The sequence below is a fragment of the Camponotus floridanus genome, unplaced genomic scaffold (genome assembly GCF_003227725.1).
Source record: "Camponotus floridanus strain SB8 unplaced genomic scaffold, Cflo_v7.5 scaffold158, whole genome shotgun sequence".
Lineage (NCBI taxonomy): Eukaryota > Metazoa > Arthropoda > Insecta > Hymenoptera > Formicidae > Camponotus > Camponotus floridanus.
In genome coordinates this window covers 297,196-369,284 of record NW_020229279.1, presented here as the reverse complement: position 1 = coordinate 369,284, position 72,089 = coordinate 297,196, and the positions used below count along the sequence as shown (strand labels likewise).

The window sequence follows — 72,089 nt, the reverse complement described above, 5'->3', positions numbered from 1 at the left end:
TTTTGTTGGAAACACTTTTCTGTAAAACGTATATTTTCCGAGATATTTAGGGGTTTCCACACTTTTGGTAGACCCTGTACAATATATATATATATATACAGGGTGAGTCATTTTAATCAATACACTCGAATATCTCGAAAACAGCACTCTTCAGAAAGAAATGTTTCAAACAAAAATTGTAGGGTGTGAAGGGGGACATAAGATGGTAGCATTGGTTTGACCTTGGAAAGTCATTTGAAGGTCACATAAAAGTCACCTTCAATTTCTTAAATTGAACCCACTATTTTTCATTACATATTCTTGTAGCTTATCTCGAGAGCTTTCCAAAACACTACAGACAAATGTTTTTTCATTAAGTACTTTTTGAGTTATAAGGCTTCAAAGTTTGCAGTACTTCGATATAAAATGCAAAATATCTCGTAAAATATTTAGTTTTCGGTAGTCTTACGCTAATACTTTTATGCACAGGATAATGAGACAAAACTATTGGTGCAAAGAAAACGTATGATTGTTTATAATAAAAAATGTGTAATTTGCAATGCACTTTTTGTTATAAACAATCATGCGTTTTCTTTGCACCAATAGTTTTGTCATTATCCTGTGCATAAAAGTATTAGGGTAAGACTACCGAAAACTAAATATTTTACGAAATATTTTGCATTTTATATCGAAGTACTGCAAACTTTGAAGCCTTATAACTCAAAAAGTACTTAATGAAAAAACATTTGTCTGTAGTGTTTTGGAAAGCTCTCGAGATAAGCTACAAGAATATGTAATGAAAAGTAGTGGATTCAATTTAAGAAATTGAAGGTGACTTTTATGTGACCTTCAAATGACTTTCCAAGGTCAAACCAATGCTACCATCTTATGTCCCCCTTCACACCCTACAATTTTTGTTTGAAACATTTCTTTCTGAAGAGTGCTGTTTTCGAGATATTCGAGTGTATTGATTAAAATGACTCACCCTGTATATATGGAGTTATATAATCAATTATATCAATATATAGTTATATCAATTATACGTTGAAGTAAATTACAAAATAAGAAAAAGAAAGAAAGAAGAGAAAAGATTATGAATGGAGAGATGAGCAAAGTCGATGATGAAAAAGCATTGCCTTTTAGTGAATATTTTATGTTCGATCAATTCCTTCATTTCAAAATAATCGATAATAATTAGAGTAATAGTGCTAATCTATAAGTCGCGAAAATAAACAAAAATATAGGACACATTAATATATACACATAACACATACATAATATATACATATAATATGTTAATACATGATTATAGGGACACCATTCTTGTTAAACGACATTTGTGCTATTGTATGTATGCATTTACAGATCGCTCATCTACCGTTTATACAACATTTTACCAATATACTTATTTTTCATTTTATTTTAATTTATTTTCAGTAATGGACTCCCTCGCTTCCACTCTCCTGAATCCGTTTATAAATTGAGAGTACTATAAAATAGTTAAAAAAGTTTTGTTTCACAATATTTCACAAATGTATAAATATGTACATGTATGCGTTAATATTCTTATTAATGAGATGCCACCGTTTTGCAATACCTCTAATGACAAGTTCCAATGAGACGTTCATAAAATACGAAATGAAAAGAAATGAGCTTGTTCATTTATAAATTGATTTCATAATTTATTTACGAGGCCAATTATATAAAAATCGCATTATAAAATTAAAATATGCCATTCACACATACACATACATACACACACACACTCTCGCGCTTATCTGAATGCAATCGATCAATTAGGTAAATAATATAAAAGTACGTTTGTGCAATACGCTTAATATTCCTTTATTGTTCATTGGAACAGCAATGTTAGTAGACTTTCTTTCCGTAAAAAAGATTTTATTCTAAAAAGTTTAACATTGTGTATTATTATGTAATAAATTTCTGAAAAGAATGTCAAATGTGTCTCCCTGTGTTCTTTTTTTGTTATTAATTGTAGGCATCTTTCCTTCCGCTATTAATAAAGAAGTTAAATCGTCAGACGAACAGCCTTATTATACAGATTTAATCGCATCGGTAAGTTAATTTCATGAGAATATATTTCAGATAAAAAATTAAATTTATTATGATTATATATTGAATTTATTAAAATTGAATTTATTTATATTTATTATAATAACGACTATATTCGCATCATACACGTTGTAACGGTACGGCCTATCCCGATCGCCACGGACTGGCTCGCCGGTTCCAAGATTCGGGAGTATTAGGAGAGTCAAGCTTACGAGTCCTCTTTTAGAAACGAGCCTTTATTCGTAAATAGTTATCCTAGATCTTAACCTACGCGGAGCGCAACAAACTTAGCCTACGGAAACGACTTATCCTACGAGAGATTACAACTAACTTATATTACGCGAGCTTAGCCTACGACGGTGCGCAAGTACTTATCTTTCTAGCTTAGTCTACGGACGATTACATGTAACTTAGCCTAGCCGGTCGGTCGCGGTTTCGGTCGACGAGCGCGTCGCGATTGCGGAGTTCACCGTACGGCGGTGCGCGGAGGCCGAGTGCCGGGCAAACCCAGGCTGCGGAGAGGTCAGACCCGTCTCCGTCGGCGTGCGCGGTCAGGAAGCCGAGTGCCGGGCAAACCCAGGCGGCGGAGAGGTCAGACCCGTCTCCGTCGGCGTGCACGGTCAGGATTCGAGATGCCTTGGTTATTCCCAGAGGTTCAGAACAGGTCGGAAACTGGAGAGGAATAGGTACCGGTCTGTTGCGCGAGCCGGCTTTTATACGGCTCGAAGGGCCCCCACGCTCGCGTGCGTCGAGAAGGGAGTGAGACTAGGTGGGGAAGCCCATAGGCGGGATCGCAGGTGGGTGCCAGAGTAAGGAATTTCCTCGCGGAAAACGGTTATAGTTCACGTCTTTATTTTATAAATTTAGGAACAATATAAACAAATGAACACATGAACGATATAAATGGTATAAACGAATAAACAATGAACGATAATACAACTAGAGAACCATTTCACACTACTATATACAAGATTATAGTGACTATGCGAGAGCGTCGTCACACCATCCCGCGCTTAGGGTGGTCCGTTGAGACGCCGGGCTGCTCGGGGGCGGCTGTCCGGGTGAAACCTGATCACCCATCGGCCTGACGCGGTGCGGACCTTATATCTGCGCCCTACGATGGCCGATCCGGCGGGGACTTCGACCACAGTGCCGTCGCCTAGGCGGACGGGAATGGACCCGGCGATGGGTGGCCCCCTTCTTGGGGCCCCGGTGATTAGTGACCTGGTGGGCGATGCCCGGATCTCTGGTGATTCGGTGGGTGGCCGGGCGGTCGCAGGCCGGGTGGCAGGTGGTCCGACGTTCGCAGGCCGGGCGGTAGGCGGCCCGGCGGTTGTAGGTCGAGCAGTAGGTGGCCCGACGGTCGCAGACTGGGCAGTAGACGGTCCGACGTTTGCAGGCCGGGCGGTAGGTGGTCCGATGTTCACAGGCCGGGCGGTAGACGACCCGGCGGCCGCAGGTCGGGCAGTAGGCGGCCGGATGGTCGCAGGCCGGCTTGTATGCGGCCCGGCGGTCGCAAGCCGGGTAGTTCGTGGTCCGGCGGTCGTCGGACGGTTAGTAGGCGGTCCGGTGGTCGGCGGCCGGGAAGTCGATGCCTTGGTACTGGGCTTGGCGGTCGGTGGACGGCTGGCGGTAGGTCGAGGCTTGATCAGGGCGGCGACCCTTCCGCGATGGCGTGGCTTTATTTCCGGTGGTGCGGCCAGGAGTACGGCCTTCCGGTGGTTGGTCCGGTCGGACCGTTGGACCGATGTTCCCGGGCGCGGCGGACGTCGCGGCAGTCCCGGACTCGGGGTTGCAAGCGGTGGCGATGTGGCGGGCGAGAGCGTCGGCGGCGTTGTGAGGGTCGGCGTGGGTCTGCTAGCGTTAGACTCGGAGCTGGAGCTAATGTCTCCAAAGAGGTCGGATACTTCGCGTTGGTCCATCGTGACTGTTACTCCGTACGGGGTTGCACGGCCTTATATACCCGTTGTACTGCTCGTGGAGGGGATTTGTTCGCGGAACTTCTGGTGGCTCGGGGTGTCCCGTGGTTCCAAGGGAAGTAGCGGAGTCCGGTCGCAGGTCGGGCAGTCGCTGGACCGGCGATCGTAGGCCGGGCAGTATGCGATCCGGCGTTCGTAGGCCAGGCAGTAGCTGGACCGGTGGTCGCAGGCCGGGCAGTATGCGGTCCGGCATCCTCAGGTCGGGCAGTAGGTGGCCCGTGGTCCTAAGGGAAGATCCCTAGTAACGGAGTCCGTCCGAATGCTCCAAGGTGACGGTACTTTGGCGTGGTCGGTAACTTTCTGCCGGATTATGCGTCATCCTCGTCCACCCGAGGGCTTCCTTGTATGTTTGGTTGGGGTTTCAGGTCCTGTACGTGGATATGCCGATGCCATTTCCCGTGTTCGTCGCGCAGATCTACGATGACTGGGGATATTATCCGACGTACTTCCATGGGCCCCGAAAATCGAGGGGCGAGTTTGGCGTTAAACGCGTCGTCGCGGCTTGACAGGGGGCGTTCTCGTTTCCAAACCTTGTCGCCATCCGGGGACACCAGTCGCGTCGTCTCAGGTTATAGTGGCGCTCCTGTTTTTGGAAGGCTTGGGCTAGGTGAACCCTGGCGACTTCATAGGCCTCTTCCAGGCGTTGTCGATGCGATTTCGGGGAAATCGGGTTTGGCGTTGTTTGTCGCTCGGCAGGATATGGAGGTGCCAGTTCGCGGCTGTGGAGCAGAAAGGCCGGGGTATATCCGGTTGTCTCGTGTCGGGCGGTGTTCATCGCGAACTGCAACGCGTCAATGTGCTCGTCCCAATCCCGGTGCCGATCGCCCACGTATTGACTAATCATGTTCTTGATGGTCCGATTCGCCCTCTCCACCGGGTTGCAATGCGGCGCGTAGACAGGTGACGTGCGGTGCTGGATCCCGAATGACACCAGCAAGGTGCGGAACTGGCGAGAGGTGAACTGGGTCCCGTTGTCCGAGATGAGTTGGTCCGGGCATCCATGCCGGTAGATGACGCAGCGGGTTACTTCTTTCGCCAGTGCCGTGGCAGTGGCGCGTCGCAGGGGAACCATTTCGATCCATTTGCTAAACCGGTCCTGGGCGGTCAGGAGCCAGACATGTCCACGAACCGAGCGTGGCAGAGGACCGACTAGATCCACTGAGACTTGCTGCCACGGGACGGTCACTGGGGTAGCGTGTAGATTCCCTGCTGGTCGTTGCTGTGGTACCTTGTGGGCTAGTCAGTTCGGGCAGCTCCGAACGTACCGGGCTGTCTCCCGGAACATTCCCGGCCAGTAGTACGACCGGGCGAGTCGGGCGATGGTCTTAGCCACTCCTAGATGTCCTAGATGCGGTTGGGTCGTCGTGTAGCCGGCGTAGGATGTCGAGCCGCTGTTCCCGAGGGACGCACTGTTTCCATTGTTCGGTGGAGGGTACCTCGCTAAAATCCAGGTCGTGTAGCATATGTCGAAATAGTTGGCCGTCACGTATCTCGTAATCGGGGTACTCGTCTGGTCGGTTCTTTACCTCTCTGAGGAGGCGTTGGTACCATGGACACGCTATCCGGTGTTGCATTGCGTTGAGCTGTGGCTCCCGGGAGAGGGCATCGGCTACTTGATTTTGTCCTCCTCTCCTATAGTGTATGGTGAAGTCGAACTGTTGCAGTTCGAAGAGCCACCGCCCCAGGCGTCCGGACGGGCTCTCCAGATGTTGCAACCACTTGAGGGACTGGTGGTCAGTTACAACAGTGAATCGATACCCCTCCAAGTAGTCTCGCATTCACCGGATTCCCCATACCATAGCGAAACATTCCAACTCGGTCGCGCTGTAGTTCCGCTCGGCACCATTGAGCGTTCGGCTGGCGTATGCGATTACTCGCTCTCCCTCCGTCTGGTGCTGTGTTAGCACGGCTCCTAGCCCAATGTGAACTGGCATCGGTTTGCAGCAGGAACGGTTTCTGGAAGTCCGGGCAGGCCAGAACCGGTGTGGAGGTCAATGCTTCCTTCAGTTGTTGAAAGGCTGCGTCTTCGGGGGTCCCCCATGTCCAGCCAGCTCGTTTTTTGGTCAGCGCTGTAAGCGGCACAGCTAGTGTCGAAAAATTCGGGATGAACCTCCGGTACCACGAGGCCATTCCTAAAAATTGCCGGACCTTGCGCACGGTGGTGGGAGCTGGCCAACTGGTGATGGCGCTGACTTTGTCTGGGTCCGTGTGTATCCCTCGTCGGTCAATTACATGTCCTAGATAACGGACTGTTCGCAGAAGTGGCACTTATCCGGGTTTAAGCGTAGCTTTGCCTCGCGTAGTCGCCGGAAGACCTCTCTTAAGTGTTGCAGGTGTTCGCTGAACGTCTTGCTGGCGATTATTATATCGTCCAAGTATACGAGGACGTTAGGTTCGAGGTCGGGGCCGATCACTGTGTCTAGCAACCGCTGGAAGGTCGCCGGGGCCGAGTGCAACCCGAAAGGCATGACCGTGAATTGGTACAAACCCTTTCCTGGTACGGTGAAGGCGGTTGTAGGTCGACTCTCTTGGTTCAGTGGTATCTGCCAGTAACCACTCTTTAAATCTAACGTTGTCAGGTATTTCGCCCCGCGCAATTTGTCCAGCGTAGCCGTGATGTGCGGCAAGGGATAGGCGTCTTTATCTGACACCGCATTCAACCTGCGGAAATCGATGCAGAATCTATACTGCCCATCTCTCTTTCAAACTATGACTACCGATGAGCTCCAAGCGCTGTTCGAGGGCTCGATGACGCCTTCGGCGAGCATTCGGTCGACCTCCTCATTGATGACGGCTTGCATGGGTTTCGAGGCCGGTACCGCTGTTTGATGGGCGGTCCGGGCTTTAGCCGGATGCGATGTTCGGCTCGGTCGGTTCGTCCCGTGATTCCTTCGAACAACGGTAACTCAGCAGCTAAAAAGTCCCGGAGTTGCGCTTCTTCGTTTGCCTCGTTACTGGAGCCGACGGTGATCGTGTTGGTTCGGGAAATCGCCCCGGTCTGGTTCAACGGAGGTGGCGGCAACGTGAATCCCATCTTAGCCCACAGGTACCAATCAGCACAGCGCTAGCTAGACCAGGGAGTATGCAGAAATCGTGCCAATAGGTTCTCCCATGCCATCGGAGAGGCAGGCGCAATACCCCAGTGACACCTACCCGTGTGCTATCGGCTAGGAGGACGTAGTCTCCTCGGTTCTGGGCTAGTCGTGGTATTCCGGGGAATAATCGTGCAGTCTCTTCCTGTATGCACGAGACTTCAGATCCGGGGTCTATGAGGGCCGCGAATGGTTGTCGCCGGATGTGTACTTGGAGGTGCGGGCGCGGACGGTATTCTATTCGAGGCTGGGCTGGGAGACGTCCCCGGCCCGTTGGGCGTTTCCCGTCGGCGGGTGGCAGTCGCGAGTCAGGACATCTTTGCCGCATCGCGAGCAGAATTTTCTTGGTGGTCTCTTACAATCCACCCGAGTGTGGCCTCGCTGCTTACATCTCCAGCAGCATTCCTCCAGGTTGTAGGTGACGGCGGCGACTGATGGTTTGGCGGCCGCTGGAGTTCGATCCTGTCGACGGTGGTGGATTTCCTCAATCTTAGATATCCGGGTCAGGAGTTCGCTCATGGTGAGCTGGTCGGCGAGCGGAACATAGAGCTGGTTTTCGTAGATTTGCTCCAGCTGTTCTCGTTCGGAGTATCCCCCAGCTCGGCGCATCATGGTGAGAAGCGTATTGGAGTATTCGCGAAACGACTCCCCTGGTTTTTGGGAGCGTCCGCTGATTTCTCGTTTTAGTCGCCTCAGGTATCCCGGCGGCAGGTAGTAATTACGAAACTGTTCCAAGAACCTATTCGCAGAAACTGGCCCAAGTTCCCCAGGTATCGTGGTGGTTTCGATACCACAAGGGTACAGAGGGCATTCCCTTTTAGTAATTTCGGTAGACCCAAGAGTAAGTGGTCTTCTTAGAGGCCATAACTGATTCGTAGCTCTTCAACTTTCTCTAGGAATGAGAGTGGATCCACTCCTTCGAAACGGTGGCCCCATTTCCGGATCTGGTTGATGATCTCGATGCGTTCCGTTGGACTCAAGGTGGGCATGGTCGCGGTTTCTCCTGGTACGTCACCGTTGTTGTTCCTCGGGTTGTCGGACGGGTGGGCAGCAAAGTACAGGCGCAATCGGCGTCTCAGCCACCAGGTCCACCTAGCCTGTGGTATCCACTTCGTACCGATGGAGATATTCTACAAGCTGTTCTTTGGAAAGGTTATTAATCCACGCAGTCATGACGCTTTTCGCTAGCTGGACTCTCCTTAAACGGTCCCTGTTCGGGCGCCATGTAACGGTATGGCCTATCCCGATCGCCACGGACTGGCTCGCCGGTTCCAAGATTCGGGAGTATTAGGAGAGTCAAGCTTATGAGTCCTCTTTTAGAAACGAGCCTTTATTCGTAAATAGTTATCCTAGATCTTAACCTACGCGGAGCGCAACAAACTTAGCCTACGGAAACGACTTATTCTACGAGAGATTACAACTAACTTATATTACGCGAGCTTAGCCTACGACGGTGCGCAAGTACTTATCTTTCTAGCTTAGTCTACGGACGATTACATGTAACTTAGCCTAGCCGGTCGGTCGCGGTTTCGGTCGACGAGCGCGTCGCGATTGCGGAGATCACCGTACGGCGGTGCGCGGAGGCCGAGTGCCGGGCAAACCCAGGCTGCGGAGAGGTCAGACCCGTCTCCGTCGGAGTGCACGGTCAGGATGCCGAATGCCGGGCAAACCCAGGCGGCGGAGAGGTCACACCCGTCTCCGTCGGCGGGAACGGTCAGGATTCGAGATGCCTCGGTTATTCCCAGAGGTTCAGAACTGGTCGGAAACTGGAGAGGAATAGGTACCGGTCTGTTGCGCGAACCGGCTTTTATACGGCTCGAGGGCCCCCCACGCTCGCGTGCGTCGAGGAGGGAGTGAGACTAGGTGGGGAAGCCCATAGGCGGGATCGCAGATGGGTGCCAGAGGCGTCGAGTAAGGAAGTTACTCGCGGAAAACGGTTATAGTTAACGTCTTTATTTTATAAATTTAGGAATAATATAAACAAATGAACACATGAACGATATAAATGGTATAAACGAATAAACAATGAACGATAATACAACTAGAGAACCATTTCACACTACTATATACAAGATTATAGTGACTATGCGAGAGCGTCGTCACAACGTTTATTATCGTATATTATTAATCGTATATTAATATACCATATTATGATATAATTATCATTATAAACTTGTCGAAAAAAATTATTCCTTTTTTATTTGTAAGTACATAATAAAATTATTTTAAAACATTCTCTCTGTATAATGTACTTTTATATTATTAATGTACTTTTATATATTATTTTATATTAATGTACTTTTATATTAATTTTATAGGTATGTAAAGAAATAATTTCTTTAATTTAAATATTGCCGCGTTTGAAACGCCGGTGTAATAGACTGTACGTGATGTAACTCGACGCATGGAAAAGTAGGGGGGGATTCGTAACCTGACGGGAACACACGTACGTTTCTGGAAAGTCATAAAAGAATTGTGCCAAGATTTGGTGAAATACAAAATAATAAAAAGTATTGTAATAATAAAATAGTAATCGACACCTGTAATTAATGACATTGAATGTCGTTTCTTTTTGTTACAGGTGAGAATAAGTGTAAACTTGTAAATAGAATGTAAATAATAAGATGAGTTCTTTTTGTTACAGAGAAACACAATTTGTTATTTTTTATTGAGTGTCGATCCGATCAAAATTAACCAATAGCCTTATAAAACGACATTCTTTGGCATTAGAGACGAATTGTTAATAAGCCAAGAAAATGGATAAACTAAAATTCGTCTTTAGAGCGAAGCCGACAAAGGATGGAAAATCTAACTACATAGCCCTAACCTCAATCATCACACAGGATAATAAAACCTTTTTGATACCCGAAGAATTGGAGAATACAGCGAATCATGAAGCTTTGACAGCAACAAAAACATTCGGATGTATAAGAAAAACCATACAAAAAAGGCATCAAATGAGGGGTGTTTGGATAACTCTGACTAAGGAACTAAAACAAACATACCTGGATGAGGATGAAAATCTAATATTTGATGAGAAATTTTTGGAAGAAGTTGCACAATCAGAAGCAACCAACCCAGGAAAAGAAATGATAGAAGTAGAATCACCGCTTGTAAAAATCCTACAAAAATTGGTAGAAGATAGCCAAAGAAAACAAAAACAAAGTACAAAAAAACTGGCTGAAAGATTTGTGCTGAGTAAGTTTGAAGGAAAAAACAATGCTTTGAGTTGGTGCGACAATTTTGAGAAAGAATGCAAGAGGTACGATATTACAGAAGATAAAGATATAATTGAAATTTTGAGATTGTTTTTAGATAAATCTTGCATAGACTGGTATGAATCCATGATAATAAAATTGACTTTGGATTCAGATTGGAAAAGCTGGAAGAAAAGCTTCTGCGAGACTTATGCAAACAGGGGTTGGACCGCTAGTAAGTACGCTTTGAATTTTAAATACAAAGCAGGATCTCTGTTGGATTATGCAATAAAAAAGGAAAGACTTATGCTGGAACTAAGAAGTAAAATTGATCAGGGCACACTGATTGATATCATTGCAGCCGGTTTACCAGATTTTATAACCGATAAAATCAACAGAGAGGAAGTATTAGAGACCCAAGATCTTTTCAACGAAATTGGAAGATTAGAACACTTGGGTATAAAGAAAAAGAATATAGAAAAAAAGACAGATACAACAAAACAAAAATGTGGTATTTGTGAACAATTGAAAAAAGGTACGCGTTTCCACCCAGAAGAAAAATGTTGGTTCAAATCAAAAAATGTGTCCGATAAGACCCCAAAGATAACAAACAACGCCAAGCTGGAATGTGATCTCTCAGATGAGGATCCAAAAAACTAATAACTCCACCGTTGATCGAAGTTAAACTAAAACTAGACGATAAATTGGATGTCGTCGGTATTTACGACCCGGCCTCGAATATCTCCTTGATAAACTCAAGATTGGTAGAATTCAAGAACAATGGGAAACAACATTTCAAGCCTGGGGTAAAAACGATCAACGGTATTGGAAAAACAATTGGAATGATAAGAATAAAAGTAAAAATCTTTGATTTAGAAAAACTAATGAATGTTTTCGTTATAGATAATACATATTTTGACGATGACTTCCTAATTGGATTAGATTGTATAAAAAATTTTTACTTAACACAAGATGAAAATCTTAATATTTCACAAAAAATTCCTAAAATAAAAAGTGAACAAATTTTTTCTAAGGAAGAAAACATTCGAAATGGAAAAATACAAAACTACAAAAAAAAAATCATCAAAATGATGCAGGAAAAAATATATTAGATTCTAAGAATAAGTTCATGGTAAATTTTAATGAGTATGTGGAAGAGGAAAACTTCAAAATGGATATAAACCATTTGAATGAGAAGCAAAAATCATTAATAAATGACTTAATACTTTCACACAAATCAATATTTGCAAAAGACAAATACGACATTGGAACTGTGACGGAATATGAAGCGCATATTGATCTATCATTAGATAAATTTTGCTGCAAAAGGCCATACAGATGTTCAATGGACGATAGAAAGGAGATTGAACTACAAATATCTAAATTACTAGAAAATAAATTAATAGAAGAATCCTACAGCCCATTTGCTGCACCAGTAACGCTCGCCTTTAAAAGAGATGAAAATAAAAAATCCAGATTATGCATCGATTTCAGAGACCTTAATAAAATCATAATCCCACAATCACAGCCATTTCCAAGAATAGAAGATCTAATGGCAAAAACAAGAAATTGCAAATATTTTTCCACTCTCGATATAAACTCTGCATTTTGGTCTATACCGCTACGGATTTCGGACAGGAAAAAAACGGCATTCGTCACTCAGGAAGGACACTTTCAATGGACGTGCCTGCCGTTCGGTCTTAAAACGGCACCAGCAATATTCCAACGAATATTAAGCAGTATAATCAGGAAAAACAACTTAATAAGTTTCACAGTAAACTACATAGATGATATATTAATATTTTCAAAATCGTTTGAAGAACATATAAGACATTTAACTTTGCTTTTTCAGGCTATAGAAAGAGAAGGTTTCAGATTAAAATTTGCAAAATGCATATTCGCATCAAATTCTGTAAAATACTTGGGACACATAATTCAAAATAACTCCGTACAACCTTTAAAGGATAATCTGATATCCATTCGAAATTTCCCAACGCCAAAGACACAAAAAAATGTGAGACAACTATTAGGTAAAATTAATTTCTACCATGACTATATACCAAACGCTGCGATTATTCTGGATCCGTTACATAATTTGTTAAGAAAAGGACAAGAATTTGTTTGGAAAGAACAGTGCCAAGAATCATTTGAGTTGATAAAGAATCTGTTATGTACTAAGCCTATAAGAACAATATTTGATCCGAATCTCCCAATACACATATACACAGATGCAAGTATAAAAGGAGTAGGAGCAATTCTTAAACAACCCCAGGAATCAGGTGAAGAAAAACCAGTCGCCTACTTCTCAAAAAAACTGAACGAGGCGCAAAAGAAAAAAAAGCTATATACCTAGAGTGTCTCGCAATACAAGAAGCTATTAAATACTGGCAATTCTGGTTAATAGGTAAAAAGTTCATCGTTTATACGGATCATAAGCCGCTAGAAAACCTTAATTTAAAAGCTCGTACAGATGAAGAATTGGGAGCCATAGCTTATTACTTGTCTCAATATAATTTCTCAATTAAATACTCTCCTGGGAAAGAAAATGGCGAAGCGGACTGCTTAAGCAGAAACCCTGTGTTAAACCCAGATGACAACACTGAGGAGAAATTAAAAATAGTAAATTTCATAAATATGAAAGAGATTATGGAAGACCAGAAAACAAATGAAGAAATTCAGGAAAAGAGAGAAAAACTTTTTGAAGAAAATGGACTATATTACAAGAAAACTAAAAACAACAAAAAGATTTTGTTGACGGAAAGTTTCAGCATCAATTTCATAAAAGATGTCCATGGAAAATTCTGCCACATGGGGGTTAGGCACATGCAAAATAAAATAAGCAAGGTTTACACAGCAAAAAACTTGACAAAAAATATAAATGAAATTTGCAAAAACTGTGAAACATGCATAAAAAATAAATCAAGGAGAAGAGGAAACTTTGGCCGGATGTCACACTTGGGCCCAGCCGCCAGTCCTTTTGAAATAATCTCCATTGACACGATAGGAGGTTTTGGAGGGTCAAGATCGACCAAAAAGTATCTCCATTTATTAGTCGACCACTTCACCAGGTACGCATATATTTCAACTTCAAAAACACAAACCGCAGCTGATTTTGTTAAATTGTTAAAGAAAATTCCAGATGTAACGGAGATTGGTATGATATTGTCAGACCAATATCCTGGAATAAATTCCAAAGAGCTTAAAAATTTCCTTCAGGAAAAGAAAATACCACTCATTTTTCCAGCTGTAAATTCAGCTTTTTCCAATGGACTCAATGAGAGATTAAATCAAACACTCGTCAACAAAATCAGATGCAAAATCAACGAAAATAAAGGAAAGAAATCAACGTGGACAACCATCGCTCAAGATTGTGTGAGAGTGTATAATGAAACCGAACATTCAGCGACTGGATTTGCCCCAAAGTACCTACTGGAAGGAACGGATGTTAGAATAATACCGAAGGAACTAAAGGACGGATCAAATTTCAATTTAGGAGAAGATCGAAAAACAGCTTTCAGAAAGTCCATAGAATCGCACGATTATAATAAAAGGATATTCGATAAAAATCGTAAAAACCATAACTTCAACGTAGGAGATTGGGTGTACGTCGAAAATGGAAACAAATTGAACAGAAAAAAACTAGACGAACTCCAAATTGGCCCATATAAAATAATGAAAAAAATATCAACATCAATATATGAAGTGGACACAGATCATAAGAAATTTGAATCAAATCTATTCCATGTAACTAAACTCATACCTGTTTAAACCATGCACACCGATTATTCGCCCTCCCTAGGGGGGTGATGTAAAGAAATAATTTCTTTAATTTAAATATTGCCGCGTTTGAAACGCCGGTGTAATAGACTGTACGTGATGTAACTCGACGCATGGAAAAGTAGGGGGGGATTCGTAACCTGACGAGAACACACGTACGTTTCTGGAAAGTCATAAAAGAATTGTGCCAAGATTTGGTGAAATACAAAATAATAAAAAGTATTGTAATAATAAAATAGTAATCGACACCTGTAATTAATGACATTGAATGTCGTTTCTTTTTGTTACAGGTGAGAATAAGTGTAAACTTGTAAATAGAATGTAAATAATAAGATGAGTTCTTTTTGTTACAGAGAAACACAATTTGTTATTTTTTATTGAGTGTCGATCCGATCAAAATTAACCAATAGCCTTATAGGTATTTATTTTATTAAGATGTCTACCAACTGAATCTCACTTGACTTTACTGCTGGGCGGAGATTATAATGAATTTCTTGCACAATCATATATCAATATGATACCCATAGCATTAATAAATGAAACAAATCCTCGATTTGATACATTCTGGAAATTTATCCTGTCAAGATACTCCTACCTGATGTTTAAGAATTACAATTTCATGTATTTTTATCGAGCGCATCGTTTCGTGCTAGTGACAGCTTCTCAACCTCTCTTGCGAGCTCTGTTACAGGTAAATAATAATAAAACAACTTAAGAAATATATAATTTTATGAAAAAAACATGTATAATATTATAAATGCCTCAAAATTGATAATATAAAGAAAGGTGATTCTATATAAAAAAAATAAGTCGAAAATATATAATAAATATAGTAGAATTTTATTATATGCAAATTTCTTTTTTAGATAAACAGATTTGATATTAAAATAGACGTGCACTTAATTTTCTTTGGTCTCAATGGCCTAAATTATACATTACTTTTACTTATATTTATATTTCTTTTGTATCAGCTCTGATAGCTTATTTTTGTCGATAATAAAAATTTATTTTGTTTCTCCTTCTCTTCGAATCTTTATATTTCAAACTAGGCGATTAAATATTAATATATTCTGGATAATAATACGAAATTTACACAAAAAGAATGGCATCACTGTGTTCATATTTAGCTAATATAACAAGACATTTTTTATAAATCCAACTAGAAAATACTAACCAAATCCTTGTAATAAATTCTATTAAACATTCTAGTTATAAAAAAACGAGTCTTATCGTGATAATTAGAAATGCTTGGTTTAACCAAAATGCATTCTATCAGATACGTCTTAATACAATCAAACGATTTTTGTCTGCGTTTACTATAATCAACTAAATTATAAGAATATGAAAAATAACAATATTATACTTAATTAATTAAATAATATCACTCAATTTTTTTAGTAAATGAAAATGATAATAATATATTATATACACTTTTTTTCACATAGAGAGCAAAAGACTCGCCATGGGCGAATCCAGAAGGATTTTATATTCTAGTCGATAAGCAGACCGAGATTCGGGGTTGTATAAATGCTCGCTCATATCTTTGGACAGCTTGGGAATATGACTTGCTCTCGGTCATATTCATATGCATCGATCCAAACGATGGAATTATTCTTTACACATTTAATCCATATTCGAACATTACGCCAGACAGCTGGTGCAAAATAGAACATATCAAGGGGCGAGCGGGTCATTCTTGGATAATATTGAAGAGGAAATTTATACACGGTATCTTTATTTTTCTCACTTTTTTCTTTTCTTCTTTTTTTCTCATCTAAGGAAACATATTAGCGTGCAAATTAAAAATTATGGTAACGCATTAAATTATAAAAATATATGTCCTCAATGCATATGCGTTAAATTGTATCTAGCAAAGATCTGATAAGCACATTGTTTCTAATAATTCTTTAAATTATTGTAATTGTAATATAATAAAGTGATAAGTCTTAATAAATCAGATTCCGCGCTTTTTTACAAATTGATAACTGTATGCTGTTGTATATCTCTGTTGGCTTGAAATATACTTGAGTTATACTTACCAGATCTCTGCGAGATACAATATAACGTTACCTATGCGTCGCGGACATATATTTTTATAATTTAATGCGTCATCGAACAACACTTTGTAACGCATATTGTTAACTTGTCTGAAGAAGGATCAAAAGAAGATCTGTTTGTTTTTTGTTAATGTTATTTTTAATTTAAAATATACGAATAATCACGAAGAAAACAGTTGTTTCTTTCTTGCACTCCAATTATCGCGCTATGGCTCTTTCGCGCAAATTAATTTTCAATGATGTAAAGTATCTTAATATAAGGTGAAATTTAATTTATATATTATTTGTTATACTATTTTAGAAAAATATTTTTCAAATGAGTTAACAACATATATACTCTTTTGTTCTAATTATAATCTAATGCAGAGCTCGGCAAGAACTGCACATTTCGGCCGATTTTCAGCTGGCTCTGCCTAGCGCGTCCCCCCTTACCTCGCCGTCCCGCGCAAAGCCTACGAGCCGTTCGGCGCTCAGGAGCGGGCGTATGGCAATAGCTTTCCATGTCACCCATGAAGTACTATTGTTGATGCGTTTTTTTAAGTGGTATCCTCTGTAGGCCTAATCCACTGATGACTAAAACGACCCTTTAACTAATTGCACGGAATTATAAATAATAATTGATATGATGAATATTTATGACTTTCGGGATTTTTTACAAGCGAGATCAGGAACATCTATTTGCATATAGCAAGTCGCATAAGACGTGATAAACTTTATCGTCTTATGTAACTAGTTAAAGGGTCATTTTAGTCATCAGTGGATTAGGCCTACTGGGGATACCACTTAAAAAAAAAACGCGTCGATAATAGTACCTCATGAGTGACGTGGAAAGCTATTGCCATACGCCCGCTCCTGAGCGCCGAGCGGCTCGTAGGCTTTGCGCGGGACGGCGAGATAAGGGAGGACGCGCTAGGCGGAGCCAGCTGAAAATCGGCCGAAATGTGCAGTTCTTGCCGAGCTCTGATCTAATGCATTATTATTAAAACATATTATTAAGTTTGCGTAATACTTAGAAAAATGTATCAAAAAATGTAAAATTTAAACAGCTATATCTTTTATATTTTTAGACAGGGATATATGCAAAGATCTGGATTTTGATAAAACGACCACTTTGAACAAATATCAAATTCGATTAAATGCCATTGAGTGGGAACCGTTTGTCAAAATCAACTTGAGCTTACCGAAACAAGAAAGATTTCGCGGTGTAAGCTGTGACATTATTAAAATGCTTTTAAGCAAGCTAAATGCAAATCGCGAAATCACCATATTTAATAAAGATGCTTATTCGTTGGGCCATATAGAGCCGAATGGTACTTATAAAGGTTTGATGAGCCTTTGTGAGCGACAGCAAAATAGACATTACCATGAATACAAAATATGTATATACGAAGGGTGGAAAATTAAGTATGTCTCTCAGCAGTTTTTCCAAATAATTATAAAAATAATTTATAATTTTTTAAGAAGAATTCTCAAGTATCTTTCTTCAAGAATTCTTTAAAAATCTAACTAAATTATAAACTTCATATATTAAATAGATTGATATCCCTGGAACAATCAAATATATATGTTATATAATAATAATAAGAAAAATATTTGTTGATAACTTATTTATTATTACATTGTTTATTAAATTTGTTTACACAGAATTATAAAAATTAAATATAAATAATAAATTGCTATTAATGAAGAGAAAAAGACAAAGAGAAAAAAGAAGCAAAAAAAAAGAAACATTTTCATCTCTTGCATAGCAAGAGAAAATTTCATAGACGAAATTAAAAAATATGATATTACTTTTATTTTTAGATTCCTATATCCCCATATAAGATCAAGCATTTGCGCGATAGCGCAACCAATGAAACCGATTTCTGAATTTATCAAGGTAGTAACCTTTCTATCATCGAAAGTAATAGTAGGAATAATCGGGATATGTTTGCTAACTTACATAGTTTTTGTGAAAAGCGTGGGATATATAAAGGCTGGGCTAGAGATGATAAGACTCGTGGTCTCTGGGATTTTTACATTTGCCTAAAATGGATTCTGCAAGGATCTTCATATGTATGGTGTTAATTTTATTCCTTAATATAAATGCTCTCTTCCAAAGCCGCTTGTCATCTTTGCTCACTGTACCGGTATATTATCGCGACATCGACAGCATACAAAGTCTCAAGGTAATGAAAAATTTCATTTTCTTATGTTTTACCTCTTTAGATTTATATCTCAATTTGCGCAAAATTAATAATACATTTTTTATATATAGTCTCTCTTTAATCTTATTTAAATAAATATGCCAAACTATTTTATAAGCAATTAAAGATATGAAAATTTGTTATTTGTAAATTGCAATTATATATCTATGTAGTATAATTAATTTTGTGTAAGTGAAAAATGTAGAAAAGATTTTAAAGACAATTTCTTTAAATATTCCATCTTTTTCTATTCTTTAAATGATTTTCCATCTTTGATGTAATATTAATTGTTGAAGTGAATTCATCTATTTATTAAAAATTATTTAAAATTATGAAAGATTGTAAATTAATGAAATCCTTTTAAAAGCAATACATAAATACTACTAAATTACAGATTTTATATCAAATGAAATACATTGATAAAATATATATAAAATATGTAAAAGATATTTATTGTAATTTAATGAGGAAAACTTTTAATTTACAAGCTTCCATGATTTTAAATAACTTTTTATTAATTGTTTTAATAAGCGATATCACATTAAGAGCAAAAAATGTAATGCTCAAAAAAATTAAATTAATTTTTAAATCTCCTTTATTATTATTAATAAAATCTTGAAAAAAATATTCAATAATTATTATTATTTATAAAATATTCAATAATACCCAGCGGGGAGCCTGTAACCCCAACTGGGCGCGTCTCCCTGGTGGCGAATGGGAAATGCTCGTCAAGCGTGCTTGAAGGGTAAGGGTGAAATAAAATAGCTCTCAGGGACCAACAGGTACTCGCCAACACGTCTGACAAGCGCGGCGTTTTAAATTGTCAAATCCTTCCAAACTCATGAAATGTCGAATTCCAAAACAGGATTACCCCAGGCGAGCAGAGCTGGAAGCTCAAAATCTCGCACTGATTTGTCAGTCTGCCTCGAGGATTCTGGAGGAGGCAAAAATTCGATATCGGGACACACCATTAAAAGACGAAAACCAAAGAAAATTTACATAGCGACGTACAACATACGCATAATGAGACGAGAGGAACACCTAATAAGCCTCGAAAGAGAGTTAAGAAACATTAAATGGGATATCATGGGAGTCAGCGAGACGCGACTACCGGGCGAGGAAACCACGCTGCTAAAATCTGGGCACCTGTTGTTCCAGAAGAATGCAGAGGAGTCGCACTTGGGCGGAGTGGCGCTCTTGATCCACAAAGAAATAAAACACTTAGTTACCAAGTTGAAGGCGGTGTCTGACCGCGTCGCCTATGTGCTGCTGAGACTGAACCAAAGATACATCCTGCAGATTATCCAAGCATATGCTCCCACGAGTACTGCCCAAGATGAGGATATAGAGCGGTTTTACGAAGACCTTATAGAGGCGAGATCTACTGAAAAGGCACACTTCACGATAATGATGGGCGATTTTAATGCTAAGATCGGAAGACAAACAATGGCCGACACAAATATCGGAATGTTCGGCTTGGGGACAAGGAACAACAGAGGCCAAACGCTAATAGACTTTCTCGGTAGGGAAGGAATGTATTGCATGAATACCTTCTTTCAGGAAAAGCCACAGAAAAAATGGACATGGAGAAGCCCAGACGGCACAGTAAAAAATGAAATAGATTACATCCTCAGTTCGAATAAAAATATTTGTACTGACGTCTCTGTATTGAATCGCTTTGACACCGGTAGCGATCATCGGCTGGTAAGAGCGTGTTTTCAGATTGATACAAGGCTCGAAAGAAAGAAGTTAGTGTTGAGATATCTACAACCGTGCAGAGAGAGTTTGAAAACCGAGAAGCGAAAATACCAGAGCCATCTGGAGGGGAAGCTGGGCCCGGAGTGTGAGCTCGGCCGTTTGGAACTAAACGATCTAAACTTAAAGATCACCAACAGCATTAAATCTGCAGTAAAGCGAACATGCGCACTCAAAAACAGAGCCAACCCTAAGATCACCCAGGCTACGGAGAGACTCATCGAAGAAAGAAGGAACACTGATAGAGACTCTATAAGATATACGCAGCTCAACAAAGAAATAAAGAAGGCGATCCGAAGGGACGTAAGAGCAAATAAAACGAGGGAAATTGAGCGAGCAATCGAGGACAACATGAACCTCAAATCCCTCAGATCAAAACTAGCCAGGGGAAGCGAGAATCAACTGTATGAGGAACAACGAGGGGGAGATCGTGCATGAGAGAAATGATGTGGTGACCATTGTCCGCGACTTCTACAAGGAATTGTATAAAGGATCAAACCCTAAACCCTTACATCTCAACAGGAAACAAGTAATCAGAAATGTAGGTTCGGAGGAGATCCCGGAAGTATCGAGAGACGAGCTCAGAGCAGTGCTGAAAGAGTTAAAAAATCGCAAAAGCCCGAGTCCGGACCAAATAACTGGTGAAATGCTGAAAGTTGGAGGAACTGGACTGGAGGTAGCACTTTGTGCACTGTTCAATAAATGTTTGAGGAAGAAAAAATCCCAGAGGCTTGGCATAATGCCGAGGTCATTCTTTTGTTTAAAAAGGGAGACCCTGCCGACATTGCAAATTACAGGCCGATCAGCCTACTTAACATCCTTTATAAAGTGCTGACAAAGATAGTCACGAAGCGCCTCACTAGCAAATTGGACTTCTTCCAACCAATTGAACAGGCCGGATTCAGGAAAGGTTATAGTACCATCGATCACCTTCAGGCTATACGCACGCTGGTGGAGAGATGCACGGAATACAATATTCCGCTTAATATGGCGTATGTGGACTACCAGAAGGCATTTGACTCAGTGAAAACTTGGGCGATACTGGAGGCAATGGATTTGGCGAGAGTTGACTCAAGATACTCGAACCTTATAAAATACATCTATAGACAAGCCACACTGGAAGTTAAAATCAACGATGACATGTGCACCGAGAAGGTTCAAGTGAGGAGAAGAGTTAGGTAGGGTGACACAATTTCTCCAAAATTGTTCACTCTGGCACTTGAATACGTTTTCAAAGGGCTGTCTTGGGAGAGGAAGGGAGTGGCGGTTGACGGAACATATCTGAGCCATCTGCGCTTCGCGGACGACATTGTCCTATTCAATAGCGATGCTGCAGAGTTGGAAGGGATGTTACAAGAGCTGAATTGTGCATCCAGACAGGTGGGCCTAAGTATGAATTTACAAAAGACCAAGATCATGTCCTCTAAAAACATAAAAGTGACCATCGATAAAGTAACCTTCCAAAATGTAGAGGAATATGTGTACTTGGGCCATACCATCAAACTGGGCAAACAAAACCAGACGGCGGAGATTGCAAGACGGGTCAGTTTGGGTTGGGCAGCTTTTGGTAAGTTAAGGTATATTATCAAAGACCCTAAAATTCCCATAAACCTCAAGCGAAAAGTATATAGGTCATGCATACTACCGGTGACAACTTACGGCCTGGAAACTATGACACTGACCCAGCGCAGTGCAAATTCGCTTAGGGTATGCCAAAGAGCAATGGAAAGATCAATGTTAGGGATCAGTCTTAGAGACAGGGTGAGAAATGATATCATAAGATCGAAGACAGGAGTCCCCGACATCGTCGGACAAATAGCAGCGCTGAAGTGGAGATGGGCGGGCCATGTGGCCAGGTGTAAGGATGAAAGGTGGAATAAGCGTCTGGTGTGCTGGACACCGAGGGCGTCGACAAGGAGCGTGGGTCGACCGCAGTCACGCTGGCACGACGACATTAGAAGGCACGCAGGATCGAATTGGTTACGGGTGGCTCAGGAAAGGGAGACATGGAAGGAAATGGAAGAGACCTATGTCCAGGAGTGGACTGCGCAAGGCTGAGAAGAAGAAGAAATTCAATAATAATTATTATTTATAAAATCTTGAAAAAAATATTCAAAAATATTGGGTTGGGGAAAAAGTTTCTTCGTATTTTATTGCAAAAATGAAACAAATTTTATTCATATTTGAAATGAAGCTTATGAAATTAAATATGTGCCGTTTTGTTCGACCACCTTTTGCCATCTTTGAGGTAAAACCATAATCCCGTCACTGTAGAACTTGTGTGATTTCTGGGCGAAAAACTGTGACAAGTGATTTTCACAGGCCTCTCTTGAAGCCAACTTCGTACCATTAAGAGAGTTCTGTAGAGATCGAAATAAATGGTAGTCTGATGGTGCAAGGTCAGGACTATAAGGTGGGTGCATCAAAACTTCCCAGCCAAGTTCTCTTAATTTTTGACGAGTCGCTATAGATACATGAGGTCTCGCGTTGTCGTGATGAAAGACGACGCCTTTCCTATTGATCAATTCTGGTCGCGTTTTCTCAATTGCCTGGCGTAATCTTTCCAGTTGTTGACAGTAAAGGTTAGAATCAATTGTTTGACCGGACGGCAGCAGCTCGTAGTGAACGATTCCTTTGTAATTCCACCACACACTCAGCATCACTTTTCTTGGCGTCAATTTTGGCTTTGCCACAGTTTGCGGAACTTCATTTCGCTTTGTCCACGATCTTTTTCGTACATTATTGTCATACGTGATCCATTTTTCATCGCCTATTATGAGCCGTTTCAAAAATGGTTCGATGTCGTTTCGTTTTAACAATGATTCGCAGATAGAAAATCGATCCATTAAATTTTTGATTGTTAAATCATGTGGCACCCAAACATCGAGCTTTTTTTTGTATCCAGCTTTCTGCAAATGGTTTAAAACTGTTTTGTGGTCGATGTTCAGTTGCTTACCGATTTCGTTACTGCTAATATGCCGGTCTTGTTCAATTATTTCCATAATTTCATCGACTTTTTCAGTGATCGGTCGACCAGAACGAGGTGTATCTTTGACGTTAAAATTTCCAGATTGAAAACGCTTGAACCAGATTTGTGCAACACGTATTGATACAGCATCACGTCCATAAACATCACAAATTTTTTTAGCTGCCTGAGTTGCATTCTTCCCTTTTTTAAAATAAAATTTTAAAATGTATCGAATTTCTTCTTTCTCTTCACTCATTTTCAAGATGCAATAACTTTTAATTGAATAGATAAATATCACTACTTTTTTGCTACTTTTTCTTTATGATATGTCACCTTTCAAACGCACACAAAGTATTGACAGATCCGATTAATATTATCAAGGTTATGCGATTCTAATTCCATCTGCCGGAAAATACGAAGAAACTTTTTCCCCAACCCAATATTATCATATAACATTACTTTTGAGTAATTTTTATAATCCCCAAAAACTTTTTAAGAAGAAGGTAAAAAAAAGGCGCCAAGTTCATAGTACAAATTGTATCTAATTGTTGTCTTATCTACAAAATAGTGATATATAAAATTGCGCCAATTAAAGATTAACATTTCTAAAATAAATAAGACTATAAAAAAGAAAACTTGTTACAAGTTTTATATTAATTTATACAAGTTAACTTGTATAAATTAATATAAAACAACAAAGTAAAAAAAAATTTAATTAAAAAAACCTATAAAGCATCTGCTATTTTAGCCATAAATTTTTTATAATAAAATGGTGTGAATTTAATATTTTGAGGTATAAGTGGTACATGTTAATTTAATTGGTACTTTTTTATAGGATGCCGGTTACACTTTATACGGACCGAACATCTTCAAGAATATCTTTGACGAATATGATCCTGTATTCCAATCGCGCTACAAGGTAATTAACTACAAAAATTGCGTGGAACATGTCAAAAATTCGTCGACCGCTGTATGTATCGGAGATTGCTACCATTTATACTGCGGAATCAAGAATCAAGGTTTTATTAAATCAAAAATGTTGCGTCCGATAATGCGATCGTATGCCATCCGTGAGAATTGGCCACTGTATAATCACGCCAACGATATTATGCACCAGATGATGCAGGTTGGCTTGATTAAGAAAGTTCAAGATGAATTTTTCTTGGAAATCAAACGTGAAGAGGAGAAACATATTGCTTTAACGAAGAAAAGCTTCAATGTAATGTCACTAAAGGAGCTAACTTTCAGTTTTTATATTCTTGGATTTGGATACGCTTGTGCCATTATAATCTTTGTGTTGGAGTTGGCAATCGGTGGCTCTGTTCCCGTATGTTAAAACAGGAAAATGGTCATGAAGATAGAAAAGAAAAAGACGAGAAAGAAAAATAAATCTGGAACGAATAGTGAACTTTCGATATTAACATTAAAATCCGACTTTCAATTTAAAAGATTGTATAAATGACAAATATTCTCATTGTCAGTGAAGAAACAATGCATATCTAAATCATAGACATCAACCAAAAACAAAAATCAAAAACGATATATGTCAAAACAATAACTTATATACTCTTGAGTTTAATCCTGAATTCTTCACAGTACAAGAGAATTAGCAGAATATTTATGTCAAAGTCATAGGATAACTGGACTTCTTAAATCAAAAAAAGAAAAGGGAGAACTAAACCAGTTGATTTGCTTTTATGCTAATGTATGTTATGAATACAATAATTAACAATAATAAAAATAAATAGAAGAAAAAAACTCATAGGTAATTGTATCTCATTAAACGATATAATTTGATCTCTCCTTGGTGCGATATGTTCATTCACATGTATATTCTTCGACTTTTTTGCTTCCTTAATCCTGCTTATTATTAGTCTTCTCAATTCTTCATTTATCCTTCTTCGTCTCCATGTCCATCTATCATTAAATGATTCGTTAAGAATGTCATCAGTGGATCAAATGGATAATTAGTCGGTGTGTATAAACCTATGCTTTGTGTATGTATGCCTGTATCTATACGTCTATAAATCTGTACACGTATATGTGATCGTAGGACGATCCATTGCCCGATTCCCGATAAATGACGAATCGTGTTCTTTGCTTTTATTTATTGGATCAAAGCTTTTCAAGGAATCAATTTTCGATTCCACGAAGAAATGCCAAATGGATTTTCTGTTTAGAAGCATACACGTTGGTTATATAAAGCAAAAATGGAATATAAGCGAGAACTTTTGACGGAAACAAGAGAGTATACACGTATCAAATTATTCTCATATTCACTCGTATATTTATTATTCCCGCAGTGACACAATTTGCATTTGTTCGACAATTATTTCTTAAATATATTATTTATTAAATATAAATATAATATATTAATTATATTAAATAAAAATATATTATTAAATATATTATTTATTAAATATATTATCCGTGATTGTTATTATCCATGTGCCGTGTTAAGTTGATTTAAAATTTAATCTGAAATAAAAACCATAACACATCGCCGCCAATCTTCAGAGCCATCGCGACAACCATCAGAGCCATTGCAGATCTTCTATCGAACTCCCAAAACAATCACCTTCCCGAACACAATCAAGCAATTATTTATCAATTTTTTTTTCCTTTATACTTCTTCTCTTCTGACACATGTCCTATGAGAAATAATCCCTTACTTAATTAGATATCCATATCTATGCACAAAAATACACACAAATCCTATCTCGAGTAATAAGGATTAATTTCATTTTTTAAAAAGAGATTATTGAGTGGATATAGAGATTGTAAACAGTATAAAATTGATGCGTCTTTGATGTTTCCGGCTTGTCAGTTCGTTCGACCCGAGGTGTCTGCACATACTCTCGGGAAGTGATCGTTACTCTCTTTCTTCGGCCCATCCCTCCTCGGGCTTGGACATAACAATATCTTACACGATGTTATCATTTGTCATTTATCACTGTGACAAGATAATATCTCGTTTCTGTATGTGTATAATTTAGCGGGCGTAACATTTATATGTAATTATATACACGGTAAAAGACATTTTGTATTTTTGTTAAAATTTTTTCGTGTAAAAATTTTTGTGTTAAATTTTTAACATACTCTTATGTTAATGTAACATATTATCGTTGCGTTATTTTGACATTTCTGCGTTGAGTTAATATTCATCGTTTCTAAGAGTTAAAACAACACAATTAATATGTAAATGCACGAATTTTTGATGAAATATGTTATATATTAAAATGAACAGATAAGTTGTGTTATTTTTTCCTTCTATAACAGTTTCCATTTGTTAAATCGACATATCTCTTCTGTTATTTATTATAAAAATGTAAGAATAACATTTTCTTTTAATTAAGTTTAACATTATACATATGTTAATTTAACTTAATATAAATAAAACTTATAAATATAACTTATAAATATGTTAATTATTTAAATAAACTTTATTTCCAGTTAAAGTTTAAGTGTTACACTTTTTTGTGTTAATTTTTAATATACATATTACTTGTGTTATTTATTTGCATACTTGTCTTCTGTTAAATTAACATTAAAATTAGAGTGGATAAATTGGGACATGTGAAATATGTTAAATTTAACACAAAATTTTTTACGGTGTATTCGATTTATTCAAATATTTAATAACATCGATATAATAATTTGACATTGATAGCATTAACATTTGAATTTAATATTATATTTGATTTAATACACATATATTTTTAAGTTTTAAAATAAAATATAACATGTTAAGGTCTATATTTCGTTAACTATTTATTCGTCGAGAATAACGTATCTTCTCATAGTCTTACTGACTGCCGTTGTCGCAACAATGTTTTTAATTTTTAATATTAAGACTCGAGTCTGTGTGGAGGTTTCAAATTTTAGGAGATTTGGTAAGATTTTTTACTAACGATTTATTATATATAATCGTAACGGTTCGTCATATTTTTTGCAATTTTTCTTTTACTATTTAGTCATTCTTTTATAATTTTGTATGTAATTTTCTGCATGTAATTGTTACTAGAAACCAAGTTGTCACACAACACACGTTGACTTCTTATATTCGAGATGCAATCACCATATTTTGAATTTTAATACTTCGTGACTAAAGAGATGCAAGTAAACATCGAAACGTCTCACTTTTAGTTGCTCTCTTAATAAATGCGACTTATCGACATTCGTCTACTTTTTTTATTTTTAACTGACCTATCATCCGCAGTTTAGCTCGTATTAGACTGATTATTGTATCTATTATTGTTTTTTTAAATGTTAAAATTTCTTAAACGTCAATAATTATGCAATTTCTTTAATATTTCTGAAGATAATTTAAATTTCACTTTTAAAACACTTTTATTTTTAAAACATGTTATATTTATTTTTACAACGTTTTTAAAATAAATTCAACTTAATGAAAATAATTTAAATTTACCCCTAAGATTATTGGAATATTAAAAGAAAGAATGAATTTTACTTAATAGCCCTAACAACCCTATTATTAAAGGATTATTAAAGGATTCTAATAATTTTAATCTAACAATCCTACTTACAGAATTCTAATGATCTTAAGAGCCCTAACAATCTAAATATTAATAGAAGAATTGTAATTTTACTTAACCTTAACAACCCTACTTCCTGATTAACTAAAATTATTCTAAAATTATAGATTTGAGAAATCTATCTCTAATCTCTCATCACTTCACCTAATTAATCTGTATATTTTAGTCACGTGCCCTAATCGCGTGCCATAATCGCGTGCCCTAACCGTACTCTTCAGGCCAGTTGAACCTACCTTTCATTGATCCTGGCCACTTTCTTTCTCGATCTTTAATCAGAGATCAAAGAAGGAGATAATTACTCCTTTTTTTGCTGGATAATTACCGGCAAAAGAACGTGAAATATTTACGCTCATTTAATAACGATCGTTCGATTTTACGATCGTTCGTTAAATATTAAATATAACTTTATTTTAACTGAAATAAAGCCAAATTACTACAAATTTCTATAAATTATATTTTATAATAAAATATAAAATTAATGTGTGTATTTATCATATTACAAGTTATTTAATTAATTAATCATTTGGCTTTATATTAAATTAAAGTAAAATTTAAAAACAATATCTACAAATAAATTCTACGATGGATGAGCTATAAGCAATTAGAAAATAAGTGCGTATTATAAGAATAAATTGGCATCAAAAATTGATAAAATTAATAATTGTTAATGGGTATCCTTTATTTAATAAATTAGACAAAATCTTTACAAAAGAATCCTTTCTTGATTTATTCTCTTTTTAATTAATATTTCAATATATTTTCGCAATAGATGTAAAGCATAAGTTCAAAAGAACTTAATTTAATTAATTTAATTTAATTATTTAATTTAATTTGTTTAATTTAATCCATTCTAGCTCATCCATTTTAAGGCAACGGATTTAGCTACAATCTACAATCTACATTTACATCTATATCTGTAATCTCTACGAATCCGTTATCTTAAAGTTAAATAAAAGTTTTTCTTCTCACTCACCGGTACTGATGCGCAACAGCGGAGTTGTTGATACCGAAGCTAGTTGTCTGTAACATATACAAATATAAAATTCATTTATAATAATGTTCACAAAATGCAATTAATATATTAAAAAATTTTTATCTCGCGGAATTTTATATTTGATGTGTAAAATAAGAAGCAGAGATAAACACATGTGGAAAAATTTTAAATTTTTGAAACTATTTTTTAAATAGAAAGTTCTATATGACTTTTATAAAAATCTTTCTCTCTAATTTTCTCTTTAATTCATTTATATAATAAGATCGATTTATTACGTGTACAATTTATACTAATTATATCAAATGTACAAATAATAAATATTCACAATCAGGTTGCTCCGCCGATGCAAGATGCCTCTCCCAGACCTCCTCCTCCTCTCATGTTGTTGGTGCGCGATACTTTGACGACACTCCCGCACTCGCGAGCGATATTTTTATATCGCTATTTTCGTTATTTTACGCACGATACTGAGCGGCACTCCCGCACAATTTCGATGCAGTTAAAAATTTGATCGCGCGATGTATATACTTAATATGTACAATATATACCTTTAACGGCACTCCCTAATATGTATATATCTAACGCGACGCGTTGACGAAGCGCTTGCCGTTCGCGACACGTTGACGACACCAACGACGCGAAAGGGTACTTGGTTTCCCATTCAGGCACCTTAAAATTTATCATAAATTGGAAAATTTAAGATAAACCTCAAGATACCGTCCAGGTACTAAGCCCTCCTACCGCGACAAGGTGTACTCCATGGGAGGGTTATATTATATTGTATTATATATAATTTTATATATAATATAATATATAATTAATTTTGTAATATACTATATAAATTTTAATTCGCAAATCTAAACGATAAATAAAAATATAAAAGATAAGAGATAATCTATTATATAAAGCAATGCTCAAAATAATTGTTAGAAAAAGAATTTGATAATATATGGAACGTCTCATATCACTACCTCACTGTTCGAAGGTCACTGAGAAAATGATCGTAGGTCAGAAACATTATCGCGGTAGTTTATATCGCCAAGGTTGACTATATAGAGAGAGAATTTGATAATATATGAAACGTCACTACTTTATTGTTCAAGGTTACTGTGCGAATGATCGTAAGTCATAAAACGTCGTTGAAATATTCTATGAATGATTGTAGGTTAAGAAAATTTAAAGCATTGGTCGAAATTTATTCAATTTTAATAAGTATCGTTAGAGAAATTATTATAATAAGCGAATATATCAATAATCGAAAGATCATAATAAAATTAATTTCTTTATCCTCTTTTATGTTCCCTTTTTCAATTTTTATTCGCAGTAATTAATGATTGCGATTCGATAAAGATATATCGTTGCGATACATTTTCATGACCTTTACCATAAGTTAATTTATTTTTAATATATTTGTCATCGAAATATTTTACGTACTTTAACATATAGTATATATATATATATATATAATAAGCAATATAGCTATTTTGAAAATAATACATATATAAATAATAATAATAAATAAATAATTTTTATAAGTTACTCACCACATATCTCTCTGACTGCTTCAGGCTCTTTCACTGCTCTCTGAGTGTTCGATACTTTTCCAGATGTCCGTCTTTTTTCTTCTTCAGCTTTTACTGTTTCCTCATAGCACTCATATTCACTCGCGAACAAATAATTAATTATATTTAGTCATATACTATAGAAACGATCACGAAACTTTTGCACGACACTCCCGATCGCAGAATAATTACGAGAAACGCACATTAATATATCGTATAAGGGATAAAGAAGTACGATTCGCTCTACAATAGTCGTAGCGAATTATATTTCAATACTAATCGCGATCGCGTTTAGGAAAAGAATTCAATAATACGAAGCATTTTGTATCATTACTCTGCCGTTGGAATGCCGTGTGAATAATACAAGGTCGTCTATATATTTATAATTTTTGCTTCTTTTGATTCAATTTTTATTTGGAATAATGAAGGATCGCGTTTCGATGGATGTATCATCGCCATATAGTTTCATGTATAGTTTCATTTATTAAGAGTTAATTAATTGTTAATTGTAATAGTCGTAGCGAATCATATTTCGATATTAATCGCGATCGAACTGTTAGAAAAAGCATTCAATAATACGAAGTGTTCCGTATCACTACTTTACTACTTGAATGTCGCCGTGCGAATGATACAAGGTCTTCGCCTATATAAACAATACAGCGCTACGTCATCAAGGCCGAACGTCGTGTTATTGACTTCGCTGCCGAAATATTTTATGCGTACTATGACGTACATATACGATAATTGAATTTATATACAAGTATATTTTTAAAGTCACACACACATGTACACACAGATTAATTATTTATTAAACGATTAATATACATCGCAAGGCTTTCCATTACGTTAATTATTCGATTTTGCCATTCGATCGTTTTACTGCGCGTTCTCAGATGAATTATATATATTTAAATCATCACATAATTATATGATAAAGCATCGGACGAAATATTCTTAATTATAAATATTAAAAGAAGAATAATTATTGTTCCTAAGGATTGCAACAAAATGATAATTTATAATTTTGATTCCAGTCACACACATCGATTCTTAATTGCATTCGAGTCTTTTTAATTAAATGAACGCATCACGCAAAATACGTGTTTCGAAATTATATTCTAATTATATTCCAATCGTATAATCGAGTATTTCGAATAATGGAAAGAGCAATGATCAAATCAACTATTTATTAATAATAAAATTGTAACTTACGAATATATTCCGTTTATTCCGTACGTTAACATCGCGGCGACAATGAATAAACTTTTAAAATAAATAATCAGTATATCGAAACAGTTTTACTGATTTAATTATTGATATAAAAACCGATTCAATTGACAGTTGGTGAAACGGTTTCAATATACTGGTTATTTTCTTAAGAGAATTGTTATATGACGAATTGTATATATTACGTTTACATGCGTTACGCGTTCGAACTCAATTCTGACCTCTCGCGGGAAGACTCGAATCATTCGTCGAGAATCAATCCTTCAAAACGCAATTGTTTTGTATAATTTTTGCAATTAATGATTATTAATTTGTACGATTTTAAATAAGTCGACAATAATCGGAATATTCGATTGCAGGTACGCGAGTGACATACCGATAATATCCGATAAAAAGAAGAGCGATCTTAAAAATGGAGAACGACTGACATCTCGTTTCTACATCAGATTTCGCAAGATCAATCTGCGAAGAAAAGTTAAGTGATCCATTAAACGTCGGGAGACGCTTTCACTGTAGGAGAGAACGAATCCTAGATCTTCCGGACTATTCTCGATAGCAATAATTTCAGTATTAAATCAAAGACACAATTATCCCTCGTCATTATTTTCAATTCACGAAATTGATATTCACGTCAGAAAACATGTTCTACCATTACTAAGAAATATATTTCTTTATTGAAAATTCAATGGATATAACCTTTGTTATTGAAATGTGATTACGAACGATTATATTTATAAATAATAAAATACATGCACATTATTGGAGTATGTGTTAAATGTGCGAACACATAATTTAGACAGGGGTACCGTCTGCGCGCGCGACACAAATCGAACCCGATACCAGCAAGATTTAAAAAATTTCAATTCGAATAGCGTTCAAAATAAAATAAATGAAATAATTTTAAATATATAAATAATTCTAGATTAATTATATAGATTCTTATTCTTGTAACGTTTAAATTAATAATGTTTTTTTTCTTTTAATCAATATCTTACTGATATAGGGGTAACCATTCGATTCGTCTCTAAATTTTTAAGTATTCGCACATTTTATGTAACATTCATGTATAATTACGCGTATATATAATATATCATATTAACAACAATTATAAAAATATTTTAGATACGTTAATTTGTTCATGTATTAATCTACTATTAAATTTTTCTGGCATTATAAATATAGGCAATAATAATACCGATTCTAATAATGATAGAACATTTTTAATGAAAAAAAAAAAAAGGATACATTTCTACCATCTAAATATATATTATTTAAATTAATCGACGTTAAAGAAGCGTATCATCGTTGTATTACTACCGAAATTATTGCTTTTGCTGGAAATTTTCAGGAAAACCTGGGATTAATTTCAATCTTACAATAAAAATTTCCAATTTCAACAGGAACACCGAACTAAACGTCGCGAATGGATCTTCACAAAAAACCAGTGAGAAATAATTCTCCATGACGAAAATCGTTTCGACTTCTCGGCGGTACGAGCCACGCAACTTTCATTAACAAAATTTATTTAACGAAAGGAACGAAACTCTTTTATTGAAACGACAATTTCGTCTAAGAACGTGAATGAAAAAGAACGCGGGAAGAACATGGTGATTTCGCTAATCGTAATTTATTAATTTATTTATGAATATTTTCCGATACGAATTCGTAGTTACAATTATAATTGAAAAAAACAAATTATTAAATTCTATAATAATATTAAACTCGCGATTCATAATATCGAAGGTAATCGTTAAATTTTACGAAAACTAATATTATAATCGTGACTTATTCACATCGATCTCACACTCTTATTCAATAATTCTGTATATTTAATTAGCATATATTTGGAAATATTATGTGACGAGAGGGCCAGCGATAAATTCTTTTGTTATAAACGATAATTATTGTATTTAAGAACTTGTATTAAAAATTTTAAATTTGATTCGCGCGATGCATATACTTAATACACTGAGAAAAAATTATCTGAAATAAAAAAAATTTAGTTAACTCAAGAAAGCTATTTAAAAATCGTGTATTCTATGATACCGGCAGGACGTTCGAATAATTAGCTGAAACATGCGGGCATGTCCATAGGTGTGTTACCGCGATATCTCACCTGCCCACACGTTGCGCATTGTGCTACTTCTGCATGCCTTCCTGCTATGGGACCGCATCGCGGCGATATACAAGTAACGGGCGCGCGATGATTGTAAATCGTTGCAGTTGTCCATTATAACGTAATCTTCTGCGCAGGCGAATCAACTTTTACTAACGAGCGAATTATAAAATTGAGTATGCAATAAGATTAGTCTTCTAATGCAACCAGATTTTTTCTCAGTGCGAATAATTAAATAATATTTAATTCTTGCATCANTTGGAAATTAATGAAATGTGTATCTTTTCTGTTACAGAAGCGGTCCCCCCTTAGCCCGACGCATCGTCCCCAATTTAATTTTTAATTTTTAATTTTATATTTTATTTTATTTTTATATTTTATATTTTATTATTATTTTATTATAATCTTAATTTTAAGTACACACACACACACACACACACACACACACACACACACACACACACATACACACGCTTTTATATTTTATATTTTATTATTATTTTATTATAATCTTAATTTTAAGTACATACACACACACACACACATACACACACACACACACACACACACACACAATTGTATTAACACATACACATTTTAATAAATTTTATATATTCTATATCCGTAAAAAAAATCTAATTATTTGTATGCCTCTCCTTGCGTTCCCATCCCTGCGTTAGTTATAAGCATCGCGATATCGTTCTCTCTCGTGCGTTAATCTTAAGTCTATCTTTCGCGATTAGAATTAGTAATCTCTCGCGCTATGACACAGAAAAATGTATAACAGATTTTAAAATAAATGTTGTTTCAATAAAAAAAAATGTGATTATTTACGCGTCTCTCCTTGAGTTCCATCCCTTGCGCTATCTCTCTCTCGCGCACTAGTTGTAAGTCTCGCGATATTATCGTTCTCTCTCGCATGCGTCGTCTTCGCGCTATCGTTCTCTCTCGCACGCGCTAATTGCAAGTCTCGCGATATTATCGTTCTCTCTCTTGTACATGTCGTCTTGGCGCTATCGTTCTCTCTCTTTCATATACTCGTTGTTCACTTACCTTTGCGTCGTCCTTCTCCCACCTATACGTCGCCCTTGTCCCACGTTAACGCCATCCTTGTCGCACTCGTAGTACTGTCCTCTTCACACTTTGCACTGTCCTTTTCCCACACGTAGCGCTGTCCTTCTCACACCACCGTCCATCTCTCACGCCGCTGATCCCCCTTCACTGCGCGGACCCCCTCGTCCATCGTTCGCGCCGCGGATCCCCCTTCACTGCGCGGACCCCCTCGTCCATCGCTCGCGCCGCGGATCCCCCTTCACTGCGCGGACCCCCTCGTCCATCGCTCGCGCCGCGGATCCCCCTTCACCTCGCGGACCCCCCTCATCCATCGCTCGCGCCGCGGATCCTCCTTCACCTCGCGGACCCCCCTCATCCATCGCTCGCGCCGCGGATCCTCCTTCCCCGCGGGTGACGTCACCCGCCGCGCGCCGCGGTTCCTCCTTCCCCGCGCGTGACGTCACTCCCCCCGCACCGCGGTTCCCCTCGCGCCTCACCCCCCCTGAGAGGACCTGAGTTAGAACTCTCCTTGTATACCTACTATTATAAATAATCCATTAGAATTAAAAGGGCTAAGTAAAAAACTAGAAGAAATTAATGACAACTTAAATAATAACGACAGCAATTTTTTCAAACAAAAACAATTCATTTATACAACAGCCTCTAGTGGAATAACTATTTTAATAATTATAGCATTAATAGCATGGATAATTATCCAACATAGGAAAAAAAAACCTAAACAACCAGCTGTTATTACCTTAGTAGACGAAATTGACAAATCGTATAGAATGCCTAAACCAATATTGAAAAGAAATAGAAGCACACGGTTTTAAAAATAAAAAGGGTATAAGCTAGATATAAGAAACGATTGTAATCAACATTGTAAAACGGGAAAAAACATTATATTATATTCAATTTGTATTATAGAAAAACTTCGTTAAACCTCCGTTTTTCTTTTTTAACGGCGGAGGGATGTTATAGCCTTGCAGACTATAACCTATTTAAATATTAGTACCTATATATAATTAAATTAAGTGTCAGCATGAAATATTGTTGAGAAATGCGGTAGCCTGATAGAATCGCTGCCTCAGCAATCCAAGCGTAAGAACGTTCACCCGGAAGCGCGAAAACACTAACGAAGGAATTCAACTTTGAACTTCCTTCGTTAGCACTTGGACTTTGGACGACCCGGAAAAACCTCCATGACCATACATGGTCATGTCGCCGGGCGATCCCCTCCAAAAATCCCCGAAATTAAGGGAATAAAAGCCGTCCACCGCGGGTCCGCGGCGGACAGTCATAAACAGTGAATCTATAGTCAGAATAGTGCGCGAAGACTAACCGTTGATAAGACATAGTGCGAATCCGAGGGCTAGCCGCCAAACCGAGCTACGAAGCCCCCGATATAATAACTAATCACGAGAGGATCCAGGAAAGGACGATATTAAGGCTTGAGAAAACCGACTAAAGATAAGGGATAAATAAGTATATTCTGTGTAATAAATTTCTATTGCTAAACAATTGGAGCGATTATTTTCCTCTCCCGGCTACCCCACACCCTGTGCCGCGCCGGGCACAACAATTTTAAGATTACATGCTGCAGATACCATTGACATAGCTGGCCCCTCATCTCATAAATAATAAATTTATTACAAACACTTGTAAAAGATAAATACGTGAAAAACATCTCGTCTGTTATGTTACGTCCAGACCCTTGAGAGATCGGGCCATCTGGAAGAACGTAACCTACTTACCCGGTGACACACTTTCGGGCGTGTGTATGGATCGGGTCGAGCGTCCTGGGGCCTGACGAAGGTCAGTGACCAGAATGGTCCCTTTAACACTGTGAGTGTCTTAGGCCGATGCGCTTGTTAGTCCCTTTCCGGTAAGAGAATCTAATCTCTTTTACACGGGACGGGACCTTGTGCGATATTGAAAATAAAGAGATGAGTGTGGGAAGATGAAAATAAATTTATCCCCTTATTATAAATTAAAATTTATTCGAAATTATCATTAACGGGTTTACAAGAACATCTTTAATGTGCGAGTAGTGTGTGTGTGTGTGTGTGTGTGTGTGTGTGTGTGTGTGTGTGGTGTGTGTGTGGTGTGTGTGTGTGTGTGTGTGTGTGTGTGTGTGTGTGTGTGTGTGTGTGTGTGTGTGTGTGTGTGTGTGTGTGTGTGTGTGTGAATATGTAAATTCGCGGGTGTTACATTAATACGGAGGACATCAGCCAGGAATAAATAAAAAGAGTTGAGGAGGCTATATCCTGGCTGGATTTTACAATGTTCCTATTTAAACAAAAATCTAAAGGAGTATTTCAGGGAAGGAACAGAGGTCATCGAACTGGATTGTGGACGGCGGGAATTTTCTTAATAGAGCTTGGATGGGAACGGCTAGAGGTAGGGGTAATCCAGGGAGATACCAGGGAATTATTGAATCAGGAGGGGCAGTACTTAGATGATGAAGGAACTCTTCGTGGTTCACGTCACCAGGTCCCACGCAGAAGGATCCTTCTGATATGGGACAGTCGAGGAGGGGAAACTGGGATATGAAATGGTTTAGGGAGTCCACGGGAGAAGGTTCAGATGTTGGATCTGAAAAAGGGGGTTCAGAGGGGGACTTTGGGGAGAACTCAGAGTGATGGGAGGCCTCATCAAGGTCGGGAGGACATCTTGCGAAATCCTCCGGATCCTCGAGGAACTCGGAGCATTCCGATGGAGTGGAAGGGAATGGAGGAGGTCAGAGTCAAGGGTAATTACAGGTATGGGAGACGGGGATCCCAATTCGATTAAAGGTGAGGAAGAAGATAAGGGAGAAGGTTCGGGTAAAATGGGGGTAGGAGATCGTTGAGGTGATGCATGGTGATGAGGTCGAGCCAGGGGTGTCAGGGAAGCAGGAGCAAGGCGTTGGGGAGGAGATAGGGGAGTAGTTAGGCGCAGGGATCGAGGGGGATTTGTTGAGTGAATGGATACTGTTGTCTTTTGGCATGTTAGCACTTAAACTAGACGAATTATTGCGTGAACTGCCAGAAATTGATTCAGTTATCAATTCAGCCAGCCCTTCCTTTAACCACCGGTTCCGCCGATTCCGCCAACGCTTAATATTAGAGCGGGATTTGGGAGTCGACACTAATAAATTACAAGTACGCTGTTTAGTTACGATAGGAAGCGGATGATTGATCAGAGATTTTAAACGATCTTTATTGAGAAACGATCTTTAAGGTTTGCTAATGGATTGTTCCTTATATTTTGTGAAATATCCTGATATGATTTTTCTAAAGGAAAAAAAAAAATATATATATATATATATATATATATATATATATACAGGGTCTACCAAAAGTGTGGAAACCCCTAAATATCTCGGAAAATATACGTTTTACAGAAAAGTGTTTCCAACAAAAGTTGTAGGGTTTAAGAAGATCTATATACTGATTCTATCAGTTTGACCTTGGATGGCGTCGTCAAGGTCAGGTCAAGGTCACATTGACTTTTTTAAATGACACCCCCTACATTTGATTGCATATTCTTATAGCTTAATTCAAGAGCTTTCCAAAACACTATAATAATGTTCATTTTTATTAAGTACTTTGCGAGTTATGAGGGTTGAATGATAGAGTAGCGCCGGTATTAACATTATCCAAGGTGTACTACATGGAGGTTACTCGCTCGGATTTGCATCTGTTGTGTGTGTGATCCAGCTAACTAAGGCAAGATCGGTCGTGGATCCAGTCAGCAAAAGCAAAGACCCAACCAAATTACAATCGAGCATTTAAAGACCTGGAAAGCAATCGACATAGTAAACAGTAAATAAATTTGTGGATGCTCATTTATCATAATAATTGTTCGAAATGTGTGCGTGTGCGTGCGTGCGGTGCGTGTATACAGAGATCAGGTTAGGTTGCACCAAACGATTGCAAATGTGTTTCAATGTGTTAAAGTAAATGCTGAAAGTGGCTGCCATTTACTTCCTGACAATATGCTAATCTTTGGTAGAATGTAGAAATGACTTTACGATTCGTTTCAAAAGGTATCAAAGCCATTTCATCCCTTATTCGCTGTATCAATTCGTGAATGGTTTTAGGTTTTGTTCTGTAAACCTTACTCTTCAGATATCCCCATAGATAATAATCAAGAGGAGTTAGATCTGGTGACCGAGGTGGCCAATCCTCTCCTCCCTCATTTCCGTTCCTTCTTCCTATCCACCGTAGCGGAAAAGTCTCATTTAAAATACGACGTGGTCCTGCACCAAAATGAGCAGGAGTTCCATCATGCTGAAACCATATTTCTTGGAAATTATTTGGAAAAGTACTCTGTATGGCTGGAATTATTTGATCAACAAGTAATCTCTCATACCTTTGAGCGTTCAAATATTCTTCAAAAAAAAACGGCCCTATTAAATAGCCATCTATTATTCCGCACCATACATTTATTTTTTGTGGATGTTGTGTGTGAGTTTCCCGCACCCAATTCGGATTCTCATCTGACCAGAAACGAAAATTTTGATTATTAACTTCTCCCGTTAAGGTAAATGTTGCTTCGTCTGTGAAAACAATTTGATAAGGGAAGATGGGCCGGACATCTATTAGTGCCATCATTCTTTCACAGAAATGTATACGACGCTCCTCATCTCCGTTTTGCAATTCTTGAACGTATTGCAATTTATATGGATGGAACTTGTTCTTCTTTAAAATTCTCCAAACCGACATGGGAGCAATATCGTGAGTTTGAGCGACTCTCTGAACACTAGAATTGGGATCTTCAATAAATGTCTGCAGAACATCAAGTTGTTTTTCTTCGTTGGTTGCAGACAATGGTCTTCCTGACTTAGAGCGATTTCTTACGCTACCAGTTTGTCTAAAACGTTCTATTGTTTTTAACACAGTGGACTTATTAATTCGACGGTTCGGATACGTGTCATTAAATAATCGAACGACATCAGAGAACGATCTTTCGTTATCACCCCATCCACGCATCATGAGGATAGTGATTCTTTCACGTTCCGACAAGTCGCCAGCCATTTTTAAAACGTTTAATTTTAATTAATCGTACGTTGTATTTGGACGATAACAATTAATTTCTGCTTGCTCAAAGCTGAAGTTAGAAGGTGCTCGTTCTTTGATAGCTTTATACATTCTTAGTTGAATTTTAAATGCGAGTTAGACTGCATGTAGTGCGTCACATAGCGGTAAATGAAGGAACTAACGAGACGTTTCATACACGTTTTATGGAGCAATTTTTTGGCAATTTGACTTCAGCGAAATATGAGGATATGTTGAGGAATCGATCTTGCCTTAGTTAGCTGGATCACACACACAACAGATGCAAATCCGAGCGAGTAACCTCCATGTAGTACACCTTGGATAATGTTAATACCGGCGCTACTCTATCATTCAACCCTCATAACTCGCAAAGTACTTAATAAAAATGAACATTATTATAGTGTTTTGGAAAGCTCTTGAATTAAGCTATAAGAATATGCAATCAAATGTAGGGGGTGTCATTTAAAAAAGTCAATGTGACCTTGACCTGACCTTGACGACGCCATCCAAGGTCAAACTGATAGAATCAGTATATAGATCTTCTTAAACCCTACAACTTTTGTTGGAAACACTTTTCTGTAAAACGTATATTTTCCGAGATATTTAGGGGTTTCCACACTTTTGGTAGACCCTGTATATACAGGGCGATCCCGAAAAACCTTCCGTCTTTAAAATGACGTATTCCTGACACTATTCTAAGACAATTTTTTCTTTAGCAAAATTTGATTTGAAGCGTAGTTTTTGAGTTATAAGCAGAAATAGTTAGTAAATCACGCGTCGGGTACAGAAGGCAGGCAGGGGCGGCCCGGCGCGCCGCGAGCGCGGGCGCAGCTGATCGCCCGACAAGCGATTATCACTGCATGAGTCACTAACTATTTTATCTTATAACATAAAATTATGCTTTAAATAAAATTTTGGTAAAGAAGAAAATGTCTTAGAATTACATCAGGAATACGTGTTCCTTAAAATAATGTTAATTATTAAAAGTTATTCCGGATCGCCGACCGTCGAACGCTGTAATCAGCTGATTGCTACATGCGATGTGTGTATGGCGGAGTGTGCGTAAAAGAGAGAGAGAGAGAGAGAGAGAGTGAGAAAGAGAGAGAGAGAAAGAGAAAGAGAGAGAGAGAGAGAGAGAGAGAGAGGGAGGAAGGGTAAAAGGGACAGACATTCATACACACGCACGCACGTACGCATACACTTTTTTCTCTCTCTCTTTTACAACACTCTGTCATTTAGTCACTCATTCTCTCACTCACTCACTCACTTACTCTGCTTACTTATTGCTCACTCACCTGGTAGCAGCGTAGCGAATCTTCATGCTACGTATTGTTGTAACTGCTGCACGATTATTAGATCGCTGCACCGCTGATTGTTAGAGATGCGCGGCACATCGAAACTTTCTCACTTCGAAACACTCTTACACTCGATTGACACAGATTACGCGATAACGAGTTTACTGTTTATTACTCACTCGATTCCCATCGTTTTATCGAGACTTAAAATTACTTTAAAAGAAACGCGAATGCGAGAGAACACATGACTCGACGCGAAGCGACGGACCGCGGAGACTGCGCGACCACGAGGGTTATGTGTTGCCAGAAACGCGACACGCGACATCTAACAATAAACGCCTTGCGCGTGGCGCGTGATTGACGCGAGATAAGACGAACAATCGGCTAAAACCTTCTCACCCTTACCCTTCCTCCCCCCCCCTCTCTCTCTCTCTTTCTCTCTCTCTCTCTCTCTCTCTTTTACGCACACACTCCACCATACACACATCGCATGTAGCAATCAGCTGATTACAGCGTTCGACGGTCGGCGATCCGGAATAACTTTTAATAATTAACATTATTTTAAGGAACACGTATTCCTGATGTAATTCTAAGACATTTTCTTCTTTAAAATTTTATTTAAAGCATAATTTTATGTTATAAGATAAAATAGTTAGTGACTCATGCAGTGGTAATCGCCTGTCGGGCGATCAGCTGCGCCCGCGTTCACGGCGCGCCGGGCCGCCCCTGCCTGCCTCCTGTACTCGACGTGTGATTTACTAACTATTTTTGCTTATAACTCAAAAACTACGCTTCAAATCAAATTTTGGTAAAGAAAAAATTGTCTTAGAATAGTGTCAGGAATACGTCATTTTAAAGACGGAAGGTTTTTCGGGATCGCCCTGTATACAGGGTGGGGCATTTATCTTGAGACAAGATAATATCTCGATTGGAGTCGATTATTTTGAAAAAAGTTTTAGACAAAAGTTGTAGGGCATTAAAGAGGCTATCGAAAGGTCCATATTACAACTTCCGGTCTAGACCGGAAGTGGCGTTTTTTGATCAAAATTCGTTTTTTTAAATGGAAACACCCATTTTTTGCCACGGATTTCGATTGGAAATCGAAAAAAAAATACTTTTTGTTCTTATTATTTTTTCGATTTAACCCATATTTTGGCCATAAAAAACAAAAAAACAAAAATCTTGAGATAACGGAGTACCTTATTGGAATCCCTTTTTTAACTTTAAGGTTGAAAAACTGTACAACTATTAACTACTTTTAGCACTACCCAGGAATAACGACGTGGACGTAGTAGTTTTTTATCCCCTTTGGGGTGCTTGTTTTAGGTGAGTCCCCTTGCCTCTCACAATTTGGTATGATTGTCTTATCTGTTTGAAATTAATTTAATTTAATAAGTGCTCAAATTGGCGACCTTCGACTTCAATGCACTTATTGATCCGAACTTCCATAGATCGTACACAACTGCGGAGTACATCAGGTGATATTTTGGCACAAGCATTTCGGATTCGTTGCATCATATTTTCACGAGATGTTGGCACTTCTTTGTAAACTTCGCTCTTTATGTAACCCCATAAATAAAAGTCTGGAGACGTAAGGTCTGGAGATCTTGCTGGCCAATTTACTGGACCCCCTCTACCGATCCAGCGTCTATTGAATTCGCGATCCAAAACTTCACGAGCAGTTCGGGAGTAATGCGATGGACATCCATCGTGTTGAAACCACATTTGTTGTCTTACATTTAAGGGTACGTCCTCAAGTAAAAGCGGAAGTTGATTTTGTAAAAAATTACGATATGTTTCGCCGTTTAAATTGCCTTCAATGAAGTATGGACCTACTATCTTGTCACCAACTATTCCACACCAAATGTTCACAGACCATTGACGCTGATGCTCAACTTCACGTAACCAATGTGGATTTTAAATACTCCAGTAGTGCATGTTATGTCTATTAACCGTGCCGTGGTTCGTAAAAGAGGACTCGTTTGAAAATAGGACTTTAGCAAAGAAATTAGGATCTTGTTGTATTTGTTGACATGCCCATTGACAAAAGATAACTCGGTTCTGAAAATCATTATCATGAAGTTCTTGGTGCAACGAAATGTGAGAGGGATGATATTTATAACGTTTTAATATCCTGCCTACACTACGTCGCGAAATTCCAGAATCGCGTGCAATTTGTCGAGTACTGACATGAGGGTCAACATTTACTGCAGCTAATACAGCAATTTCATTGTCAGTTCCAGTAACTAGGTTTCGACGGGCTCTTTTTCTCTTAGACACACTTCCCTCTTGTAGAAATTGTGTAACAACCCGATAAAAAGATGCTCGAGATCGCACGTTATCCGGAAAACGTTCAGCATAAAGTGTAACGGCATCGTCAACATTTCTACCACATTCACCATAAATAAGAATCATTTCTATCTTCTCTTCTACAGAAACAGCCTCCATTTTAAAAAAAGTTTTGCACTGACAAAATTTGAAAAGATAATCTGATTTCAGAAAAAAAATTAGGATAAATGAAATGGGGTAAATATCCCCTATATTAAATTTAAAAACTCACGAAAAAAGAAAACGTAAATACAAAAAAATGTCAATTATGCCTTTTCAAAGTAATCCGTTAAATCTTTTTCTAGTTTATTAAGTTTAGATTAAAAATCACCACCCCATGAAAAAGTAGTCTGTACTTTACATGTGATATATGATATCCAAAGTGTTTTGGCCTCCTGGACACAACCCCAACAAAGTACTCCGTTATCTCAAGATTTTTGTGTTTTTTTATTTTTTATGGCCAAAATATGGGTTAAATCGAAAAAATAATAAGAACAAAAAGTATTTTTTTTTCGATTTCCAATCGAAATTCGCGGCAAAAAATGGGTATTTCCATTTAAAAAAACGAATTCTGATCAAGAAACGCCACTTCCGGTCTAGACCGGAAATTGTAATATGGACCTTTCGACAGCCTCTTTAATGCCCTACAACTTTTGTCTAAAACTTTTTTCAAAATAATCGACTCCAATCGAGATATTATCTTGTCTCAAGATAAATGCCCCACCCTGTATATATATAGAGTAGGTTGTGGTTAGCAATCAAGTGGGAGTGGGAGAATATACGTGAATGATCTTAGGAGATTTATTCGCGAATTCCAATGCTGAAATCCGGAGCGAATAAATTAATACTCGTGAATTCCAATACTGAAATCCCGAACGAGCAGATAAAGATCTTAGGAGTTTTATTCGCGAATTCCAATGCTGAAATCCGGAGCGAATAAATTAAGGAAATACTCGTGAATTCCAATACTGAAATCCCGAACGAGCGGATAAAGATCTTGGGAGTTTTATTCGCGAATTCCAATGCTGAAATCCGGAGCGAATAAATTAAAAAAATACTCGTGAATTCCAATACTGAAATCCCGAACGAGCGGATAAAGATCTTGGGAGTTTTATTCGCGAATTCCAATGCTGAAATCCGGAGCGAATAAATTAAAGGTTACGGAGAAGAGAATCGAATCGTTGGAAATTGGTTATCGCTAGTAAATTCTTGCAAAATTCTAAAGGAACTAGAATAGTGTCATTCGGTCTTTTTTCAAATACTTAAAGATCGTTTCAAAGTCGTTAATTGAAGGAGAAAGGAGAGTGGCGATTTCGAAATAGTTAAAACTTACTACTTATGGAGAGCGTTGAATTGAAATTTTCTGGTTCAGGCCGGAGCCCCGGGGTTGCAGGCAGGAAGTGATTCGCCGTGAAATCAGTGATGTTCTTTTTTACACTTGTAACTATCACTGGTTGGAATTGTACTGACTGATTCAAAATTTTATTATAATTCTGACTGAGCGAAAAACTCTGAGACTAATACTCTGTGTAAAAATTAGTTGAAAAACTGTCTCTCCGCGCTTTCGGCTCGTAATTTTAAAGTCTTTGCTCCTCCTCCCTTCTGGATGGTGGGAATTTCTTTTAATCAATCAAAAATTTTTACTATTCCCTTCTTAGGGATCAAGGAGTTAGATTTTTAGGAAGAGGGTGTCTTAGACCTCTAATTGGTTAAGCCCTTTTTCTTAAGGTTTGGCTTCACCATCCAGTAGAGAGTGGGAGCGACCTGATTTCCTTATCTCCTACGATTTTATTGAGAATGGCCTATTGATCCAGCGCACGTGCGATATTAATTTTATGGCTCTGCTCGTATTTACCTTTTGGTCAATTTCCCGATGACCAGGGCTCTTATTTCAAAGTCTCTGAGACGACCCATTGATACGCGTGGATTGAATTTCTTATATTTTCGAGGCTCGTAAATTAAAATTGTATTTAAATTTTCTTAGCGCTATCTCGACTGGCCACTCTGCTTGTTTATCCGAGTTGGGTTTTCTTTATTTTAAATTCAACCCAATCGTTGATTACTTCTAAGAAACGTTTCGATGAAAGAACAGAATCGTGAAGTTCACCGGACGTAACAGTTACAAATGTCATATTTGTAAAAAGTACGAGTATTAAGAATATTCTTGTCTGTATAACAGACATCATATTTGTGGAAAGTAAAAGTATTAAAATCATCTTGTCTGTGTAACAGACATCATATTTGTGGAAAGTAAAAGTATTAAAATCATCTTGTCTGTGTAACAGACATTATATTTATGGAAAGTAAAAGTATTAAAATCATCTTGTCTGTGTAACAGACATCATATTTGTGGAAAGTAAAAGTATTAAAATCATCTTGTCTGTGTAACAGACATCATATTTGTGGAAAGTAAAAGTATTAAAATCATCTTGTCTGTGTAACAGACATCATATTTGTGGAAAGCAAAAGTATTAAAAACATCTTGTCTGTGTAACAGACATCATACTTGTAAATGATAAAATAATGCAATGTGGTATAATAGGGCTCTAGGCGAAAATCCATATAAAAAAATCTAATGCGCCATTGGTGATACCTCGTGGGTGGTGTGGAAAATCGCCACTCTCATTAAATTTTTTTATTTTATTATTTTAAATGTATATATATATATATATATATATATATATATGTATATATATACAGGGTGTCCCATTTTAATCCATCCAGTCGAATATCTCGAAAACTAAGCTCGGGAGAGAAAAATGTTTCAGACAAAAGTTGTTTGGTTTCGAAGGAGCCATAAGATGGTACCATTGGTTTGACTTTGAAGAATCATTTGAAGGTCACGTGAAGGTCACCTCAATCTTTTTAAATGGCAACTCCTATTTTTTATTACATATTCTTGTAGCTGACCTCGAAAGCTTTCCAAAACGCTATAATAAAATATTTTTTCATAGAGTACTTTTCGAGTTATGAGGCTTGAAATCATTTCTTAATTTTACATAAACCGTAATATATCTAGTAAAATATTCATTTTTCGATTATATTGCCTTAATACTTTTATGTACAAAATAATGAGAGAAATCAATTGGTATAAAACAAAACACATAGTTGTTTCAAAGAAAAATGTAATTATTAATTGCAAATTATACATATTTTTTCTTAAAAATAACTATGTGTTTTCTTTACACCAATCGATTTCTCACATTATTTTGTGCATAAAAGTATTAAGGTAAAATAATCGAAAAATGAATATTTCACTAGATATTTTATGATTTATCTAGAATTAAGAAATTATTCAAGCCTCATAACTCGAAAAATACTCAATAAAAAAATATTTTATTATAATGTTTTAGAAAGCTCTCGAGGTCAGTTACAAGAATATCTAATAAAAAATAGGGGGTGCCATTTAAAAAAATTGAGGTGACCTTCACGTGACCTTCAAATGACTCTTCAAGATCAAACCAATGGTACCATCTTATGGCCCTTTCGAAATCAAACAACTTTTGTCTGAAACATTTTTCTCTCCTGGGTTTGGTTTTCAAGATATTCGACTGGATGGATTAAAATGGGTCACCCTGTATATATATATATATATATATATATATATATATATATATATGTATACATATATATATATATTTTTTTTTATTATTATAGATTTATTGATCCCTTTAGGGTTTCAATCTCATACATCAATTCACAATAAAACAAAATTCTACTCTTAGCTTCCACTATAGCTACTCTCGTCAGTCCTCCCGTACACACTAACAGCACACACCCAACACTCCTCCTATTCACCCCCTCCACACCTGACCATAATTGGTCTAACAAATCTATTTCACCCTCACCTCTCCCTCGCACCTACTCCTTCTTCCTCACCTTCTCCTTACCCATCCTCACACACACTCTCACATATACATCTCTTTTCCAATCCTGGCCTTATCATGATCTTATAAATGCTGTTCCCTCTCTCTTCCCTACGTACCTTCTCCTCCTCCTCCCATCCGACCCTCCCCTCTTCTTACTCTCCTTATCTCCCCAACCTCAGGCCTCGTTCCTCTACTCCCCCTTCCTCATCCTCTTTCATTGTTAAATCCTCTTCACCCCCATCCCTCAGTTTCTACTATATTCCCATCTCCTTTCTGATAATTCCTCTGTATCCTTCAATTTTTTTTTCTTGTCCTTCTCCATGTCCCTTCTACATCTTCTTCATCTTTCCTCTATCATTTGGCGCTCTCTCCTGTTCATCTCGTTCCTGTAACATACCGCGCAGACAACTTATGGCTCTCCTCCTCTGTCCTCCACCCTCCTCTCCTCTCTCTCGTCCTTTTGTCTGCTTCTTTTCCTTCCTCCCCCTTCTTTCTTGTCAGTCCACTGTGAAATTAATGTGAGAACGTGCGTATCGAATCCTCCTTCCTCCGTCTTCCTTGCTGTCATTACTCGCGTCTGTCCTTCCTCTCCTTCTTCCTTCCTATCCTTTATCTCCATCATCATTCTTCCACTTTCTTTTCTTATCCATTCTCACTCCTCTGTCTTCCTTGCTGTCACTCCTCTCGCCTGTCCTTCCTCCTTCCTGTCTATTCCTTCCTCCTGTCTGCTTCTTTTCCTTCCTCCTCCTTTCTTCTCATCAGTCCACTGTGAAATCAATGCGAGAACATGCGTATCCAATCCTCCTTCCTCCGTCTTCCTTACTGTCCCTACCCGCGCCTGTCCTTCCTCTCCTCCTTTCTTCCTATCTATTCCTGTCCTCCTATCTGTTTCTTCTCCTTCCTCTTCCTTCCTTCTCGTCCATCCACTTTAACATCACTGCGAGTACGTGCGCAGCGACTCCTCCTCTCTCTCCTCCCTCTACCCTCTTCCATTCCCTTCTGTCTTCCTTGTTGTCACATACGTACTGTTCGACTCCATTTCTAATCCACTTATCGATTCTTCCATCGATTTCTCCATCATCTCTGTTCTCTCGCGCCATCTACACCTATCTCTCATCACTAACCTGTCTCTCCTGCTCTTTCTCCTGCCTACACTTATCCTCTCTTCTCGACACTTGTCTCTCCTGCACTCCTCTCTCCCCCTCCTTGCTGACACAGCACTTTCAACCCACTTTTTAAAACTCTTCAAATCATTCCTTCCACCTGTCCTCTACTGTTGCCTCCATTTCCTCTCCTTCCTCCTTCATCCACCCTCCTCCTCCTCTATCCTCGATCCTTTCCTCCTCTTCTAATCACCTCAAAAATTCTTTTGATTCCGCCACTTTTCTATCCACTTTTCACTTGGCCCACCCATCATGGCTGCCCCATATATATATATATATATATATATATATATATATATATATATATATTCCTGAAATCGTGCGAAAAATTATCGTATGCGAAAGTGACGCTGCACGATCTTTGATTGGTGTATGCTCTTAGAACCAAAAATATACCAATCAAAGATTGCGCAGCGTCACTTTCGCATACGATAATTTTTCGTACGATTTCAAGAATAGGGCCCCTGGAGAAAAAGATTTTTTCAGTGTTATATATAATATACATAACATAATAATATTAAACTTAATATTGAACTGAAACATTTTGTTAGTAATATATGAAGAAAAATACCCGGAACAACTTATAATATTTTAAAAATTAAATTACATATTTATATTATAAAAATATAAAAATATTTTTATATTCTTTTCAGATTATTATACATAAATCATATTTATCATTTGATAATCATAATCATCATTAAAGAATATTCTTATATATATACCTGCAGGTAAATAAAATATAGTGATATTAATCAAATTTAGAAACGTTTAAACTTTTAAAGAAAATTTAAAAGACATGTACAATTTGACATATATTATTGTATATGTTACGTGTATATATTGTGTTGTGTTGTGTATATATAACGTTGAAAAATCTATTCTTATGACCAGAATTTATAGATTGATCTCATATTGAAGTTCGTTTAAAGTAAAAGTTTTTAAGATTTTATTCAGCCATCTCATTGGCTGAACGGAATCTTGATGAGGAAGATGACTTAAAACTAAACTTGAGAGCTTGAAGACTATTCTATGAAATTCCGGCTTATGTTATCTAATCGTTTTTATTTTGTTCTTCTTCTACTGGTGAGTTTAATGAATAATTGTCCTCTTCGTCGAATAATTCCTCTCTGCATTCCTTGTTTTATTTTTGACATTATTTTGCCATTTATTTATTGTCCTTAGGCGTTGTTTTGCTGCTCGTGAGGCTTCTCTCATATATCGCTGGAATTCGGATCGAGTAGGCTTATCAAAATGTTTATTACATACAGCATCTGAAAAGTAATATTTAATTTTGTATTATCGTAAAATTATATAAAATTTTTTTATTATGGAATTATTAACTAAAATTATCCGCCATTTTCTTGGAGACATCGTCGCAAGCTACAAATATCTTTATAAAAAACTTAAATAAAAATAAAACTTTTTTTTTATATAAGACTTGTAAATATAATGAAAAAAGTTTCAAATTAATATATTCATTTGATTATAAAAAAAAATTTTGAAAATTGGCAAAATTTTTCAACCGAGGAGGTAGAATGTAAACATTAAAAATGCTCTCAAAAAATACTATACCATAAATCGCCTTAATGATACGAGCATTATACAAAGGCCGTGAGCCTCCTTCACGACCAAACCACATAAATGTTGATATCGCCTGGTCGATTATAACTTCTTCGAAGCATAAATTTACTGCTTCTTTAACAGTGAACCCGCCAACGTATAGAAGATAATTTACCTGAAATAAAATAAACGTAATTGTATTTATTACAATGTATTTATTTTAAAAAATTTATATATTGTATATTGATTTATATATTAAAACTTACCACTTCATCATAAATCTCCTCATCAACATTTTCAAATTCTTGTATATCTTTTTCTGTGGAAATTGGTAAGCATGCTATTTTTTTTGTAATTCGACGTCGATCTTGAACATATTTTAATATACGTTCTACGTTATTATTCTACGTTCAATTTCCTGCAAACAATATAAATAAATACAATTATTATATGTAAATTGTCATATAATATAACATTGTAATACACATATATACATATATACAAGATAATTATTACAAATGTATTTAAATTAAATGATACTTCATAACATATAAAATGAACAAAAGAAAAGAAACATTTTGTGAACGAGATATCTTTTTTATTATTCTAAATATGAAAAAAATATATAATATTTTAATAATTTAAGTACACATATTATATAAAAGAAGAGCAAAATTTTGCTTCTACATAAAAACTAATATGTTTTCAAAATAATATTGTCGGAATCGACACAAAACTATAATCGTTTTTGAAATACATTGTTTAACATGAGTATTGAAGTTTTCGACTGTAGAAAGGCTCACGGCCTTCGTACAATGTTCGTATCATTAAGGCGATTTACGGTATAGTATTTTTTGAGCGCATTTTTAATGTTATTTACATTCTACTTTCGTGATTGGAGAATTTTGCCAATTTTCAAGATTTTTTTATAATAAAATGAAAACACTTGCAGTTCTGTATCGAGTGTAATGAACATTTTGATAACATATATGTTGTTCTTTTTATTAGTTTATTCGCAAGTAAATTTTTTGTCTCTTTTTTATATGTATATAATATGTATTTATTAAAATATTATACATATATTTCTTTTCATACCTACAGTAAATAAACAAATAAAAAAATAAACAATTAATATCTGCTTTATTAAATGTTTTATTTTTGTTTGGTTTATTTGTTGTGAAGTAATAACCATTTAATTTTTTTTTATTAGACATTTCCAATGATTATCTTGTGTGTATTATTATTACTACATATTGTTATATATTATTTATTAAACTTGCTTTAGTTGAGCTTCTATAGCATCCAGTCGTTGCTCATTTAAATCGTTCTTCCTAAAAATTAAATATATACATATACATACATACGTACACATACACACACACACACACACATATATGTATGTGTGTATAGGATATAACTAAAAAAACATATATACATATAACTAAGGATTGAACGAACTTACCTAAGTGATGTTCAATCGTAATTGTGTGAACCGCCTCTTCCGAAGAGATCATATTTGTAGTACCTCCCACTTCCCACAGTGTCGCCACAAGCTTTAAAGCTAGGGAAAAACAAATTTTCCCCTCGGCGCGATCCACGCGCCCTGCGTATTCCTATCTATGTTCATTCTTCAAAGCTCTGCCGTAACTCTTTTTCGGGTATCTCCCTCGAGATGAAAGGGAGGGGGGGACTGATCTCTTCGGAAGAGGCAGTTCACACAATTACCATTGAACATCACTTAGGTAAGTTCGTTCAATCCTTAATTGTATTTCACGCCTCTTCCTCGAGATCATATTTGTAGTGTTTAAAGTCGGTTACGGCAGTAATATTTCGATAGAAAAAGAGAAAACAAAAAAATTTTTTTTTTTTTTGCCAATTTAATAACAGGGTTATAACTGTCTTAATATCTCTAACTATATTACAGCTTCGGTTTCTAAAACTGCTTCCGCAAATTGCGTGTTCTCCGCAATGACGCAACGATCATAAAAACGCGCGAAAGTTTCAGAGTCTTTTGACCAACCCGCGGTTTTTCGTATTTGATCGATATTTACTCCATGACGTTTTGCTGCAGACGTCGATGCATGGCGTGTGCTGTACGCCGAGAAAACGTTAATATCTATACCGCTTTTGCACATTACCTTTTTTATCCATCGACTAATCGTCTGCGTGCCTACCGCTTTATGCGGTTTTTTGAATGATATAAATAGTTTATTTATTAATCCACGTATATCTTTGATTCTTTCTAAATATACTAACAATGTTGTAGCTGCGCAGATAGTCTTATCTCGCGTAAAAAAAGGTAATCTCAGCACCGGCTGGTTTTTATTTTGGCTGGATGTCTTTATTCTGTCCGGAATTTTTATCTCCAACGAATTCTCGTCTGCTCGATAAATATTCCTTATGTCAATCGCCGCTAGAGTCTGCATACGATGCCCTGTAACTAGGGCCATCAAGGTCACTAATTTTAATGTTAAAGATTCCAAATTTAATTCTCTATTTGGATACCAATTTGATAGATGTCTTAAAACGATTTTTGGATCCCACGTCGAATCATATCTGGGAGCAGACGGTCTCAATTTAGCAACACCTCTAAAAAAACGTTGAACTTTTTCGTCTTTTCCCAGCTCTGGTCCCACAAGTAACGCAATCGCAGATTGTTCAGGATCGCGCTTTCGATTCGCGAATTTTGTACAACCGGGTAAGCGCGATTGAACTTTGCCGGCACATACCCGCGGGGGTATCGCAAGCTCTCTCAGTGCGTGATCGCGTAAGGAATACTTGATAGGAATGAAATGATATGCAGTTGCGACTTAATGTGTTACAGTAAGACCGGTGAGCGAATTACTGTTCGTTTATTGTTAAAGTCACAAAATGATACACGTTTGCTGGTCTCAAGACGCGATGTAGGGTGAGAGCGCACCACTACGCGGATTGCGTGAGAGCGAGCGAGACAGCTATCGATCAGCTGTTAGCGAGATCGAGCGAGACGGCGCTATATCGGCCGTTCGCTTGAGAGCGAGCGAGACGGCGCTCTATCAGCCGTTCGCGTGAGAACGAGCGAGACAGCGCTCTATCAGCCGTTCGCGTGAGAGCGAGCGAGACGGCGTTATGCCGCTCGGATAAGAGTTTGAGCGAGACCGCACTATACACGTCAGTCCGCTGGTCCGATATAGATAGAATGAATATTGCTATCTGCGAATACGCGAACCGCACTGTTCACGACTTGACACAAATGCGAGAGAGACGGCGTTATGCCGCTCGTACTAGAGTTCGAGCGAGACCGCACTATACACGTCGGTTCGCCACGAATGCGAGAGAGACGGCGTTATGCCGCTCGTACTAAAGTTCAAGCGAGACCGCACTATACGCGACTCGCCACGAATGCGAGAGAGACGGCGTTATGCCGTTCGTACTAGAGTTCGAGCGAGACCGCACTATACACGTCGGTTCGCTCAATTTTGAGATAGATAGCTGACTTGTGGCTATCTATGAATACGCGAAACCGCACTGTTCACGGCTCGCCACGAATGCGAGAGAGACGGCGTTATGCCGTTCGTACTAGAGTTCGAGCGAGACCGCACTATACACGTCGGTTCGCCCAATTTTGAGATAGATAGCTGACTTGTGGCTATCTATGAATACGCGAAACCGCACTGTTCACGGCTCGCCACGAATGCGAGAGAGACGGCGTTATGCCGTTCGTACTAGAGTTCGAGCGAGACCGCACTATACACGTCGGTTCGCCACGAATGCGAGAGAGACGGCGTTATGCCGTTCGTACTAGAGTTCGAGCGAGACCGCACTATACACGTCGGTTCGCCCAATTTTGAGATAGATAGCTGACTTGTGGCTATCTATGCATACGCGAAACCGCACTGTTCACGGCTCGCCACGAATGCGAGAGAGACGGCGTTATGCCGCTCGTATAAGAGTTCGAGCGAGACCGCACTATACACGTCGGTTCGCCCAATTTTGAGATAGATAGCTGACTTGTGGCTATCTATGCATACGCGAAACCGCACTGTTCACGGCTCGCCACGAATGCGAGAGAGACGGCGTTATGCCGCTCGTATAAGAGTTCAAGCGAGACCGCACTATACGCGACTCGCCACGAATGCGAGAGAGACGGCGTTATGCCGCTCGTACTAGAGTTCGAGCGAGACCGCACTATACACGACTCGCCACGAATGCGAGAGAGACGGCGTTATGCCGCTCGTACTAAAGTTCAAGCGAGACCGCACTATACACGTCGGTTCGCCCAATTTTGAGATAGATAGCTGACTTGTGGCTATCTATGAATACGCGAAACCGCACTGTTCACGGCTCGCGGGAGAGCGAGCGAGACGGCGATCTATCGGCCGTTCGCGTGAGAGCGAGCGAGACGGCGATCTATCAGCCGTTCGCGTGAGAGCGAGCGAGACGGCGCTATATCGGCCGTTCGCGGGAGAGCGAGAGAGACGCCCAGTTCGCTTGAACGGAGTTGCGGTACGACGAAGGCTCCGCCTCTGGCTGAGAGTGGAGGCGCTCCGAAAGATCCCGGCACTCGCGTTTGAACTGTTCACGTGCACTGCGGACACGATTACTGGCGCGCACAATGTTACTTCGCGAAACTGTTACAATGATTGAGGCTCGCGGTTTAAGGATTTCACACGCGTGAGACTAATGAAACGAATCTTAACTTTGCTCGTTAAGATTATCGCGAACTCTCGAATTTGCACTAATTTTACTCTCCGTATGACGCTCCGATCACTATGATGGAAAACGGAAGACTCTCGGGGAGAAAGCCTTTCTCCCGATAGATAAAGATTTGATCACGGATCGTATGATCGGACCTCGACGTATCCCTGATCATTACGTCAGATCGCGTGATATATAAGCCTGTTTATTGGCCAGGACCGTGTATTATTTCGCGTGATCACGCGGATCCTGGATGATTTTTGAAAAACAGTAACGGCGTACGTGAACGCGGGTTCGATAGCGCGCAAACGGATGGCGCTAGTATGACCGGGGGTAATAATTTTATGCGCGATTCAGGGCAAATCCTAAACACAGATCTATAACAGTTTAGTGAGCTAAGTGATGCCTTCTTTTTGAACTCTTCCGTAAGAAAAGATAATATGTTATTGGTGGGGCCAGAGAATGGATCGATTTTTTCTTTTTTGCAAAAATTCCACCACTTTTTGAGACCGGAATCATATTGTCGAAGTGATGATTCTGATAACGATGCTATTAATATATCAACCGATTCCAATGGAACTCCCTTTCGTATGAAAGCTTCCCTGATAACTTGCCGGCCACCAATGAAAGACGATGCCACAAAGGGTGTGTTTCCCTGTAAGAAGATCGTATCAAATTTTCATTCGGCTGAAATATAATGGGCTCAGCGTCAAGTAGTGATGCAAATAAAGGGAACCATGGTTGCGCCTCCCAATATGGCACAACCACAATGCCACTTGAACCTTCATACTCAATTTTTCTTAAAACTTTTAATATTACCGAAAAAGGAGGAAAGGCATAAAAAAGAAAACGTTTCCATTCCAGTATAAATGCGTCAATGGCGATAGAACCAGAATCTTTTCGCGATGACACATATCGACGACATTTGGCGTTCGCTCTTGATGCGAATAAGTCAATTTCCGGCTGTCCAAAAACTTTAACTATTTTTTGGAAGGCACTATTATCCAGTTCAAATTCTGTTTCTGGTTGTAGTTTTCGTGATTCATAATCTGCTTCAGCGTTCTCTTTTGAAGGAATGTAGGATGCTGTAATCCAAATTTCCCTTTGCTCGCACCATTGCCAAATTTCCCTGGCAAGGGTACTAAGACCTTCGTAACGACTATCTCTCATGCGGTTAATATATGCAATTGCTGTTGTGTTATCTAAGCGTAACAAAATGTTACAATGTCGCTTGTTGCTTGCGAAGCACTTTAAACCAAAAAACGCCGCCATAAGTTCTAATAAATTAATGTGTAATTCTAAGTCTTCAGCCTTCCAATACCCATGACTACGCTGACTTTCGCAAAAAACGCCCCATCCCGTACGAGATGCATCAGAAAATATTTCTAGGTTATAAACGGGTTCGATCATTGGCGCACGCGCAAATAGAATGTTCTTTTTCCACCATGTAAAATCTTCCTCTAACACTGCCGAGAGGTTTATCACTGCATCAAAATTATTATGGTTAACTTCTAACGCGCGAAGTCTTTCCTTCTCAAAGCGTCTCACATAGATCATCCCGTATTTTAAGGCCGGACACCGAGAGACTAACGTGCAAACATTGCTAATTCTCTTATTGTGCAATACGATATTTTACTAAATTTATCCAGTAAATCTACCGTTCTATGTATTTTTTCTTCTGGTAATTCTATGGACATCTTTTTTGAATCAAAAATCAAACCTAAATATTTACACCGCTGAGTAGGAACCATAATACTTTTCTTTTTATTAATTATAAAACCTAGCTCCTGTAACAGTGTAGCTGTTCTCTGAATATTATCAATACATTTTTCGTACGATTTTCCCATAATTAAAATATCATCCAAATAAAACACCGAAATAAGCTCGCGCTTTCTTAAGTATGCTGCTACTGGTTTCAATAGTTTTGTAAAAACGTATGGTGCCACATTCAGACCGAAAGGTAAGCAAGTAAATTCAAACAATTTTCCTCTGTATGAAAAACGCAAAAATTTTCTATCCATCTTTTTTATTGGTACGAGATAGTACGCGTCTTTCAAATCTAATGTTGCCATGTAGTCATGGAGGCCGATCAATCTTTTTGCTACTTTCCAGTCTTCAATTTTGAAATGCTCCGCTGCAACAAATTCACTTAGTTTTTTAAGATTCAAAATTAATCTATGTGTTCCATCCGGCTTAGGGACCAAAAATATGTTTGACAAAAATTGACCTTGTGACGGAAAACATCTTACAATCGCTCCTTTATCGATTAGCTTATTAATTTGCTTATCAAGTAATAATTTTTCTTTATCAGACCATGTGCGTTCGACCGGACAGCTCATCTGAGTCGGCCGGGACATAAATGGAATTTTATAACCTTGAATCCATTGTCGGATCACAGGATCTTTCGTCACTTTTAACCATACATTACTAAACGCTTTAAGTCTACCCGCTGGTCTACCTACGCTTGTTTCTGCTCTTAATGCCGCCTCCTGTACCGATCTCTGGTCGACTCCCTGCGATGTGATGTCTTCTTCGCATCCGATCTGCTGGACGTTCTGCGATGGCTGCTGGGGGATGTTCGTTGCCCGCCGGACGTCGCCATTCGACTCTTGTATAACTGTTGGCGCGGCGGGCCTTTCACGTTTTTTGTATTCTTCTGTGTGATGTTCTACTGTGCAGACTTTTGCGGAGGTTTCAAGACCTTTGTTGTTTTTTCGAGGTTCTTTGCCAACTTTATTTTTTCCTCCAAGTCACCTCCAAATAGCCATTCGTCAACCGACGTGTTTGACAATGTTGTTTTCATAGATACATTTAAATTAGCCATGATAATGTTCTTTCTAGCCAGAGATTCATCCCTATGAATAGAAGCGAGAAGCCTACCACCATCGCTTAACTTCTCGAGTAATTCAAGTTTTTCGGGAAAATCCGTTTTTAACGCAATTGAGATTGCTTTTCCTACGGCGCCCAAACATGCCGCAACACGCTCTTGTTTCTCAACAATACGTTTGTCTCTTTTTATTGCCGATTCTTGAACCGCTGCCGTGATTTCAGCGTTTAGCTTGGGAACTGATATAAAGCCGCAATTCTCCGGAACCGGATACTTTTCCAACAATAATTTGACTTCTTCTGGCGGAAGCCCTTTCTTTACAATCTCTGACCAGCGAAGAGCTACATCCTTGTGAACCGCCGCTGCTGTCTTTTTGTCTGATTCTAGACGGGCCCCTATCACGTCTATTACTTCTTGTTGAAGCTCGATCTCGTGCTCTGGTACCTTTTGCGGGACATCACTTGGAAGTTCTGCCGATAATTCTTCTGGCATTTTATTATCAGACGATTCGACGGCCAAGACTTCCATAACCTGTGTTGCGTCGTCCCTTCTTGACTCATGACTATCAAGAGTATTTTTTCTCGCCTCTAGTGTCTCGTTGATATCAGTGTGTCTCGATATAGATCGAGATCTTGATCTCCTAACTGACGAATAGCTCAATACAGATCGAGCTGCTGAGCTCTTAGGCGAGTATCGGGATGCCGAATATCCCGACGAACATCGGGACGGTGAGCGCCTTCGAGACGCCGAGCGTTTACCTGTACAAAACAATAGCATTTTTTAATAAAACTTGCTAAGAATTATAGTAAACTTATTACTTCACTATAATTGTCTTTCGTCAAACGAAAGAACGCATTCCCCCGGAGTGTCAGAATTGCTTCACTGCCTTCGTCTTTCGTCAAACGAAAGAATGCACTCCCCAGGAGTTTCAGAATTACTTCGCTGCCATCGTCTTTCGTCAAACGAAAGAACGCACTCCCCCGGAGTGTCAGAATAGACAGGCCCTACGGGTCAAACCCGCGTGATTATGGCCTATTTCCTCGTCAAACGAAGAAAATAAGCTTTCAAAAGCTGTGTATATATAACGATCAAATCGTTTTGGCAGTCATTGTTCTGGCCCAGCGCGGCGTGATAACGCGCGCTATCAGCGAGGAGGGCGTAACGGCAGCGACAACGACGGGTAGTATTACCACGCATATATAAATGTGAGGTTAGCTCTCCACTTACGACGTTCTTCCTTTTGTTGATCTAATTTCTCCTCCAATCGTTGGATTTTTCGTCGAAGCCTTCTATTCTCCTTATCCTCGTCGAGTGATGGTCTCTTCCTTTTCTCTTTTTTACCCATTTTTTTTTTTAATTAATAAAACAACGATGTGACGACACTGACACAAAGCGAAAGAATGAACATAGATAGGAATACGCAGGGCGCGTGGATCGCGCCGAGGGGAAAATTTGTTTTTCCCTAGCTTTAAAGCTTGTGGCGACACTGTGGGAAGTGGGAGGTACTACAAATATGATCTCGAGGAAGAGGCGTGAAATACAATGACAAATTTTTTGGCCAATTTGGGAACGATTTTTCTTCAGTGAAAATGTCGAGAGAAGTCATCATCTTTTGCAAACTTTCAATTTTTGCTACTATATATTTCTGTAATGAAAACTTTAAATTAAAATTTTATTATAGCAAACTTAACTTAAAATGAATTAAAGAATGTAATCATGTTAATCTATTTATTCCACAAAATTTAGTTTATGAGAAATCTGTTTTTTAAATCATTTATAACTCATAAATTATTGATATCAACATTTTTTTTTCAGGAAAAATACTGTCCATATTAGCCAAAGAATTTTCCATTATATATCCATTATATGTTTTTTTCAGTTACACTCTCTCTCTCTCTCTCTCTCTCTCTCTCTCTCTATATATATATATATATATATATATATATATATATACATATATGCTACAATTTCTTTTACAATAACCATCATATATTTATCAATTTTCTACATTGTTTTCTATGTGATATGATTGAGGCTGAAACTTAGTGATATTATGTATTGTATTTGATCCATGTATGTGTGTGTGTGTAGGTATATTTATGTGTGGATATAGATGCATGTGTAGATATAGGTGCATGTGTAGATATCGGTGTGAAGACATAGGTGTATATGTATATGTGAATGATTCGTGAGATGTAGATATAGGTGCTTGTGTAGATATCGGTGCATGTGTATATGTAAATGATTCGTAAGGTGTTTGTAATTGTGTATAAGTAGTGCCTTGTGATAAATAATTAATAGATGTTGGTATGTATGTCTGAGATTGTGCGTTTAATTCGTCTGTAGTCTCTGTTTGTAAATATGAATTATTTAAATTATTATCATTAAACATTGTCGTGTTGTTTTCGTTTAAACATGCTCGCAATTCTTTTATATCCTCCGTTATTGATGATGAGTTTCGTGCTGTCTTTCTTTTTTGTGGAGCTTCATCCGATGAGGTGGTAACCCCTAAAGTACGTTTCTTTGTGATCCTATGTGAATCTTGGTGGCTTCGTAATTGGTCTTTTAGGCCGACTCATTTGTCTATGACAGAATACACACATTTTGTTTAAATATGTAACATTACCCAGGTAGCAAAATGACGTCTAAAGACGTCTTTAGACGTCATCTTGCTATCTGGGTAATAACTATATTAATAATAATTAATAATAATAAGTAATAATAATAATTAATATATATAATAATTATATATAATATAATTATATACACCCAAATAGGAAAGCAAAAGATTTTGGCACCATTTTAATTTTTAAAGTAATGTATGATATATTATATTAAAATTTTAAATTTAAATTTTAAAACGAATAAGTGTAAATTTAATTATTATAACAAGTAAAATTGACATCTTTTAATGCTTTGTAAAATTGACATCTAAAATAAATATTAATATAATTATAAGATTAGCAAGAATCATCTTAACAAAAAATTTATTGCTGAATACATTTTAAAAACTTATAGAAAAGTGTCGAAATAAAGTTGGCCGAAGTAAAGTTATTTTGCAAAAACGCATATTTATTGCTAAAAAATAATTTTTTAATTATAATATTTAAGTTATAACTATTGAGAAAATTGCAAAGAAAATGATTTAAAATAATGTAGAAATAATATGTATGTATTTATGTATACCTATCTTCAAATTTCATTGTAAAATTTTTATTTAAGAATATTTGAATAATAAAATTGTATAATTTTTATCAGTAACAATTTTTATAACAATTACAAAGTTATANAAAGTGCATCAGACCTGTCATTGAAACGCTAAATTTTGCAAGTGTACGTTAGCAATATGGAGGAGCAAATTTTGCGAGAACAATCCGCTTTGCTTGATTCGTTGGAAAACTACATTGTGTGGGAGCAACGATGCGACGAGTACATCGAGTCGCTGGAAGAGCAAAGTCGAATCAAACGACCGCGATTATCGATCGGAAATCGACAATCACTGATTGCTCGAATCGCGCGCCTCGAAGGTTTGAAAAATTCGGTACGGAGACGTTTCGTACACGCGGGTGCCGGATGTAGTGCGCATCAAAATGCACTTGTGTGGCGTGAAATTGATACGGGCGTTCGAAAGTCGCGTATCGACTGGTGCGGTGATAAACTATAATCACATCGAACCACACCAATTTCTCGATGACGCTAAAGACATTGTGTTGGAACATGTGCAGGACGCTTTAAAAAAACACAACAGTGTAAAAGTGAACACTATATTCAACGGCGAATTTGTGTCGGGTGATAAACACGCGAATAAAAGTGTGAATACGAGAAACTATGAACTCTTTCGCACATCTGATTTACGCGAGTGGTACGAACGGCGCGTTATCGAGTCCACCCTAGCGTCTCTGGAAGAGTTTCAGGAACGCGATAGCGGGTGGGCATTGTCGCGAATACTGAACTTGACTGTAAATATAAACAAGTACAATCCAATGCGCGCGGGATGTCACATTAAATTGCCGCGGGAGATTATGATGAAGAGAGCGGTGGTTAACGTGCAATCAAAGGACAATGCGTGTTTCGCGTGGGCAGTGGTCGCCGCTCTGTATCCCGCTGAAAGGAACGCGGAACGGGAATCATCGTACCCGCATTACGCGACAGTGCTGAATCTCCGGGACATTGAGTTTCCAGTGACTGTTAATCAAATTAAGAAATTTGAACTTGCAAATGACATTTCAATCAATGTGTACGACATCGAAGACAAAAACATTGTCCCGATACGTCTTTCGCAGCAGAAGCGGGACAAGCATGTGAATCTGCTGTATACTGAAGACGGCAACAGCGTGGGACATTTCGCTTGGATCAAGAATTTATCCCGGCTCGTGAGCTCGCAATTGAGCAAACACAATGGCCAAAGATATATCTGTGATCGGTAAGTTTATTTTATATTATTTGAAAATTATAATTTATATAAAAAATCTTATGATAAAAAAATTTTTTTCTTTTACAGATGCCTTCATTATTTTTATTCAGACACCAAGTTGCAGTCGCATACGGTCGACTGCGGAAAGCTAAACGACTGCGCTGTCCGGTTGCCGAGCGACAAGGACAAGTGGCTCGAGTTCAGCAACCCTAATCGGAAGGAGCGGCTTCCATTCGTGGTCTACGCCGACTTGGAATGCGTTCTAGCCAAGAAGGAAGAAGAAAAATTATATCAACATCATCAAGTATTTAGTTTAGCTTATTATGTACATTGTTCGTACGACGACTCATTATCAACGTATCATTCGCGTCGTAGCGCCGATTGTTTAGCATGGTTCGCCGAAGACCTTAAAAATTTAGCAATTCGCGTTAAGAATATTTTAAAAACAAATGTCCCCATGGTAAATTTAACGTTCGAAGAGTGGGAGAAATTCCATAGCGCCACTCGTTGTCATATATGCGAAAAGCCGTTCGCGCAAGACGATACACGCGTTCGCGATCATTGCCATCTGACCGGGCGATACAGAGGTCCCGCGCATTCAAATTGTAATCTAAATTATAAAGATTCTTTTTGCATTCCGATAGTGTTTCACAATTTATCCGGTTACGATTCTCATTTTATCATCGAGGAAATAGCCACAGCGTTCGAAGGGAAAATCGAGTTATTACCGATAACCAAGGAAAAATATATTTCGTTTACCAAAATTGTTGATCTTAAAGAAGAAGAAGAATCAAAAAATCAAATAAAATTACGTTTCATCGATTCATACAAATTTCTCACATCGAGTCTTGATAAATTGGCATCATTTTTGGACAAAGATAAGCTTAAAATTTTAAAATCGGAATTTCAAAATTTATCAACAGAAAATTTCAATTTGTTAACGCGAAAAGGTGTATTTCCGTACGAATACATCGATTCCGTCGACAGGTTGCATGATACGTGTTTACCATCGCGCGAATCATTTTACAGTTCCTTGATCGGTGAAACTGTATCCGAGAGCGATTACGCGCACGCCGAGAACGTCTGGACACGATTCTCCATTCGGACGCTAGGCGAATATAGCGACTTGTACCTAAAAATTGATGTCTTGTTATTAGCCGACATTTTCGAAAACTTTCGAGATAAATGTATCGAAAGTTACGGACTCGACCCTGCGTATTATTATACTCTCCCCGGATACACGTGGGACGCCATGTTGAAGCATACAAAGATCACGTTCGAGTTGCTTACAGACATCGACATGGTTATGTTTATCGAACGTGGTATACGCGGTGGTCTGAGCCAATGTTCGGGTAGATACGCTCGCGCTAATAACAAGTACATGGAGTCGTACGATCCATCGAAACCATCATCATACTTGATGTACTTTGATGTAAATAATTTGTACGGATGGGCAATGTGTCAACCGCTGCCATATGCTGATTTTCGATGGGCCGACGATGTGTCAAATTTTGACGTATCATCCATCGCATTAGATTCGTCTACGGGCTATATCCTCGAAGTGGACCTCGAGTACCCGCAACATCTTCACCATGCGCACACTGACCTACCGTTTTGCCCGACACGCGACAAACCACCTGGCAAGCGGGAATTCAAGCTGCTTGCAACGTTATACGATAAGAAGCGTTACGTGATACACTACCGCAACCTGCAGCAGTGCACGCGGCACGGCCTTCGTGTAACAAAAATACATCGAATTTTACAGTTTTCTCAATCTCCCTGGCTTCAAAATTATATAGAATTAAATACACATTTCAGAACATTGGCTAAAAATGATTTCGAAAAAAATTTATATAAATTAATGAATAATGCGGTGTTTGGTAAAACGATGGAAAATGTACGCAATCGTGTCGATGTAAAATTATTAACAAAGTGGGACGGTCGGTACGGCGCAGAGGCGATGATCGCGAAACCAAATTTCCACAGCAGAAGCGTTTTTTCGGAAAACTTAATCGCTGTGGAATTGCGTAAACTCGAGGTGAAATTCTACAAGCCGATTTACGTGGGTATGTGCATCCTCGACATATCCAAGACATGTTTGTACGAATTTCATCACGAGTATATGACACCAATGTATCGCGACAAATGTCGGGTAATGTATACCGATACGGACAGTCTCATATATCACATCGAGTGTGCGAATGTGTATGAGAATATGAAGCGTGACATTGTTAGATTCGATACGAGCGATTATGCGGTGGACAATGCATACGGTATACCGCTTTTAAATAAAAAGGTGCCGGGTCTGATGAAGGACGAAAATAACGGTGCCATAATGACCGATTTCGTCGGGCTCAGAGCAAAGATGTACGCGTTACGAGTGAATGGGAAAAAGGATACGAAGAAAGTCAAAGGTGTCAAAAGCAGCGTTGTCGCGAGAACGATAACGTTTGACGATTACACGCGGTGCTTGAATGAAGAGATTGAAATGACGCGTCAGCAGTCGTGTATACGATCTAAATTACACCAAGTATACACGATTCACGAGACGAAAATTGCTCTGAGTCCGTACGACGACAAGCGGTATATCGTACCCGATACCACCGATACGCTACCGTGGGGACATTATCAGATACCGTTGTAAATAAATGTATATATTTTATTTATTGTATATTTTGTACATAATCATGTATATATTTTGTACATTTTATATTATATATTTTTATATTTATATATTTTATATGTTTCAATAAATGTTTACAACACATTATTTTTATGAATCCAAGAGTTGTATGATTTATCCATTCCCAACCATTTCACGTAAACCTCGTCACCCTTTTTTTGTAAAATTTTTTCCACGAGATATACGTCAGGATTGGCGACGCGTTGTAACTCATATTCGTAGAATCCTCCAGCGACGGGATTTCCCCGCGAATCTTCGAGTATAAATGTCGCGGGATTAGTTTTCTGCACCTCGATAATCTTAAAAATTTCGGTCGTCCAATTTGGTGTGAAACCTTTTTCAAAGATGGTCTTGTATTTGCTCACGCGTACCGAATCGCCTACTTTAAATTTTGCAGGAGCCGCAATTTTTACGTTGCTGTACACCGTATTTAAAAGTTTTTCGGCGATCGTCGGAGTGACGTCGACAGGTCTCATACCGATGGTGCGATGTTTTCGCGTATTGTACTCTGCAACGAGTCGAGATAGTTCGTCGATCCATTTGTAATTTCCATTCAACGTAAATATTTTCCACATATTATTTTTTAAAGTACGATTGAATCGTTCCACGACTGAGGCTTTCATAACAGAATATGTCGAGTAATGATTAATGTTGTGTTTCTTCATGAGTTTCTGCACACTTGAGTTGTAAAATTCTTTTCCTCTGTCGGTTTGAAAATTTTTCGGACACCTTTTATCGTCTCCAATAATCTTTGCGATCGTTTCGGACATTTCGTTCCCGCTCTTACTCTTGAGCGGTACGGCCCACGCATACTTGCTCAACACATCGATAACCGTGAGTATGTATTTATGACCCTTGTTGAGTCGAGAGTACGAACGCATGTCCACCACGTCCGCCTGCCACAGATCATCGTATCCGCGTACAATGACGCGTCTTCGTGGAAAATTTCTTCTCGCCGGAGCATGTAATTCCTCGACTAGTTGCCGCTTTTCGGAGGTGCTTTTGTTCTTTCGCACGTTTGATCGAGGCATAATTAATATGCGATATTAGTATATCTCGCTTACTGTGTCGAGTCAGATGTTGCATATCTCAACACATTCTTTATCTCATCCATCATTAATCGCAGCGCCTGCACGTTTGTTTCGAGCGCGATAATTTTTTGCTCAATTTCTCCCTGTCGATCTCTCAAAAGTTTATCCACGTATCGTTTGTTGACGACGTCGGTATCAGCTTCTGGTTGCGCTACTCGTTGAATTTTGCGCGACCTTGCGTCAAAGCCGGTAGTAGTTTGGCAGAGAGCGTTATCGCGAACGTAATTTCTCAATAATCCATTCCATTCGTAGTACAAATTGTTCGACGTTCCCAATGATAATCCGAATTTATTAATCGACATTTCGGTACCGAGAACATGGACCGAATGACACGTATCGCCGACGCATAGTTTAATTTATAATAATGCCGGCCTCGCGAAGTTCTTCGATAATTGACAAGATTTCATTGTCGTGAGCATTGTTGCCGGCTCGACGCGAGGCGTCCAGCAATCGCAAACGATCCACCAATTCGTTGGGATCGTTCCAATGCACGTAATCGATCATGTTGTCGCTGAGCGTCAAGGTGCGCGGCGCGTCTATACCTCTTCCCATCTTTCTATCGGGGAATAATGGTGCAATTATATATTTATACTTGTACCCTTTATTAGTTTTAATAGGATTATTAACTTTGTTGTCACGTTTATGCGCATTTGTTATATTTAATATACTTTGATATTTATGCAAATCGTCTCGAGTATATTTTTTATGATTGGGAAATTTTTTAAAAATCAAATCGTAGATTCCTTCGGTTCCCTTATATTTTATTCCATCGATAATTATATTATCTTCCTTGTCCACATCGAAACATTTATCACCTAGCATCATTCCTTCATTGGTAAATTTAACACCGTAGACGTAATCCATACTCTTATTTTTATCAACACTCATAATATCTCCTATATATTTTTGTGCCAGTGGACCTAAATGCTCTCGAAACGTTTTCTGACCTTCGGACGTTTCTAATTCGTGTCGGACCGATGTTACAAACGAATCGGGTGTGGTCTCATAAATTTCTTCGACGGACGTGAATGGTATTGTTTGACGCGGTTGTACTTTTATCGGAGTAGAAACAGTAGCCATATTAGAAAATTGCTTCCTTCGCTTTGATCGATTCGGTGTCGAATATATCGGTGAATCGTTTATCGGCATATTTATCCGTGCTCGCTTTATTCCTTGCTTGGACTCTTTTATTTTTTCCTCATGCTTCTCTCCAAACGTCAAACTCAACGGTTCGATTTTCGACGCATCAGATTCCACAGTATTTTCGACAAGCTGTTTTAAAGGCTCGGTAATCGGTTTAAATTGCCTTTCCAATATGATATCTTCCTCCATTTTACCAGTTTTCAAAGCGCGATATTTTTTGCGAATCGATTCGCTCGTTTTTGCAATCTCTGTCGTAATCTTTTCACGATCGTCGTTCATGATGCTCGATCGATGTGTCGATGATGACTGATCGCTTTACGGTATCGCGAAATCATTAAATCCCCTTCTATATCGTCCATTGATCAACGTACTATCTTTATCAATGACTACGAAGCCATATTTACGTTGCCAACATTTCTGACACAATGCACGGAAATCGTCATAAGACATATCGGTATTCACGTGATCGTTGTACACATGTTTCAAGTTTGTGCCGTCTTGTTTAAACAGGATCAGCAGGTTCGCGTTGTCGCGTATAAGATGCTTAGGTATCTTGGCATACGTCTGACAAAGATAGAAACAGTCAACGCTCGAGTGTCGACCCATTGCAAAGTACTCTCTTATCGTATCCTGCTTGTCGCATGCCACGTCATCAAAGATAAAGATGGAATTCGGAAGCGCCTCGCTCGGTGGAATGACATCGCTGTTATTAGAGAATGTAAAGTAGCCGATTTCATCTATAGGTGCTAGTAAATTTTCCAAGTATTTGTATTTCGGCTGTTGAAGCGATTTCGAGTATACGTACACGTTCTCGAAACGTATACCGTGCGGACTTTCTATCAAACTAATCAACACGTTTGTCTTACCACAATTTGAAGGGCCGCAAACGATACCGCGTATAGTAGTCGGCAGCATGTTTCCATGCTTGCGTACTTTTTTCTCCGATATTAGTTTATCATCGAAATTTGATACTTTGATTACCCGCGCTTGTCGCACGAACCGCATGTTTTCTCTTTCGAATCAATTTTGCGAATGATCGCGAGGGGGAGACCTATTTATAGAAGTGTCTCGACTCGAAACCGGTCAGTATCAAAAATGTTTCTCCTTCTGTCGGATGAGAGAGACATTCTCGGGCTTACCACCAAACAACTGCAGTATATCCCAAAGATTTTATTACTTCAAAATTTTGGTGATTACGTGGAACGATTGTGGGACAAGCTTCCAGAATATATAAAGGCTGATCCGGAGGTTCGACAATATCGTTCGTGCATGCGACATTACAACCAGCCGTGGCAGCAAACACACATTGACGGTCCACCACCGTTGATAAAAGATTGCGACGTATGTCAGCGAGAATTGTAAGAGGTAGCGGTCTCTTAAATCGTGCGATAAACGCGCTTCCCATCGAATTACATATTCCTGGTTATCAGTTTTGCGGGCCGGGAACTCGATTAGAGAAACGATTGGCTAGAGGTGATCGAGGTATCAATCCATTGGACGCGGCGTGTCGTGAACACGACATTGCTTACGCGCGAAGCAACAACCTCGACCAACGTCACATCGCTGATCGCATACTAGCTGCAAGAGCGCGAGAACGCATTACCGCGAGGGATTCGACTCTCGGTGAAAGAGCAGCCGCTACGACTGTTTGGGCGACAATGAAGGCAAAGACAAAACTCGGCATGGGGATGAAAAAGCCATCGACGACAAAGAGGAGGAAGAAACGAATACTTCCAGTAGCGAAACGTGGTGGTATTTTACCACTTTTACCGTTGTTGGGAGTTGTCGGTTCATTGGCCGGCGGTGCGGCGGGAATCGCAAAGGCGGTAAACGATAGCAAGGCTGCGCAACGTCAGCTGGAAGAGATGCAGCGTCACAATCGCGCTATGGAAGGTCGCGGACTTTATCTCGCTCCGTACAAGCGTGGACAGGGATTCTCAACAAAGTCTAAGAGAAAAAAAAAAACGTCGAAAAAACATTAAAAATGCCTACGGGTGCGACAACTAACGTGCAATTGGAACAATTTGCGAAACGTGTGCGTATACCTTTCTTTAGAGGTGTTTTCATGCGCAATAATTTACCGATAAGCGGCGTACGACGAAACGAGAGCGGTATCGTCAATTTGGATGACGTTGATGGTCCCGGTACTCATTGGGTAGCGTACGCAAAGAGGGACGATCGTGTCGTATATTTCGACAGTTTTGGAAATCTTCGACCGCCCAAGGAACTTGTACGATATTTCGGACGAGTGAAAATTGAATACAATTACACATCTTATCAAAGTTATAATCAGAGTATCTGTGGACAGTTGTGTTTAAAATTTCTTCAAACGATCAATTTAAAGCCTGACAATCCATCGTCATGACTCAGTATTCATTCGACATGTCACTGACACTTACGTTGACTGGCAGAAGCAGCGTTCTCGCTGTAAGCTATTTCCCCGCTATAGATTTGACTGATGCCGATTACGAGCTTGGATTAACGGATTTTGAAACTTATCATACGATTCCGAACGTAAATTTTTCGAATAATAAATTTTATTTTGGCAACGACGACAAGGAAATTACAATTCCCGAAGGATCGTACGAATTGCATGCCATAAATGATTATCTCAAACGTGTAATTTTGCGAGATGGTGAAAACGATTATGATGAGGAATATCCAATAGTGCTCCGCGCCAATCACAGTACGCTAAAGAGTGAAATCAAATGCGCATACAGAATAAACTTTACCAAACCCGACAATGTAGGATCCTTGCTTGGATTCTCGTCGAATCGTATATTGCAACCTCGCAAGTGGTATGAATCGGACGAACCTGTTAATATTATAAACGTAAATATTATTCGTATAGAATGCAACGTGACTACTGGTGCGTACAGCAACGGCATGCGCGTACACACGATACATGAATTTTCACCGAGCGTACCGCCAGGATATAAGATATCGGAAACGCCGGCACAGATCATTTATCTGCCGATCGTTGTACGGAGCATTACGGATTTAACGATACGTATTGTGGATCAAAGAGGTCGATTGCTCGATTTTCGAGGAGAGGAAATTACCATAAGATTGCATATACGGCGGCGACAAACATAGTATGCTTGTACTGAACGAAACGGAGCACGCGAGAGACAATACTTTTACGCGGGACAATACTATTGCAGTAAGGCGAGCAGTATCGGGTGACAATAATAAGATTGCCGTTAAAAAGAAGCTGAGCGTGTTGAATCGTGAATTTTTGAAATCATTGGGATTCATCGTACGAAAAGAATGATTGATGTTTTGAATATCGGAGGTGAGCCAGTCTTTGATGACCGCATCGTCAAGATTGAGACTCATACGTACAATCCGTACGCCAATACGACGCTTGGATACAGCGACGAGATACGAATACCTATACAACATCAGGATTTATACACGTTACCGTGCGAAAGCTTTCTTTACATCGAGGGAAGATTTAATGTGCGTAAAGCGAATGATGAAATGAAGGTTGTATTGGGAAACAATTGCGTCGCATTCATGTTTGATGAGCTTCGATACGAACTCGACGGAGTAGAGATTGATCGCAACAGAAATGTTGGAATAACATCAACGCTGAAAAATTATGTCTCTCTAACGCACCAGAAAAGTATAAACTTGAAGAACGCTGCGTGGGATTTGACGTACAACGGTGACAAAAATTATTTCAACTTTTGTGTGCCGCTCAACATGTTGCTGGGATTTTGCGAAGATTATAAACGCGTTGTGATTAACGCTCGTCATGAATTGATTTTGATACGTTCGCGCAACGATAATAATTGTCTATTCGGACATCCGTCGTCGGAAGCTGAGATTGAATTACTCAAGATACAGTGGCGTATGCCTCATGTAATATTAAACGAGATTAATAAATTATCAATGTTGCGAATGTTGGAAAGCGGACGATATTTGAACATGAGTTTCCGATCTTGGGATCTATACGAATTTCCTCTGTTACATAGCACGACCAAACATTCGTGGACCGTGAAAGCCGCCTCCCAGCTAGAGAAACCGCGATACGTGATCATTGCACTGCAAACTGGTAAAAAGAATTCGGTGTCACAAGATGTTACATTGTTCGATAACTGCAAATTGACCAACGTTAAACTCTATTTAAACTCGGAATTTTATCCCTACGATGATTTAAATTTAGATTTTGAAAAAAATAGATTCGCCGTCCTATTCGACATGTACTCTCGTTTTCGCAAATCGTATTACGGATGCGATAATAGCACCGCGCTATTAACCATTCCAAAATTTCTACATTGCGGTCCTCTAGCGGTCATTGATTGCTCGCGACAAAACGAGTCTGTCAAAACTGCTACCGTGGACGTGAGAATAGAGTTTGAGTGCAGGGAAAATATACCTGCGAATACTACCGCCTATTGTCTCATCTTGCATGATCGGGTTGTCGAATATAATCCATTGACTAATGTAGTCCGCAAAATTACATAGGTCAGCAAATATCCCCTCCATTGCATATGAAGAAAAATATAAAAGATTGAGATGTTTGACGATTGACATCAGTCTGCGATCGGATCTTATCATTATGGCTGCGCCAACGTTTGTGGATCTGCAAGGATTTATCGTTGGGAAAAATTTTGTCGTGAAGGAAGCTGCGGTTTTGAGAAAAGGATCCGTACTTTCTCATTACATTTTTACATGCCCGGTACCATGGTACATGCTCACAAAATCTGAGAGATGTCAGGTTTTATGGCTGATTAAAAACCACCATGGATTATCGTGGAATGATGGACACGTTTCATATTGGAATTCGAAACGTTTAATCACGACGGCGGTGATGGGTGCAACGGAGGAGGATGATGCATCACCTCTCGTGTACGTTAAAGGCCACGAAAAGCGACAATGGTTGGCCGATATACTGGACGATGATGCGAGAAACGATGTGATTATCGAAACTTTGGATGCAGACTATGAGGATGTAGCTTCTTTAAATAAGTTAGATGTTAAGAATACTATGCGTTGTGAAAATCATGTAAAAAATTGCGCTCTACAAAATGTATTTAAAATTTATAATTGGTGGTTGAAACATCATGATGATGATTCTTCGAATCCATACTTATAATAAATTGATGATGCGATATATTTTTATCGTCTTTCTTATTCTCTCCTTTTTTCCTCATCCCTATCTATGCATGTGCGCAGTATCATGTTTCCATACGTGACACAGCTGCCACATATATTGTATTTCAATACTACATTGTAATACATTGAAATATTTGTTCGATAAATGAATATAATTATAAGTTTGATTTCCGTTCAACGGGTTTCCGTTCAATTATCATTCATTTCCGTTCGACGGCGTTTGACAACTGTTCGTTTCCGTTCGATTACCGTTCAATTACCGTTCGTTTCCGTTCGATGACCGTTCGACGAGCGTTCGA

The 72,089-nt window shown here is 38.5% G+C and overlaps 3 protein-coding genes across 3 annotated transcripts; 1 reads left to right on the top strand and 2 right to left on the bottom strand.

Annotated features, from left to right (window-relative positions):
* Positions 1–3,065: 3,065 nt before the first annotated feature.
* LOC105253410 (salivary glue protein Sgs-3-like) lies at positions 3,066–3,974 on the bottom strand. Its single transcript, XM_025406850.1, has one exon. The coding sequence runs from the start codon at positions 3,972–3,974 to the stop codon at positions 3,066–3,068; it is 909 nt and encodes a 302-aa protein (XP_025262635.1).
* Positions 3,975–19,186: 15,212 nt separating this feature from the next.
* LOC105253674 (craniofacial development protein 2) lies at positions 19,187–21,277 on the top strand. The gene is made up of 3 exons (XM_011261838.1): positions 19,187–20,499; positions 20,618–20,771; positions 20,864–21,277. Exons 1-3 carry the CDS (start codon positions 19,187–19,189, stop codon positions 21,275–21,277), a joined length of 1,881 nt encoding a protein of 626 aa, XP_011260140.1.
* A 1,013-nt stretch (positions 21,278–22,290) lies between these two features.
* Positions 22,291–51,345, bottom strand: LOC105253673 (histone-lysine N-methyltransferase SETMAR-like). The gene is made up of 4 exons (XM_025406848.1): positions 51,294–51,345; positions 50,098–50,150; positions 49,844–50,006; positions 22,291–23,264 (listed from the first exon to the last, which is right to left on the bottom strand). The coding sequence occupies exons 1-4, from the start codon at positions 51,343–51,345 to the stop codon at positions 22,291–22,293; spliced, it is 1,242 nt and encodes a 413-aa protein (XP_025262633.1).
* Positions 51,346–72,089: the final 20,744 nt, after the last annotated feature.

Bases quoted from the DNA above. Each gene is read 5' to 3' on its own strand.
- LOC105253673 (XM_025406848.1), bottom strand. From the start codon at position 51,345: ATGATCTCTTCGGAAGAGGCGGTTCACACAATTACGATTGAACATCAC. The intron at 50,151-51,293 runs GTAAGTTCGTTC...CAATTTCCACAG, and splicing joins TACGATTGAACATCACTTAG to AAAAAGATATACAAGAATTT. The intron at 50,007-50,097 runs GTAAGTTTTAAT...ATTTTATTTCAG, and splicing joins AGGAGATTTATGATGAAGTG to GTAAATTATCTTCTATACGT.
- LOC105253410 (XM_025406850.1), bottom strand. From the start codon at position 3,974: ATGGACCAACGCGAAGTATCCGACCTCTTTGGAGACATTAGCTCCAGC.
- LOC105253674 (XM_011261838.1), top strand. From the start codon at position 19,187: ATGTCGAATTCCAAAACAGGATTACCCCAGGCGAGCAGAGCTGGAAGC. The intron at 20,500-20,617 runs GTATGAGGAACA...ACATCTCAACAG, and splicing joins AGGGGAAGCGAGAATCAACT to GAAACAAGTAATCAGAAATG. The intron at 20,772-20,863 runs GTAGCACTTTGT...TTGTTTAAAAAG, and splicing joins TTGGAGGAACTGGACTGGAG to GGAGACCCTGCCGACATTGC.